The following is a 72,089-nucleotide window of genomic DNA, read 5'->3' on the forward strand; positions in this document are numbered from 1 at the left end:
CTTGAAAGGAGCCGATGCTGTTTTGGTGATGAACGACCCTCTCTTCTATTCCTTGCCATTATGGTATTTGAGCCATGGGCACAGTAGCTTGAGTGCACTTTCTAAAGCCTCGAAAGAGACGCCGGTATCCTAGCATCGGTATGACCATCGGTATAGCGGGCGTTGGAATACGCCTTTAAATAGGCATCGGAATACACAACATAATAAGCACCGGTATTTATATAGTAAATTCCAACGCTCACATCGTTGCCCATACCGACGGTGATACTGTCACCTGTACCGATGACCAAAACCTACAAAAATAATTTTGGGCAGAGAGGGCTGAGAACTAATGCTGCATGTACTAAAACAAAAGAAAACAACACTCTCTGCCCAAAGGAAGAGTGCACAAGCAACCGCCTCCACCTACAAGCTAACGCTAAAGAGCGAGTGTATGGCAATCAACAAAATTGTAAGAATAACATAACTTCTTAGCATAATTAAAACATGAGTTAAAAAGTGTAAAACCATAAACGTAACCTGTTTGCCATACCATAACCATTACCATAACTTGCTTGTCATACCATAACCATAACAACCATACCATCATTGCACAACCATAACCATAACCATCATTGCACAACCATAACCATAACCAAAACCATAACCATAACCATAACCATCACATGATTGCTATACCATCATAGCAAAACCATAGCCGTCACCTAATTGCCATACCATCATTGCACAACCATAACCATAACCATAACCATCAGATGATTGTCATACCATCATAGAAAAACCATAATCTTAAGTTGACTATCAAACCTTAACCATAGCATCTGTGACATACCATAAACATAACCATAAACCATAAACATAAGTACTACAAAACTGTACATATGCAAAGCAATCACTAAGTGAGAAGACCCTCATGGTAATGACTCCCAATCGATGTCCTCTCCCTCCTCTTGCAGCTGGGTCAAAAGGGCCACAATTCCATGCTTGTACCCGTACTTCTCCTCTTGGTGTGTCGGAAGGCGCTGCACAACAACTTCCCTCAAAATTATGGTTTAATCATTACATAAATCTTCAAATAACATAAATATTATCAATAATTTAAAGCATATGTATAATACCTATAAACTCATGCCGAAACGTATCGTACCCTCCACTCCCAAGATGTGACGCTCCACCAGACTCCAAACGTGCTCTAGCTGCATCTCTCTACTACCGAAATCTATCGGGATTGTCTTTTGTCTCTCGTGCAATCCCCATCCACTCCTCTGCATCCAACCATGCTGACTTGGGACTGTCGTCATTGTACCTGTCTCTCGCCTCTGACCGATGGTGTGACATTGTGGACTTTGCCACAATCAAAATCCAGTTGTTTGCGACTTGATTGTACCCCTTTGCCGGCCAGTACTCTCTCTGAATGGTGTTGATGATGTAATTTTTTCTCTTAGCATCAAGGTTTTCCCAAATATCCATCACAGAGTGACCAAACTGAATCGTACAGAGCTGTCAAATCCTCTGTCGCATGGCCTTTTCGACCCTATCTTCCACAACAGGCCCATCCCTGCTCTTGTACACCTTGCTAGGATCATGCTCATGTGATCCCCAAGGTGTACGTGGTGTGCCCATCGGTGAACTATATACTGAAGAGAGTGCTAGACGCTCTCTTGGTGGTGTGGACGCATCAATAGAACCACTACCACAGCAACCACCGCCTCCGGAACGATGCCTACGTCGTCGCGAGGATGAACCACCCGTCGGTGTAGGGGGCACATGAGTCCTAGGCATAGGGGGCACACTAGATTGATGTGTGGGGCCGCTCGGTGTAGGAACCACACTAGTCCTATGTGTAGGGTCGGCCATAGTAGGTCTAGAGGGACCTGCACCCCAAAGGCGTTGTGCCATCACGATCTGCTCTGGTGTGAACTGAGACGAAAACGAGCCCATCTACTCGGGTGACATGCCAGATGGAGTGATAGGAAAACTAAAACTAGGAGACTATGGCTCATCGTCATTAGCCATGGCTAATCATACATAAACAACACCCACAAAATACGTTAGTTTAAGTAAGAAATGCTTAATCAATAAATAACAAATCAACGAAACTGCTACACAAATGACAACATCTAAAGTGTATTGTAGACTAATAAAAAGAGATTTACAAAAGGTTTCCTAGCAAAATTCATTAGTTAATCTCTCATCCTCTATGAGATCTGATGCACCAAAAATGTCTATCTCACTCTGTACTTCTGTATCTTCGTCCATCGAACTCTACTTCTTCGTCGCTCTCCGCATCAGCTTCACTATTTGACACCTCATCTTTAGGTTCAGACGATTGCTCAATGCTGACATCCACCTCAAAATCTAAACTTAAAGTTGGAGTCAGTAGTGCTCTTTGTTCATGAATCACCTCTTTGAGCTCAACATCCAATCCTTCACACACTTGCTTGCTACGTGGTTCTAATCAAAGAAATAGCTGGAAGAAGGAACGCAAGTACAAAAATTGGTAATAGTCCCTGATAAAGGCTTGTACGATTCGGCTCTGTGCTCTGCTTATTTGGATTTGGTTGTGTCGTATATTTAGGGCTCGCCAAAAACTATCTCTAAATGAATTGCATAGCTGATATAGACCTTGGGGAGAAACTTAAACGACATAGAGCCCAAAGGGTTTAGACATATCATTCTCATCATTTCTATCCATAGTGGATCATGTATGAACACAACTTATTCACAATGCTGCAAAAGTACGAATGTATCCCGCACATCTGTCCACACCCGCCTAGATTTCATTTCACATCAAAGATAAATATATCAAACTTCTAAAGCTAATCTTCAAGATGTCTTGGATGTAGCCAAAGTATTCAAGTTGGCTAGTCTCTATATTATCATCCCTACACTACTCCTACTTTCTTGGACGAATCTTGCCCTAACACCACTATCAAAAGTGACCCTTTGTTCGTTGACCTGTTGCACTCTGAAGTGCTTCCCATGTGACCACAAAGCTCCATATTTGTGATACTACAGCCACAAAATTGAAACAGACAAAAAGTTATCAAAGCAAACTAATTTTCATGTGGAGCTCGAAAAGGAAAGTACTTCTCCACCATGCACACTGCTTCAATAGCATTTAAGCGTGTTGCATCGATGCTGTCTTCTCTTATCTCTTTTGAACTGATCTAGTGTACCAACTCACTGATTTTGTAGATTGTTCTTCTAATGTCATCTGTCAAAAAACCCTTTATGGCAATTGGTAAGATGAACTGTAAAAATTTTTGTCAATCGTGGGACTAAAGACCACTGAGATTTTCATCTTTAGTAAAAGCCGTTTTCAAACATCGCATGCACCCTGTGGGAGTCTTGAATGAAGTATAGTCTTCTTCACTTGTTGCTCTTCTGCGCAATCGAGAACCCATGGACCTTTTCGTATAGACCACTTTCCATTGGTTTTAAGTCAAGGCCACATCTTTGGCATTCGACCAATAGCTTGTAGGTCATCTCTTTGGGCCTTGCTCTCCATTTTTCCAATGATGGTTTTCCAGATGATTTCCCCCACATTCTTGAAGATGTGCATTGGGTCGAGAAAATGATTAATTAGAAGGTCACTCCAGTATGGGAGATCATGGAAAATAGAAAGTCTTTTCATTCTAGGTGGCATCCAATCTCCCCTCTCCAGCCACATGTTTTTCCAATCGTTCGCTTTCAGTGGATGCATGTCATGTTTGTATATGTTTGGTCCATGTAGCTCACGTCCTTTAGGCAAAAATCTACCATGCTCCTCATAAAATGTCTTGCTCAAATTCTCACAGTGTCGGAAGCCAAGTCGAGGACCACATTTCAAACATGCACGATTGCCCAAGTAAATCAAGCCTGAAACATTACATATTAATATTTAAAAGCGTTGACATAGTCATGAATCACATGTGTGTGAGGGTTTTAAAGGCAATTACCTGAGCACTCACCGAAGCCTGCGCAATCATGCATGGTTCACATGAGAATGCCTTACACATGTACATTCCGTCGTCCGATTGATTGGGACATATCAACCACATCGATTCTTGTCCACATGAGAATGCCTTGCACATGTACATTCCATCATCCGATTGATTGGGACATATCAACCACATCGATTCCTATCCACAAGATTTGGATCTCTTCTATAAGTGGTGCTAGATAGACGTTGTTGGGAAACAAGCAAAGCTGAAACACCTCTATAGTGATGTCACCCAAGAGCGTTGAAAGAGAACTATAAGACACCAAAAGATTTGAAAAATCCTTTTGAAACACCACAAGTCCAATAGGAGTAGACCCTTGGGAATTTACTAGCCGTCGCGCACCCAAGGGACTATGTCACATAGGAGCAAAACCCTGTCAAAGCACGGATTTACAGCACACGTCGACCAATGCAAGTGAAGACGAGAGCCTCTCCTTTCACAATCAAACATCACAAACCCATAACTTCAACATCAATTCCACAATTCGTAGATACATGCCCTCCGAATCTGTCTACACACAATTTGCCACTAGGCTGCCATAGCCATAACCCTGCAGAGAACTAGTCGTAACCTGAAGAGCACAACTCCAATTGGGGCACTTTAAAGCTTGAAAAAGAGATTGAAAAATGATTGGCGAGAAAGCTGAAGATAACCAAAATTGATTCCATATTTCTCCATGAGCAAAATTGACGCGAACAGAAAGCTATCCCAACACGACTACACGTAGAGAAGGCTAGTTGGGGAAAAAAACTACATCCAAGAGCACTAAGGAGACACAAGGAGCTAAAACCTGGAAATTTCTGATGTTTGTCTAAACGTTTCTATGTTTTTACATGAGTTTTAGTTATATACAAGGCTCACTTCAAAAAACTCACTCACGGGCACTTACAGTAGCCCGACAGCTGTCACTAGACTAGCGACTTGCAGTGCATGTACATGTGCTTGCTAAAGCAAGCTAAAAAAACCACAAAAAGAAATCCCACATGCCCTTTTGACATCAGGTGTCATTTCCATATGTACAAATTTATAAAAAAACAGGGTGTCAGAAATGCGCCCAACATAGTTTGCCACACCCCAGCCTGCTAGATCATTCATGATCAGCAGCACAAAAGAGATCCTGTAAACCACATGAGGGAGTCTTCAATTCATCTTCATCATTAGAAACATGATCAGAAAATTCTTCAAAAGAAGGATCATCCTTAATCACAGTCATCAACCTTGCAATATACTTCTTCAACCTGTAGCCATTCACACGTGCTTTATGCGGGGTACCATCCAAGTCAGCAAGCTGATATGTGCCATTTGGAAACCTGTTTAAGACCAAGAAAAGACCTTTCCACTTGATTTGAAATTTATTTTGAAAAGTGCTATCAAGATTACTATTGTAACAAAGCACCATGTCACCCTTCTTGATGTCCTTGTCCTTTACCTTCTCATTTGCCTTTGCTTGATATTCTTCTTCAAGACCTACTCATAATGCTCAAAAGCTAACCCCCTATCCAATTGTACACATTGAAAATATCCTTGAATGCATCATTGGGCTCTTCTTCAAGCTTTAGCATCATCTTCAAGGCTGGTATCTCCACCTCAATAGGAAGTAAAGCCTCTTTGCCAAAAACTAGATGGAAGGGAGAAAAACCAGTACCTGATTTGATGGCAGTTTCGTAAGCCCATAGAGCACAAGGTAGCTCTAAATCCTAATTCTTCACATTGTTTCTTGTCATCTTTGTAAGCATCCTTATGAGCTCTCCATTAAACCTTTCATTCATGCCATTGCATTGGGGATAATATGGAGTAGTAAACATGCGATGCACATGAAGCTTCTCACATAGACAATCCACCAACTCTCCCCTGAAACCTGGACCCTTGTCATAAAGTAACTCCAATGGCATGCCAAATTTGCAACAAATATATTCATATATAAATAAGGAAACACCTTTACTCGTGATGTGCCTAACAACTTTGGCTTCGGCCCACCTGGATAGATAGTCAACGGCAGTAAGTATGTAACATTTGCCTCTAGCTGTCATAGGTAGAGGACCTATTGCATCAATACCCCACTTCTCAAACACATCATAAGCCACAATGGTGCCTCTAATTTCTGATTTGAGAACCCTATTTTCCATGCTTTGACACTCTTTACAAGACTTGCACCGATGATGAACATCACGTTGAACACTTGGCCACACATAACCCTCCTGCAAGACTTTATGCAAAGTGATCTTTGAAGCAAAGTGACCACCACAAGAACCCTCATGATTGTCCTCTAAAATTTTATAAATTTCCTCTTTCCAAGGTACTTTTCTCATCACAAGATCAGCCCCCTTCATATACAAGGCATCACCAAGTAGCACATACCTTTTGTCACGACGTAGGAAGGCGTACTTTTTTGGCTTCTCCAACTCTGATGGAAGCATACCTGTTTGTAGAAACTCTTCCTCCCTCTCTAAAGCTTCCCTTCCCAAATAAAGAGGAGAATCAGCCCTTATCACAAACAATTGCCCAATTGAAGCTTGCGCTGCACCATGTGCTTCTTCATTTTGAGACCTGTCCACATGCCTTAAGCTCCAAGCTTCAAAATGCTTAAGCAGATTCTTCACTTGAAAACACATATTTTTCAGCCTTGGATTATTACTTTGCCACACCCCAAGCACTTGCTTAACCACCAAAAGAGCATCACCTCTTACCCTCACATGACGGATGCCAGGCTCAAGGCAAAGGTTGAGACCTTTCTCCAAAGTAGCATACTCAGCTTCATTGTTGCTTTGTGCGGTAAGCTTAAAACTCCTTTTAGTTACCAAAGAACCTTGAGATCATAGATTACCACACCTCCTGAAGCTTCACCATGCGCTTTCCTGTAAGAGCCATCAAAAAACAATAGATAGACATTGTCTATGTCAGGAGCTTCCATGTGTTGCTTCTTCACTGTATCCTCATTAAGAAGAAGAGGGCTTTCCTTATAGGTAAGAAAATCAGCCAATGTAGCCCTTTTACTCTCCTCAACAAGAAAAGAGAATTGGAATTCCTGTAGCTCCACAATCCACTTCATGAGCCTCTTTGACAAAGTAGGGCAATTCACCAGTTGAGGTAGAAGAGTGTAGCTAGTGAGGAATGTGAATGGTTTAGGGAGAAGGTAGTGCCTAAACCTTATACATGCATAAATCATGCTTACCATAATGAGCTCCACCTCAGTATAGCCTCTTTCCACCTCTAGCTTCACCCGGCTAGAACAATAGATAGGCTTCATGTAGTGGGGATTGTTACCTCGTTGAAGAAGCATAGCTCCAATAGCATCCTCACCTACTGATGGATTCACATAAAACTCCTTATCCCAATTAGGAGCTTGCATAGCAGGAAGAGAACCAAGAACCTCTTTGATACCTTGAAAAACCTCTTCACATTCATTTGTCCATTGTAGAGGATCCAACCTTGCTACTTGTTGTAGAGGATAAAGAAGTTGAGAGGACAAAGGAATGAACCTTGCCATATACTTCACCTTTTGAATAAAATTAGAAAGTTGCTTTGTATCTATAGGCGATGGGAGGATCACCAAAGCCTTCACTTTGTCAGGATCCACTTCAATCCCATTCTCTGAGATCATATGCCCCAAAAACTTCACTCTTGGTTGACAAGATGACACTTCTTTGGGTTGAGTTGACCTCCACTTTCATCATATTGCTTCAATGCCATCCTAAGCTTTGCACAACGATCCTTTCTAGAGCTATAAACACAAAAGTCATCAATAAGATCCTTCACAAACTTGCCAAGAAAGGGAGAGAACACCTTGTTGACGCGCTTTTGGTACCACGCACAACCATTCATAAGACCAAAAGGAAGCACACAATAACAAAATCATCCCCATGACGTGATAAATGTGGTATTATTTTGATCTTCTAAAGCCAAGGTGAGCTGAAAATATCCAGAGAATCCATCACATACGCTATACCTCTCATGCCCTGAAATAGAATCAAGTATGTCATCTAAGAAAGGAAGAGGGTATGGATCCCTCTTCATGGCTGCATTTAGAGGCTTAAAATCAACACATATCCTCCAGTTTCCATAAGAAGTGATGAATAATTGGGAAAATTGTTGTATCATATGTAGGTACTCACCCTTCTCATGACTAGTCAAGTCGGGAGACAACATACCTTGTATCAGCTCCTGTTTGACATTAGGTTGAACTTTGGGTTGCATCAGCTCTTCAATTTGCTCATAAGGACCAGAGATATCATCATTCTCCATAAGGCCAAGAAATCTTTGTTTCTCATCATGCTCTTCCTCAAGAAACAAGGAGGAAACATCTAGATCACTATCGCTGATATCTTCCACTTCACTGCCATCATCCCCATTGTCTTCTTATTCACTTGAGGACTCTTCTTCATCACTTTTCTCATCAAAATCAGCATCCAAAGATTGCTTGCTAGCCATGTCAAACGTCTTTTTATCACCCCTTCTATTGTAGAGAGTGATGGTACCATGTCCCCAATCTTGTATAGCTTTGGTTGCCTGTAACCATGGTCTTCCAAGGATGAGAGGGAAAGCACCAGTACCTGCGGGCATAACATGGCAATTTACCAGCACTCTTACATCAAATACATCCACCTCCAAGTCATTTACAACTCCCAAGCACCTCACCCTTGATTGGTTGGCAAGCTTTATGCGAAAACCTGAATTCTTCACCATGTTGAATCCCAACTTTGATACACAAGCTTGAGTAATAACACATACCTGTGCACCTTCATCAATATAAGCCTCTCCAATGCACTTCCTCTTATGCCATCCATAGTAGGGCATATATCAGGTAGCTCATTCAAAGATAGGACTCTCATTGACCCCCTTATAGGCTCCTTCTTCATGGGGTTGACTACGTGCTTCCATTGCCTCTTTAACTTGGGACACATCTCCATGAGTTGCCCAAAGGTAACATCAGCCTTTCTACCCACCAAATTTGCCCTTAAACTATAATTTGGTTGCCCTTCTCCCAAAGGAAAGTCAGATGCATTGTAATGTTTCCTTGGCTTTCTCTTCTTCTTCTCTTTACCTGTACCTGTTTCAACCTGTTTCCCTCTTATATGGTTGGGACTTGCATCACTCATGTCATGATCTCTTGTAACCCTCTTACCTATAGGCATGACCATAGCTCCCAAATCATCCTCTTTCTTCTCCAAACGGATTATGCTTACCACTTTTGTTTTTCCCTTTTCTTCTGCTGTCAATCCACTTGGTCCTGCTTCCCCTTTAATCTCAATACGATAATCTTGAGCTCGAGAAGGAATTTGTGGAGGAAGAGGAAACATGTCACCACCCATTCTTATTGGCTTGTCACATTGGGGTCTTTTATGACCCCATTCACCACAATTGTAACATTGAAACATATCCCCTCTTCTAGCCATGCCTCTTTCTCTACCACCTGTATAACCCTCATTGCTTCCATAACCACGTCCATATCCATAGCTTTGACCTCTTCCACCTCCCATCATATGCACACTAAGATTCTTCATAAGACCTACAACCTCTTGCATCTCCTTGAGAAAGGCATTCACATCATGAGAAGCTTGTTGATCATAACCTGGCTCCCTGATGAGGACCCTTGGTTGCTCTACCGCTTTCACTTCAAGCTTTGGCTCGACATTGATTCCAAGTTGATGAAGATGCTCTGCTTTCCACTCTTTATTCTTTGCAATTTCAACTGCCTCCTCAAAGGTCCTTGGCTGCTTGAGCTCTACCTTCAAGCGTAGGTTACTCCTCAAACTTGCAAGAAACCTATCCTTCTTCAACATGGTTGGAAGACTTTCAGCCCCCAAAGATGTACACCACTTTGTCCATAATGCATTGTGCATTGAAAAAGTCTTCTATGGTTTGGCCTTCACCTTGTACTAAGCCTTGAATAGACTGCCATACCTTTTGTGGGTCTTCCACCTATTGAAAGTGTGTAAGAAAAGCATGTCTTACCATTTCATAAGTCATAACTTGAGGAGGTTGGGCTGATTGTAGCTCCTTTTCATAGCCTTCCAACCATTCCCTAGCATCTCCCTTCAAACATAAATAGAAGATTCGCAGCACCAACGTTGGGTCTTGCTTGTCAGCAAGAAGGCAAGCAAACTCCATTCTCTCAATGAAACCTTTAGAAATTTCATTTGATTTCCCAGTAAAATCTAGAAAATTAAACGCCATGTCTTCTAAAACTTGTAAACTGAAGGTCACTTGAAGCGATTCCTCGGTGGCGGGCACCAAAACACTGTTGGGATACAAGCAAACTGAAACACCTCTATAGTGATGTCACCCAAGAGCGTTGAAAGAGAACTATAAGACACCAAAAGATTTGAAAAATCCTTTTGAAACACCAAAAGTCCAATAGGAGTAGACCCTTGGGAATTTACTAGCCGTCGTCCACCCAAGAGACTATGTCACATAGGAGCAAAACCCTGTCAAAGCACGGATTTACAGCACACGCCGACCAATGCAGGTGAAGACGAGAGCCTCTCCTTTCACAATCAAACATCACAAACCCATAACTTTGACATCAATTCCACAATTGGTAGATACATGCCCTCCGAATCTGTCTACACACATTTTGACACTAGGGTGCCATAGCCATAACCCTGTAGAGAACTAGTCGTGACCTGAAGATCACAACTCCAATTGGGGCAATCTCCCACAAATCTATCAATCCGGAGAGAGAGAGCATGACCCGGCTAGGGCTTGGAGGCATCACACAAAGAATGTGCGAGAGCGTCATCGGGTGCAAAGATTGAGAGGATTCAAGAGCGTGCATCCTCCAATGCAAATAGAAATCATCCCAAATCAACTAATGCTAATCGCACATCAAGCATCAATTTCAAGTAATCATCTACACACATCATGCAACGAAGTGAAACACACTAATATTGGAATCTCTCAAGCACAACTCTAATTACAACATTGACGATTAAGCACACAAGATCGCATTCAAGTCGGCCACCCCAACCATTCCCATCATGGTGTCCAAATCAAGTCACACATAATCAAATTAAGCTCAAGGCTTCTTAAACCTACACAGACACACAAGGACACCATTAGAGGACAACTCTAATCCCTCAATCACGAGTACACCCACTCCGCTTAATCGAGAGAGTTAGATAAGGACTCCACTAATCGGAGAAGCTTAGCATAAGTAAGAGTTAGATTAGAGAAGATCAACACCTCAAAACAATGAAGGAAAGTAGATAAACATGATTGATAACATAATGAAGACTAGATTAATTAAGAGAGGATTACACTAATTACATGTGATTAGCACTAGCCTTCTAAGCATGGGCATTAAGCTCAAAGGCTAGGCCATCAAGACCTCCTCTAGGGAGAGAGTTCTCAAAAGGACCACTCAAGAATGACCTCTCATTAAGCATAGGGCTCTTTTATAGTTTTGGGCCTCAAACCCTTCAACTATGGGATAAAGTGAGCTCTCTAGCCTAGACTCATACAACTTTGGAACTCCTAAATGAGCCCAAGCCCTATACAATGAAAAGTAAATACTGTGCACTATGGCACATCCACAACTTGGTGCATAAATGGTGTAGCCGTTAGCCGCTTCTAACATTCCCCCCTTCCTAATTTGGCGCACGTCCTCGTGTGCCGCTGAAGCAAGACAAACTGACATTGTAGAAAGCAAGTCCATGGAAGAAATGTTGAGCTGCAAAACATAAGAACAAGTAATGAGCATCAAAGGCCACCAAGATTGAATAAAACATGAAGCATAAATGAACAATTATGCAAAGTGATTGTTTGCTTCTAAAAGATGGGTCAATCATAGTCAAAAAACTAGACAAGATAAAGCAAAAAAATACTCAAACTATTGTGAAGATTAAACCACTTGAAATTTCAATTTTATGCATGAAACACAAGCAATCAATTATGACCCTAGGCTAATGCAAGTTCATAAACCTACTAGCCTAAAACTATGTGAACAATCTTAATAAATCATTCAAGTCTATCATGTCTATGGGCTATAAAAAAGCTCCTAATCTATTAGTACATTGTCAAAGCTTTTTGAAGCTCATGGAAGTTTTTATTTAGTCATTCATTGAAAAATTAAAGCACAATCACAAGGATACCACCCCAAGGCAAGTCTAGGTGCGACTCTCAGCTTCTTGAACCCTCAAGAAGATGTTCCAAAAGCCTACTAGCTTACCAAGGCGACGGCTAACCCCTATCAGCCCAGGGCATCGGTTTAGGGCCTTGATCAAGTGAGCCAAGGTGATTCCCCTCGCCTACCAAGTGCCAATAAGGCGCTAAGCCTCACATAGACACAACATAACATAGAATTTTTATTTTCATGTGCCTTAGTAGTATTTTTGCTACTTTTTTGGACACTTCTTTGCTTCATGGTTCATTTTTTAGCACATTTTTATTGCTTCCTTTATGAGATACTAATGGCAATTGGACTAAAAAGACTAAAGCCTAATCATAGCCCTAGGACAACACCGAAAGGAGAAGTAGTTGTAAGCCAAGAGCAGCTTGTGGAAGAAGTGCTAAAAAAAATCAATATGTATGCCAAGCCTCAGGCTAAGCAGATGAAGTGGTGTGCTATTGAACAAAAATGGACAAACCATGTGATGGAGGAATGTTATTATAAGAAGGGATATGTGAGAGAGCGACCATATGCTCCTCAAGCTCAGGTAGCATCTCGTCAAATCCCATCGATGTCTAGGTATCAAGCAGGTAACCTACCAGGACCTGTAGGAGTTGAAAGACCACAACCAGTATTGGGGCAACAACCAGCCCGACCAGAAGTACGACCGGTTGGCATAAGATATGCACCAACGATAAACAAACTAGAAGAGAAGTCTTTGGTACCTATGCATGCATATTACGAAGATCCCAATGGATATGCAAAAAATCCTGTCTATTATCCACCGGAAGAACCTAAGACGCAAGAACCTTGGAGCATGATTGGAAGTATAGGACCACCAACAGTTGTACGGGCTGCAGGAGAAGGAAGATACAACTTGGATGAACGAACACTGTTGTTCATAGCTAACGAAGGCATGGGTGGACAGAGGCATGCTTACCAACAGAGAGGAGCTCAAGGAGCACCTCAACAGCCTAAGGGACCCTGCTACAAGTGTGATGGAGATCATTGGCTAAGGGACTGTCCTCACGATGAAATCATTAGAGTCAACCATATTGCACCGAGTGTGGATTACTCACTTGATTCCTGATTGCCCTAAGAACCCAAGCAAAGGAGCAAAAACTACTTTGAACATGCTGGAAGCAGTGCCATCCAGTGGGGGGTCAGAAAACGAAACAGTAATACCTATTCAGGCAGTCACACGGGCAGAAGCTCAAAGAAGAACAAATGAATCCATAGTTGAGGAGCCAAAGACCAATGCCCCTAGTGCAGAAATGAAAAATCAAAGAAACACTTGGAAAGCTAGAAAGGCTCGTATGAAATCTAGGAGGGAAAGATAGCAAACGGCTCTATCCGAGGAGTTAAAACACACAAAGGATAGATTGGAGAGGTTAGAGGATCTAACTAGTTTAAGTTCACAATGTTGCAACCATAGGGCCCAATGAAATAGTGGAACCCAAAAGTGCAGGAGGTAGGAGGATCAGTACTGGTAGAAAAAGTAAATGAGCAGCTTGACGCACTTTTAAAAGCATACGAAGCCAGACTCAAAAACAAACAAAGTCAAGAGCAAAGATGGATGACTTATCCATATGCAGAACTAGAAAAACAAAGGTTGGAAATGTGTCGGAAGATGATTGAAACAACCCAATCCTTGATAGAAAACCCACTTGGTAAACTTGCAAGTTGGCAAGAGGTGCTAGCTCCAAGCCCTATCACACCAACTCTAGAGAAACAAGCAGACACAAAGGAGGGACTCACGGCTTCCTCAGAGTCTAGGAGAGAACCTATCATAGTGCCAAATACAACAGATGAGATAATTGATGGTTTCCAGCCTAAAACATTGGTAGGGATGGGTAAAGAGTGTGATATTCTAGATGACCTGTGGAAGCAAATCCGGGAAGCAAATGAAACTAATGGGGTAAACCACCAACTAAATCGCACTGGGAAGGAGAAAAATGAGATCTTACCTCCCATCAAAGAATTTGAGCCAAGTTCACAAATGAACTTTGATATGCATTCACAAGGGGAGTACTAGGGGTCAATTAGTTTGGGGCTCATCGAACCAGACTCGCTAAAACCTCTACCCTCTTACCTAGGGGAGTATGAAGCTAAGTCTGAAGTGAGAGCAATTCCATCTCAAATGCTTTCTCCCAACAGAGTAATGGATTCACAAGGGTTGATTGAGTTATTGTCCACACCTGTGGCATGCACAATCACGTTAGCGAAACTCCCGAGGTTACGACCAAACATGTAACCACCGTAGGCAAATGTTTAGAAAATTTGAAGTAAAAGACCCTACCTCGAGAATTCAAGAAGGGATCAGAGAATTGGACAAGCCTCAACTAAACACTAGGCCTATATCTTTAAACAAGGTTGGAGAATATTGCGAGGGAGAAGATGGAAATACCACACTACCAGTAGAATTCAAGGGAGTAGTATCCAAGGCTATTCTTGACAGTGGAGTGGGAGTCGCTATCACCACCAAAGAAATCTGGAAAAAATGGGGAAAACCGGCTTTGAGATCAACCATAATGAAATTGCAACTGACAGATGGGTTCATGGAAAAGCCTCTAGGACTTTTAGAAAAAGTAATTGTCACCTCTTGCGAAATCGAGTATGAGCATACATTTGCAATAGTTGATTTCAACAAAAAGAACAATTACGAGATCATTTTGGGAAGACCATTCATGAGAAATTCAAAGATGGTACAGGATTGGGATTATGACCACATATACCTCAGAATTGGGCAAACTACAACCAAAATATATCTAAAAGACCATAGTTACAAAGATGTGAAGCAGCCACCATTGGAAGAGTTTGATTCGGCTACAATGTGGCAGGGTCCAAACTCCCAGCATGGTTAGGGCAGAGAAAAGAGCTATGGATGTGTGGAGCTTCACATTGTGGAAGCTTGAAAAGAGAGGAACGCATCTTAGAAAGAGCTATTGAGGACAAGGATTATATTACGGAACGTTTTTCCGAAGATGCCTTAGAACCTATGGAATGGGAACACATACTAGCAACATTGGATATATGTACCATTACAGATAGCCCAATGACAAAATTTTGCAATAATGTGCTACCCTATTACATGGTAAGCCTTATACCAGTAGGAGATGAAAATGTAGACTCACCAGAACAGGAAGAGTTTAATAATTCCTCTGAGCATCTGGAAGTAAGTAATGATGCAGATAATGAGTGTTCAGACAGCTCAAGCGAGCGTGGGGAGACAACCACAGATATCAAGTTTTATGATTTTGCAAATCAACACCCTAGACTCCATGAAGGCTATAGAAAAAAAAAGCAGAAAACAAAATTAGAGAAAACATGATGCCTAGGATAAAAGACAAAACTCACTATCTAATGCTTGTCAAGGCAGAGGATTGTGTAAAAGACCAAATATTAGGGAGATTTTCGAGAATTCAAAGGGAAAAGACACATGAGGAAATAAAACAAGCACGGAAAACTAAAAAAGAAACAAAATCAAGAAAATCTCAACAATCAAAACAAGAAAAGACAAAAGATCCAGAGTGGACCAAAATGGAGCGTAAAAAGAAATACCAGAACTTAAAAGGACGTTACAAGAGGTATGGACTACTGAGGGAGAAAGTGAAGGTAAGGAGGATTCAGAAAAAGGAAACATGAATGTACTGTCCACTATAAAAAATTCACCATCCAAGACAGAAAAATCATAATGACACCACCAATAAGGAAAAGAATAAACCAGGAATCTTACGATGGGCCGCAAAATGCAAAATGAATTGACCTCACTGCACCAGGCGAAGAGCCTCAGCCTGTCTGTATAGCAATTGATTTAAAGCATGAGGAAGAAGAAATGCTAACACAGCTTCTCAAGAAGTATAAATATGTGTTTGCATGGTCTTACAAAGACCTCAAGGGAGTAAATCCATCGATATTCCAACATACATTTCCTTTAAAATCAGATGCCAAACCAAGCAAACAACGTCCTTACACATATAGTGACACATTCGCTAAACAAATCAAAGAAGAGATTGACAAGTTGATGGGGATGCCGAATTCATCTATGAAATCGAGCATACAGATTGGGTGTCACCCATTGTGGTAGTCCCCAAAAAGAATGGAAAGTTGCGTGTGTGTGTGAACCTCAAAAAGGTGAACGTAGCCACAATAAGGGATAACTATCCCTTGCCAATCACAGAACATGTGCTTGAGAGGGTAGCAGGAAAATGGGCCTATTCCTTTTTAGATGGGTTTTCGGGGTACAACCAATTGGCAATTGCAATAGAGGATCAACACAAAACAGCATTTGCCATAGAGTGGAGAATATATGCGTATAGAGTTATGCCTTTTGGCCTAACCTATGCCCCACCACCTTTCAAAGGTTAATGACTCATGCGTTCAAAGAATACCTGAGAATATTCTTAGAAATATATATGGATAATCTCTGTGTCCACTCTCTTATTCTAGAAGAACACATTGACCATTTACAAAAGGTATAAGTTGAGAAGTGCATAACATATTGAATCCGTCTCAACCCGGAAAAGTGCATTTTTATGGTAAGGCAAGGCCGCATCTTAGGACATATTGTCTCAATAAATGTCATAACCACTGACCTAGACAAAATTAGAGTCATAGCAGACTTGCCCAAGCCTACTAATGCCAAACAAGTACGATATTTCATGGGACACTGCGGATATTATCGAAGATTCATATATATGTATACGGTCATTGTACAACCATTATATCGCTTATTAGTCAGTTTCGACTGGACTGAGAAGTGCGAAACTTCATTCAAAAAGCTTAAGGAAAACCTCGTATTAGCACCTATACTTAAAGCACCAGATTGGAAAAAGATATTCCATGTTCACATTCATGGCTCTGCATACACAATTGGGAGTATTCTGGCTCGACCTGGAGACTGAACAATGGATTTCCCAGTATGTTATGTGAGCCAACAGCTAAATAGTGCAGAAAAGAACTACACCACCACTGAAAGAGAGGGATTAGGAATGATATATGCCGTAAAGAAATTTCGGCATTACTTGCTTGTAAACAAATTTGTGTTCTTCACAGATAATCAAGCTCTTCTATATCTAGTAAATAAACCATGCAACACTGGGAGAATTGTACGCTGGTTTATTATATTGCTAGAGTTTGACTTCACAATGGTAGTAAAAAAGGGTAAAACTCATCTACGAGCGGATCATCTTTCAAGATTGCAAAACGGGGAAGCTTCTGAAGGAGTAGATGATGACATACGTGACACTTATCTTTATAATATTGAAATGATACCCAAATGGTCTCAGGAAATTGTTAACATTCTTTCTTTTGGAGATAGATTTGATAAAAAGGAAGAGGGATCCAAACAACAAACATTTTGACAAACAAAAAACTTTCAATTGATTGCGGGATGACTGTACCATCTAGGCTCGGACCAAATTCTACGATTATGTATAAATCCAGAGGAATTCGAGTGTTATCTTGAAGAAGCGCACATCCAAGACTGTGCATTTCATTGTTCAACAATGAAAACACATCAAAGGTTGAAACATTTAGGAGTTTATTGGCCAACTATGTATGCGGACACACATTCTTATGTTAACAGTTGTACTATATGTAGTGCCAAACGATCGGTGGATCACACGACATTGTTTCAGGTAACCATTGCACCTGCATGGAGTCAATATATCATTGATTTCTTAACAACAAGAAAATTTCCTAAAAACATAACAAAAGCGCGACAAAGGGCTATAGAGTCGGAGGCTCGAGACTTTAATTTATTTGAAGATCAACTCTACAAACGAGGAAAGGATAATCAACTTAGAATCTGTGCAAGTGAGAGGGAATACCTGCTGATTCTAGAACATGCACATGGAGGAATAAGTGGAGGCCATTTTTCAGGCCATAAGATGACAAAAAATGTCTTAACCGCAGGGATATGGTGGCCTACATTGCACATGGATGCTGAGGAATTTGTAAAGCGTAGTGATGCATGTCAGCGCACTAAGGTGCCGATCAAGAGAGATGAGATACCACGACGGCCAATGATGGGAGCACGAGCATTTGAAAAATGGAGAATTGATTTTGTGGGGCCTATTTCACCCCCTGTATATCGCACCCATACCCAATATATCATTGTGGCTACGGACTATCTCACAAAATGGGATGAAGCTAAAGCGACACGAAAAGCAGATGCAAGGACTATTGCACAAATTTTGTATGAGAATTTCTTTGTACGATACGAATCACCAATAGAAATTGTCAGTGATCGAGGAACGCATTTTCTTAATGAAGTCATTGAATACCTGCTAGAGGAATTCATCGTCATACATAAGAAATCTGCTCCATATCATCCACAAGCAAATGGACAAGGTGAGGCCACAAATAAAATCCTATGCTCATGGGACAAAGACCATAGGGTGGCCAAGGTGCTCATGTAGATATAATTTGGTGACCTAGGTGACTTTGTAGGACCTCTATGCTAGCACCCTATAGCTCTAGGGCCACACAGTGCCCCTATGCTAGCACCCTATAGCCACAGGGCCACAAGGTGCCTCTATGTTCGTGTTGGGAATCGTGGGATTTTTCCTACAGTCACTAGAGTGTGAATAAATGAAAGAAGAGTCAATTGTCCGAGATATAAAGGTGTGAAGATTTAGAGCTACATAAAGCTACCTTTATGAATCATCCAAGGTTTTGCATTACATGTCTCTTGTCTCTTGATGAGCTTGTAATAGGCTAGCCAACTACTCAAGGTCATGTTTATGAGTCCAAGCTAATCTATCTTGGAGCCTCATTTGCTTGAGTAAAGATATAGCCTACACACACTCACACATGTGCATAATGTTTGTCTATCACCCACTTTAGCTATCACGATCCCAACCCCAACAAGTGGTATCAGAGCCATGGTATGTTGGCTAGGTTTATTGCTATGCCTTTGTGTGCTAGTGTGATTAGCATCTCCATTAGGTTTCTCTTCTTATCTTTCTTTCTAGCTTAAGTCACCTAATTACTGATGATCTTAATTAGAGCTGGGGCATGCTCTTGGAAATACCACAATGAGTCACTATCCTCGTTGATTAAGGGTTTAGTGATTAGTGGAGCATTATGATCCTTGCTAGGTTCTCATTGCATTGCAATTAGTACAATTTGGCATCCTCTTTGTGCCCATAGCATTAAGAATCCCCTTGATTTTTTCTTTCATTCATTATATATGTTAAGTAGCTTCAATCTGAGCCCTCAAGCTCTGAATTTAGAGCTCATTTGGGTGTTTGACCTCACCTTCTGCTCTTGGGTTCTCTGTGTGTGTGTGTCTCTATTGAAGTGAGTTTATCACTTGTTGGCTAGTTCCCCCATGGTTGACTACGAAGAAGGGGCACCTATGGCTAAGATTGATTGTGCCAGGGCGATATAAAGTGGAGAATATGGATGTGTATCTTCGTCCACTATTGGAAGAGCTACAACAATTGTGGATTGGCATAGAGGTGGTGGATATGAGCCGACACACAGGACGACGGAATGCTTTGATCAGAGGCATTCTAATGTGGACCATGCATGACTATCCCGGGCTAACAGAATGCTCAGGTGATCTATTGACACTCCTCACTCAGACACTGTAAATCTTGTTTTTTCCCATAGTTGATCTATTATCATTTGTATACATGCAGGGCTTCAAACAAGCGGATACAGAGCATGTGTCACATGTGGACCTAGACTGAATGCACGTAGGGCGCCCTCACTGAAGAAGCAAATCTACGAAGGTCATCAAGCGTATCTTCCAGAGAATCATGTGTTACGCGACGGCTTTTTGGGAAGAGAGCCACCAAGGATGTCTGCACAAGCATGGTTAGAGTAGAAGGAGATGTGCGATGACGGATTGCCTCCAGGGATGAAGAGACTATCTCTATGGTACGAGTTACCATACTGGCCCCGACTCATGATCAATCACTTGCTCGATCCAATGCACATATTCAAGAATGTGGGTAATCTACTATGGGACCATCTGACCGGCAAGAAAGATACTTTGGGAGCCAGAGTTGACCTTAGAAATGTGGATCGTATGGAGCAATATTGGCCGCAAACAGCGTCTGATGGATCGATAAAACTCCCTAAAGCACCATGGATTTTCACAGGAGCCCAAGAACGCAAAGTAAAAGAGACCATTCGATCTTTGCGGACCCCCACTGGCGTAATGCACTCGCTCCGAATGTGTTTTACTAAAGAAGGAAAGCTTATCGGTTTGAAGTCACACGATTGGCATAAAATGTGTCAGGTACGTTCATAGTGGACTTTAATATCATTGCATAAAATGTGGACTTTAATATCATTGCTGCACATACTTTACAGTTTATTTTACCGGTTGCCATTGAGGGATGTTTGTCTCTCGACATCCGTAACACAATCTACAAACTTGCAAAGCTGGTGCAATGGATCTCACAAAAGGAGATCAACGTAGACTCCATACCATTCGCCAAACTAAATGCTGCGGAGCTTGTGTGCATGTTTGAGAAACATTTTCCTACTACCATGCTAACCATTCAGGTGCATCTTCTTGTTCACATAGTTGATGAGGTGGAAATAGCTGGCACAGTTCATTCTAGATGGATGTTCTTCTTAGAACGTTTCATGAAAACGCTTAAGGGATATGTGCGTCAAAAGGCACGTCCGGAGGGTAGCATGGCAGAAGGTTGGTTGGTATCAGAGTCCCTAGTGTACATTGGAGAGTGGCTAGACGGATTTGATAAAGCCCGGGACACGCTATGGTGAACCATAGATGATGAGCGCATATCTGGGATTGTCATGTGCAATCTCGGTGTTGAGAAGAAGATGACGGAAGATCTAGAGGCTAAAATCAACCGATTTTGCATGCTTCACAATCCAGTGATGCAAAAGTGGATTTCACAATATGAGGATGCAAAGCAAGAGCGACAAAGGGCACGAATCGAGTGGAGACGGGGAAGACGACCACCGATGCACTATCCGACGGGTCTGGAGAGCCTACCAACATTCATGAGCTTAAGATGGTTGCACAACCAATTGAAAAGCGCACAACAATGCGGTGACGAAGTGACTGAGGAAGAGTGGGAGTACTCTCGGGGTTGCGCGACCAAGGTAAGTTTGCAATGTACGACTAGCTAGTGACTTTATTTCTAAACGTTTGAACGGCCACTCATAATCTTTGTTCATTGTAGTATAAGTCATACACAATAGCATGGTGTAAAGGTCGACATTTTAGGGTGGAACGGATCGACAAAAAGCGTTTTAATCAAGATTGTGGAATCATGGCAAAATTTGAACAGTCTAGTCGACGACGTTCCTCTGATGCAGATCCTGTGGTGGCGGAACTCACTTACTTCGGCACGCTACAAGAGATTTTGAGGATCGATTACAGAGGATTTTTTGTCGACTTGTTCGACGTGCAATGGTTCAAGATAATCATGGAGGGTCGCAACGCTACTGTGCGTAGAGGAGAGTCTGGTTTTCTTGAGGTGGATTCTACTAAGAAATGGACTGACCTAAGAGACACTTTCGTACTACCCGAGCATTGTTAACAAGTAAGTATGTAAATAGTTAACATCCCCCTTTTACAAGTTATGTGCTTGAAAGCTCTCATGTAAGTTATGTGGCTCTGGCAGGTAATATTTCATCCTACAAAGTCTACATCAAATTGGTGGTACGTCATAGAGGTAGCCCCTCGTAGTGCAAGGACGTATGAAGGCTACCATGTGCCAATCACAACGGCATCAATGGAGGAGATCAGAGAAGATGCTCAATCAGAAGCCGCTGCGGTGGTGCCAGACGAGCATCAAGATGCTACTACTCTATATGGGGTGCATGCAGAGGAGCTACAAAATGAAACAGAGGATATGTGTTTAAACGGAGAGTTCTATATAGATATAGGAAGTTATGCTGAGTTATGCGAGGATGAGAGAGAGATCTCTTAAAGCCACAAATATTGTATTTGAACAATTTTGCTCCGTGTTGTAAAAGCTCTGGCTCTCTAAGTACCTTCCATGGTGTATAACGCTCTTTTCTACTCGCGCTCACATCTTTTGATTGAAAATTCTGAGTTTTCGACTTGCCTCTCTATCACTCAATTCATTGCGTCATTGTATTTATATGCGTCATTACGTCATTGTATTTAATGGTCTTTGCGTCATTGTCTACTCTATTCATTCAATATTAAGTTTAAATATTCGTGTGTTTAATGCAGGTATGGATGATGAGGAGTTTCTTTCTTCTTTGTCACCGCAGCAGAGACAGTGGTACGTGGAGCGTCATCGCTCTGGTGCATCATCGCGCGTTCCTACTCCATCCGCATCTCCCTCTCTTTCGGAGCATTCGGCGCACTCCGAAGCTTCGGTGTCGACGACACGATCTTCACACTCGTCTAGACACCGACGCTCTAGTGGTGGCGGTGGCGGTTGTTGTGGGGATTCCGCCGCCGATGCCTCCACACCGCCTCGTGTTCGACGAGGCTCTTTACCCTCCCCTTCTTTGCCCGCCCCCACACCAGCCACAGCATCGCCATCTACGCCAGGTTTTGCGCGGCTGACTGTTCCTAGTAGCTATACACCTCTACCTACTCCGCCAGGAGCCACCCCACTCGACACTCCTCGCTTCGGGGCCCAGACGCCGATGGAGACACCTGACGTCCGTACCCCCATCGACACGCCTCTAGAGACCCCTGCCGGGACACCCAGGTTCACGTGTCACCGGCCAGAGGGCTTGCCTTACTCGGTCGACTTCAGCGACGACATCATCATGGATGATGACGGCAAGAAGGTGATCTCGCGCATGCGTGGTCTTTGCTCTTAGCTGTTTAGACACTACATACTAAACAAATGGAGTGAAGTACCAAGTGATTTAAAAGCCAGAGTCATCAGCATACTTCATGATGAGTTTCACGTTCCAACACGGGATCAGCGCTTCAATGAAGACCTGATGAAGATTTGAATGCGCGAATACTGCAAACACAAGCGTTCCGAAGTGCAAAAAGAAATCAAGCATGGGTGGAATAGGCCAGATTGGCTGGCCAAAGAAGATTGGAAGAATGCGAAGAAAGCAGCGCGCGAGAATCCCGACAAGTGGAAGCAACAAAAGGATGAAGCCAGAGCGCGATAGAGGCAGGGAGCTCGCACCACTTGGGGAGCGGTGGATGGGCATCATTTGAGGCCGATTTTGTAAGTGTTTTCACATTGCTCTTTATGTTCGATAGTTTAGGGTTTATGAGTTTTTTAATTCTAACATAATGAAATTTTGTATGTTTTGACAGTGGTCGATGACAGGACGTGATCCCACACCATACGAGCGCGAGTACGCAGGCAGGAAGGGCTTAAACGCCCTGATGGACATTCTCTGTTCTCGCGGCGGCATGGTTAGTATTAGGGTTTACCCTTTTCTATTTTTTGTATTGTTTTATAAATGTCGTTATATGTTTATACTTACTGAAAGCTGTCTTATTGTCTTTTTTTGCAGAATCCGACAGATACGCCGCTTGGACGCGATGAGACGTCTGATTAGACGACGTCAGTTTAGCCGTAGCTAGATAGCATTAGTTTAGGGTTTCTCATAGCTTATGTATCATGAGACGGATTTTATACGTCTTTTTGAACCATGTATATTATTACATTTGTCACCGCAGTTCATGTTGCCAATCAATTCTTTATGCCTATGATGTTGTACAATTGTCATTATTACATTTGCCAATCAATTCATTTTGCCTATGATGTGTACAATTGTCAATTTTACGCTTGCCAATTTTGCAAACAATGCGTCTTGTGGGTGACTATTTTGGGTCTATTATCTACCCTTGCACTTTTTTTAAAAAGTGAATCAAGTACAATATGGTTGATGGGTGGCAGGGCATTCAATGCCCTGTCACCAAATTTTTTTTCTCTTGGGCGTCGCTATAACCGTCGCTATTTATGGATCTGGAGCGTCGCTATAAGCATCGCTATAGACTTCTGTGTAAACGTCGCTATAACCGTCGCTATGACCGTCGCTATGAGCGTCTCTATGTAGCGACGCATATAGCAACGCCTATAGCGTCGCATATAGCGACGCTCTCGTAGCGACGGTTTTAGCGACGCCGGGGGTTATAAAAACCCAGTGTATTTCCGTCGCTAACAGCATCACAAGAGCACACAACCTCTTGTAGTGTAAGCTATTCTTGGTGGTTGGGGGTCATGGGTTCAAAGCGTACCAATTTTTGGTGATAGATCCTGGGCGGACTTGAAAGCCATCACAAAATAGCTCATGAAGAGGGTCGTGTCCGGATGGATGCCTGCCAACGGATTGGATTAAACTCCTTTAATGTTTTCACCTAACATTTAACGTCTGTTCAGACCAATCCCACCTGTCTGTCGTTGTGCTCCCAATTGGTTGCTGCTATGACTCCTATCTGGCCATCCAATCGACTGTACCCTTAGAGGGCTCCCCAGCCTACGGCTACAGCTTGTGGAGACCTCCCCACTTGGAGGAGCCATTCCCATGATGCAGTTTCCCAGGAGGCCTCCAAACTTAGAGTTCTTTCTCATGTTGCCACCACTAGCCTTTTAGGGTCACTAAGAAGTTGTTCCCAATTTCTGTAGAAAGCCTACAAGAGATAAAGACAGATACTTTTCAATTTTTTCACGGTGAGAAACCCTAAACTCCATAGTCATCATCTCTCTCTGTCTTTCTCTCTCTCTATGTCGTTTTTTTTGCGTAGTCACCCTCTCGATGATTGTTTTTCCGCATACGAGTGCATGTATGGATTAACCGAGTACATACAAAGTTGCCCCATGATTATTTCATCATGTTTAACACACTGATTTATGCACATGATACATTTATGATCACGTGCGTGCATAAAAAGTGCTTTTTGTTTCACATCATAGAAGCGGTAGGAGCATTGTTTTGGTCATAAATCACAAACCGTTATGAATCAACCTGAACCCTTTATACCAAAGATATAAAACATCATTTAGAACATTTCCTCTCTTCTGTGTCATGTGAAAAACTCGCACGAGCTAAGAGATATGGTAAAAAAACAGTTTACAGCCCACTACACGACCAAATATTTTTGACTCCAGGCTCCTTTGAAAACCACTTTATAGAATCATCACCAATTGAAATCTTGATGAAACTTGATGATAAATGAATTTAGGTCTCCGTTATCACTTCAGGAATGCGAGTTATTAATCTCTCTATAACCGGTTTTACCTACATGCATAGGAGTGCTATCAAGGGGGGATACCATTTGACGTCGTGAGTTAACCAAGCCGTTTTGATATGTTTTATGGTTTGTTTTGGTGAGTTGATTCAATTATTAGATGGCCATAAACTTATGTGGGAGTATATGGTTAAACATCCCGAACCGCATAGACAAATATGAATAAAGTGGCTTTCTTTTGGGGTTACCGTTTGTTGTGTGAGTACCATATGGTCAAAGTGATGTGATAAAGTGATAGTATATATTATGGAATTGAACTTGATGCATTGGGTTGAGGTCAAATATTTTCATTTGCATGTTTTGCATGCTGCCAAAAATCTCATTTTTTTTTGTGCATATGTGTGAAGTTATAGTTTATGATTGATCAAAGGGTCGAAGTTGATTTGCATCATGTTTATGGTGTTGAGATGTAATCATTTGATGTATGTGAACTCATGGATTGATGTGGAAGTGTCATATGCATAGTTATGATTGCTTTCCACCTTTCTAGGTCAAAACTAGCTCTATGTGCTAGAGAGGTGAGGTGCATATCAACTTTGCATGGTTGGATGTTGTCAAAATCTGATTTTTATATCATGATTAGTTGCTGGTCAGACTCTTTTTATGCATGAAAGAATCACTTCTTAAGGGTCACATGTGTGTAGACTCCGATTGATTGCAGTCCACACGTGTCAAACTTTAAGTGTGGGAGTTGTTTTAGTGTGATTATGATTTATGGTCAAGGGATGAGATTCCCTCATGGATTATGGTTGAACTTTTATGGTGAAAGCTGGTGTGGCTTATGGTCTTTTTTTTTGGATTGGGTTATGCTGCCGAAATGCTGCCAAAATTTTTGCAGCCATGTTATGTTCTAAAGTGGTTATGTAGGATTGGTCGTGTCTTACCCTAGTAGGGTGGGGTGCTCATCCGTGTGATGTGATTGGATTATAATTTATGGTTTTTTTGGGATTGGATCATGAAGTAATCAAAATGGTTTATGTAGCCGTTGTGAGCAGGATGGAAACACACACATCGTCTCTATAATAACCCGACACACACTCTTGAGATGACACAAACACACACACACTAACACTATGGGACACCACTCGGCTTACACAACCCACTTGGCCGAGACAAGGAACACACTGATGGAGTGAGAGGAGAGAGACTATCCATTTGTCCACTTAACACAGAGACACACACACTCAAAAATTCAGCTCAAAAGAGGAAGACTTTTGATGTTTAGATACAATTGATCTTGGGCCAACACCAATGGGTCAAATAGCTCACACAATATGGGATAAAATATGCCAGATACAATCACAAATTGGACCAGAGGCTTCGCTCATAGGAGACACTTACACAGCCAAAACAATAGAAAAACAGTGAGAAATTTGTCAAAATGGACAGCGCCATCGCGTCCAGAACGGCCCAAACCCCGGTCTACAATGTCAAAGTGCTCAAATCCGATCTCGGATGAGCTGTTTAGGGCCAAAATGCTCCAAAATGAGCAAAAACCGAGCTGCGGGTATTCCTCCTCTTCTCCACGTTTTTTCTGGTCTTTCTCTCAAGTTTTTCAGTGTCCACATTTCACTTTATCCCTCGGGCACCTTTGGCTTTTTTGTTGACCTCAAACGGACCCTGAACATATTGAAATATATTTGTGCATAGACCCCTGGGGAGGGATATCTCTCAGAAGACTTGCGGCGGATGTATGATGATCACATTTATGATGCATATAAGGAGGAATGTATAGCTAGATGATTATTGTAAGACAATGAAGAATGATCATTTTGCCTCCAAGAGGCATCTTTTTTTCAAAATGGAATGTAGTCAAGACAACTCTTTGCAATCATATTAGTCTTTTGTGAGCCACTTCATCCGGCTACTCTTTGGGATAGATTTTGTACCAAATTTTATGAGGACTATGTTTATGCCTTAAGGATGCGTATTTCATATGCAAGTGTACGATTTTAAGTGGCAAAAAATCAAGATTTGCTTCATATAGAATGATTTTTGCAACAACATGGCAAGAGGCTTTGCGATTATATGTTGCCTACAATAGACTCAAAAATGGTATGCTTAAGTAAAACCGATGCTATGGCTAAAGAAACAATGTTTAATGTTGATGAGCAGCGTACTATAACAAATCATATAGAGACTTCCTTAAATGAGGATTAGTGATATGCTTACCACCAAGTGCTGCAAGTTATTGAAACACATTCAGGGAAGGTATTTTTCTTAGATGGTCCTGGTGGCGCATGAAAAACTTACCTATATAATGAACTTCTTTCACGAGTGCAAGGAAGTTGTAGAATTTCTCTTGCATGTGCATCATCAGGTATTGCAGCTTTACTTTTGAGTAATGGAAGAACTTCTCATTCTAGGTTTAAGATACCTTTGTAGGTCCACTCTGAAGCAACCTACAATATAAAGGTAAATAGTCAACTTGCAAAACTTCTAAGGAATGAAAATTTACTTATATGGGATGGTGCTCTCATGACACATCGATATGCATTTGAAATAGTGACATAATTTTAAGAGATATTATGCAGTGAGATGCTTTGTTTGGTGGAAAATTCATTTTGTTTGGAGGCAACTTTCAACAAATACTACTTGTTGCACCAAAAAGTAGTCATACAAACATTGTAAATGCTTCCTTGTGTCATTCTCACATATAGAAATGTACAAAGATATTGAAGCTTTCCAGAAATATGCCTATACTTGAATGTGGTACAAATTTTCTTCAGCAAAGTTTTTTGTGCTGGGTGCTTGATATTGGCAATGGGGATATGGATGATGGAGGAGAGTTAGATAGAGTCAAAATACCTTCACACATGCTTCTTCCAAGGAATATTTTGGCAGATCTTCTAAGCTTCATATATGGAGATTTGTGTCGTGTCCAAGTTCATGCAAGTTTTGTCAGAGAACGAGCAATACTTGCTCTGCGGAATAAAGAGGTGGATTTAATCATTGACTATGCATTGCAAAGAATGCATGGAGTTTACAAAGATTATCTTAGTGTAGATTCAATTTGTATGTCAGAGGAAAACACACATTTATACACAATTGAATATCTGAATAGCCTTACTCTTGGTGGTGGTTTCCCACGTCATGCTTTAGTCTTGAAAGAAAACGCTCCTATCATGTTGTTGCGAAATTTGGATCCAAGACGTGGATTATGTGATGGAACTAGATTGATATGGAAACAATTTCATAATAAGGTAATTGAGGTAGACATAGTTACACGATCAAATATTGGAGAGAGAGGTTTTATTCCAAAGATAAACTTTGTTGCTGGAAACCATAAGGGACTTCCATTTCAAATGAAGCGTTGTTAGTTTTCGATCAGGCTAGCTTTTGGGATGACAATAAACAAAGCAAAAGGGAAATCACTGGGAATTCTTGATCTATATCTTGCATCATTGATCTTGTCTCATGGAAAATTATATGTTGCAATGTGTTATCAACAAGCTAACCCATGTAACATTTTTCGGGAGTTGAGTCAGCTTTGTCCCATGGATTGACAATTATGTTCGTGGTTCTCACTATGTTTGCAACAAGATAAGAGCGAGGTTAGCAAACCCATCTACATTTGACACTACAGTCGGGGATTGAATAGACCTAAACTAGGAAAAACAAGAACGTCTAGTGTAGTTGTCCTTTAACTTCCTCTAGGACCACCTAGAGTTAAACTTTCTCTTTAAAACCGCATAGCTTAAGAGTGTCATCTTTTGCTATGTAGAGGTAGCTTGGGATTAGATTGTACTTGCTAAGTACCTTGTAGGATTGTAGGGTTAGGTTAGGATTTTAAAATGATTGATGGACAAGACAAGTCTGAAGATCAAGGCTCAGGAAACCATAAAAAACAAGAAAACAAGTGTTTGTGGACACCTTTCACAACCCAACTACAACAGAACCTAAGAGTAGGGTAAGTAGAATCCGAGGTGGAATCTCAAATCATTGTTCAGTCCAAAAGAATCATCTATGAGTTGTTTATGTGAAGTTGGAAAATGTCAGGTCTACGGCTTGAAACAACATCAAAAGACTGTCAACCATTGAAACCAGCTAGAGATTATGCTCATAAAATTTGTATGAACTAGTGGATAAGCATAAGGATGCATTTGAGGTAAATTTTCAAGAGTTTGCAAAAACTCAGATTATTTATATTTTCTTGAGAATTTAGGCCAAATTAAATTTTGACTTGACTTTAGAGGCTTAAAACATGTCACAAAAGGACTGACCATTGAGAAAAATGCAAAAATTAGCCAAAAGTAAATAATTGCGATTATTTGCTTTTAGCTCAAAATTGATCAAGGTTCATACCAAAGACTCTTTGGAGCATGATTACAAATATCTTTTGTGAAGGCTCAGAGAATTTGGATCATAAAACATACGAAAATCTTGATAAAAACTAAAATTTGTATTGATTGAAGAGAAATTGAGTTTGACTTGATAAATCTTGTTCAAATTTTGTGAAACATAACTCAGAGGCTTAGTTTAAAGTGCTTAACATGTGTGTATGCTCATATGATAAAAAATATGCTAAAATTTGACAGATGTAAATAATCGCAATTTACTTTTGTCCAATTTCCAAACATTTTTGGCCAACCAAGCATACCACAAGTTCTATCATGTTGTGTAACATTTAATGGCCTAGTAACTTGTGTGTAGTGGAAAATAGCATGAACATAGTGAGCATTTCATTAGAATAGATTCCTAATGAGCATAACAAGAGTGCTTGGGTGGAGAGAGCAACAAAAAGCATATCACCTAGTTAGATAGCATGAACAATACTTCAAAATAGAGAGAAATTAATCTATTGACAACAGTTGAGGACCCGATTTTTGTGGAGCCGGTTTTCCCTCCAAAAGGCTTTGTATTATAGGTTTCTCCCATCAAGAGAGAAGTTTTAAAATACAAGCCTTTGTGTTCCTTCAATACTAGCTAGTGCAATGAAGATGGAAGCCTCAAGCACTAAGCAAAACACTTATAAAACACAACATCAATTCCCTCACGGTCTCAGACCCAAGACCTCACACACCTTTGAAGATGGTGAGAGCTAGCAGGGTATGAGAGTAGATTGAGAGGAAGAAGGAGTAGTCTTACGAGAAAGATGTACATCTTCTCACATAATCACTCATATTAGCATAGCATAGCTTAGTAATTAGCATGGTAGAGGAGATGAGCATGCATTGAAGCTTGGCTCTTGGTTGGATTTGCATCACAAAGCCAAGAGTTGTTGGTGTAGACCTCCCTTCTCACAAGCTTGGAGTAGGTGATAAGCTTTCCATTAAAGCTTGAGAAGGAGAGAGAGAGAGTCTTGCAGTACAACCACGACAATGATAATGAAGATGATGATAAAGGCACTCGTTTGAGGGGAGGACATGAAAATGAAGACAAAGAATTAGATGAAGATGAAGGAGCTGACACAACTATGATGAATGATCTCGCATTTAAGGGGAGATTTCTTAGAGCCTTTGTGGCACATGAATGAATGAATGATTAATGAATTTGAGTGGCATAGATCTTGTGTGGCATATGAATGAATAGAGCTTGAGTGGCATATTTCATGTGTGGATATTGTCATCCTGTGGGATACCATATGTCATCCTGTGTGGATATAGAATCTTCAATGTACTGTCCTAGTTGAAACCCCAAGGGGAGGGTTGTTGGGAGTTGTGGGCTTTGTCCTAGAGTCACTAGAGTGTGAGTGAATGAAAGAAGATGTGAATTATCCCAGTCTCTTCTTTCTTCAGGTGCCAAAGTTTGATACCATAATTTTGCACCTTCCCTCAAGACCAGAGGAAAGGCCCTTAACTTAGTAGCTTCGTCATCCCTTCCCAATACAAGAAAGGCCATTTCCAAATTATCCAAAAAGTCTGGAGCAACCTCCTCAGGCTTACCATAAAAATTAGGGAAGGCCATAAGTGAGAGAGTAAACAATTACACAAACAACTCCAAAAATAGAGTATGGTAATTACAATTTGGAGCTTTAGCACAACTTAGCTCAAAATAGGATGAAGATCGACACATCAAAGGAATGGTAATAGTCTAGTAAGGGTAGAATGACAGGATGAGGAGAGTGCAAGATTTCCCCAAGTCTCTCGGCTCCAAACAACAGGGCTATTCTTTGCTGATAAAAGATTTTTCTATCAATACAAATATTCACACGGATATGACGCACAAAATGGAAAGGAAACATGCGGGGATCATCATTCTCATTATTGGAATCCATACTTACACACAAGAGCCTATCTTAGTTGCACCACCTTGGGACCAATGAGCCTGATCAGCCACAGAAGGTCAGCACCTCGGATCACTTCGACTCTTCCTGATGCATCTGGGAAGACGTAAGGCGTGATGGCAACACTTTGTACAATGCTGAGCCTTTTAGCAAGAAACAATTGGATGTTATTACCATAATCAGCATGACGAATGAAAGTGACACCATTAATGTGCAGCACATCATCAACTAAGATAGTTTCCTTAGATTGAGATAACTTCTTGAAAATTAGCAGTAAAGGTAGGGCAAGGAGGGTTTTCACCCGGTCTCCAAAGCACTTTGGACAATATCCAAAGTGATCTTCACGCGGACAGGAGGTAGGCTTGGGATTGGTGGTGTCTGGATTCACAAAGTGCACTGGGAGCACTCGCAGACGGGGGGCAATCTTGTAGGCAAGCCTTCACCTCTTTGCTTCAGGAGGATTTAGGGGTGAGAGTCGTGGTTGCAAGTTGGAGGTTGAAGTTGGTTGCTCACTAGCCTTTTTCTTGCCTGTAGTGGTCATGTAATCCCTTATTAATGAGATTAAGCCAAATGTTACCTTACGCTTGAGCACGCGCTGCGGCCTTGGGCCACTTAGGTGTAGAGGTGATCTTCCTCCTCTTAGTCGGCTCCTCAGGAAAGAGAGGTCTGGTGATGCTTTCTCTTCCCTTAATGTGTGTCACAGTACCTTCGTGTATGTTGATGTAGAATATTTCAAGCTCGTGTGCGTTGGAGGTTTCTGGAGCACTCATAGGTTGAGAGGAGAGGTATATCAAGCTCTTCTTCTTACTCTCGTTCGTTGGCGACGATCACGAACAAGGCATGTAGAAGAACTTACTTCTTGAATTTCAGTGACACTGCAACCTGGTAACAAGACCTCGATGAAAGCTTTTAAGGACTCTAAAGCCTCCTCCTCTTCTATTCTCCAATTTGCAAACTCCTCACGCCATTCGTCCATGTTGTAGATTGCACATCTTCATTGCTTGTGGACTGAAGGTCTGTGTAGCCCTCCTCCGTGGGGGCACCAAAATGATAGCGGGAAAAAGAGCAGTGCAATCGGGTGGCCTCTGTACTCGTGCACACTCCACAAACCACGCCTCATGCAAACAAGCAAAGAACAAAACAAAGGGGGCACCACCCTAAATTAAGAGGTTTAGGGACCTCACACATAGTGCACATAGGCAAGTGAGACTTCTGGCATTATGATGGCATCAAAACATATGGCAAAACACATAGAAACGAAGCTTAGGGACCTTCGTAGCATATATATACACAAGACATCAGCTTAACAATACAACGGCATCTGATCATACATAACAAGGATATAGAGAAGCAAGGCAAGGATGGCATAATCTCTTGTCAAAAACAATCAACCCAGCAAGTAGGTATGATCCTACTAGCAACACATCAATACCTTAGAGAATGATGGCGAGGATGGTGGCCATGGAGCATGAGAGAAGACTCCTTATTTAGGTTTTAGGGCTAGTAATGTAGCATACTAGAGAGAGAGAGAGAGAGAGGGAGAGAGAGCAGATCTCCATCCATAGCTCCTCGTTGTGAGCAATGTCGTCATAGCTTCATTGCTTGGTGAAGTGGGTGAAGTGTTGGTTTTGAGTGAGAGAAGGCCTCCTTATATAGGTTTCTGAGAGGGTTTAGGATTAGGGATAAACATGCTTAAATCCGCTGATTGGGGTTACTTTTTGCTTAGGGTGGTCAACAGATTGAGGTCACCTGATATGTCACCATCAAGATATTCTCTAGAGTGATGTGAGAGGGGAGGGTAAATGCTGATTTTTTTGATTGTGACACATGGGGATAAGGCCTTGACCAACATTTAAGAGCAGGTAAGGTGGCTGTTGAAACTGGAGGTTCTGCACATGTCAGGGGGGGACCTGCGGGGGGGAGGTGGCAGCTGGGTCCTCCTGAATATCAAATTCTCAAAAAGTCCTCAACCATGGCTTCTTTTGACATGTGTTCTTTGAAAAAATCAGCATGTCTCTTTTCAACTCAAAAAGTCTTTATCCCTGTTGACTCACCTTTACCATAAGATTTTCCCCTTTTCTCCTCCTGTAACTGCATTGTTGATGCCCAATCACTGCTTCTAGTAACAGTGAGCTGTTACCTACCAAATACTTATGGTGCAGTAAAAAATATTTACCATGGGTAAAAAAAGTTACTGTAGGTAAAAAGTGATTTGTATTTACCATGTAGGTGAAAAATATTTACTGTAGGTAAAAAATATTTACTGTGGTAAAAATTATTTATTGTCGGTAAAAAAGTGAAAACGGAGTATGCTGTGCTGTGAGTCCACACGAACATCCTCGTGTAAATTTCACTAGAAATTCACACCTAGAATGGGCTATTCTGTAAGATATAGGTTGTAGGCATGCATAAGAGCTCGTTCCCACGTATCTTCTGTCCATGGCACTTTTTACTCTTTGGTGCTTGTGAAGCAGATTTTTCTTCTCTTTCGAGATCCTTTGGACTAGAGTATCCTCATCTCCCCAACAATTGGCTGTGCCTTTATTGCATCTTCAGAAGGGGTCCTAAAAACCATGCATCATATAGCCCTCCCCCTTAAGCTAGAGGTATTTGATGCCTCTAGCTGTAGGTTGTGCTACAATAGGGCTCTCTTGAATACTTACCCACCTGGTACGAATTGAATTTGCCATGTTACTGCTTTCTTGGCTGATGCACCCTGTTTAGTCCTTACTGATGAATAATTGTATCCATCCATGACTAACAACTGGTCTCCTATACCCTTGAAAGCCATACCCCATCCATTGTCAATATCCGCTTTCACTGGTAGCATTCTCTTTTTTTCTTCTCTTTTTTTCCTTTTTTTTTTTTTTTTTTGAAACGAAGCTTGTACATGATTGTTACCTTAGTTGGAGCTCGAATATGATGAGCTCTCCTCTGAACCATCCTTAGCATTGATTTCACCAGCATATGGCTGTGAAAGACGACATTGGTAGGCCTTCAATCGCCAACCATTTACTGGGGTCTGATGTACCTTACCATCTAGGTCACCTAGTTGGTAACTACCATTTGAGAACCTCTGTATCACTACAAAAGGGCCTTCCCACTTAAGCAAGAACTTACCATCCTTCCTGCGATCAAAGCGATTGTCGTATCTGAGCACTAAAGAACCTTCCTTGATACCTTTCTTGACAAGGTTGCGATTGAACTTCTTTCGTTTCTTCTCTGCCTGGGCTGCATAGTACTTCACTGCTGACTCTCGATCTAGCCCTAACCTCTCCAAATCGATGATTCTTCCTTCCACCTGCTTCTCTTGACTATCCTCTTGATGTGCTTTTAGAACTCGGAGGCTCGCTAGCTCCACTTCTATAGGCAATAGTGCCTCTTGCCCGTAAACCAAGTGAAAAGGTGTATACCCCAAGGATGTTTTGAAGGATGTTCTGCAGGCCCAAAGTGCTGCATCTAGGTGTTTGTCCCATGCCTTAGGATGTAAATGCACTTGCTTAGTGATGATTTTACATATAAGACCATTTACCTTTTCCACAAGACCATTGCAATGAGGGTAGTATGGTGTAGAGTGCCGGCGCTTGATTTTTAACCTGCTCATCAATTACCCGACTAAATCAGCTCGAAATCCCAGTCCCCTATCCGAGAGAATCTCCAAAGGTGTGCCAAAACAGCAACAAAGGCATTCAAAAATGAAATCACTCACGTCCTTGGCTGTAATGCGCTTTGTGGGACGAGCTTTTGCCCATCTGGTCATGTACTCCACCCCCATAATGATGTATTCCTTCCCTGATTGAGTGCAAGGTAGTGGCCCTATTGCATCTATCCCCCATTTTTCAAATGGCCCATAGGTTTTGATTGGATGCTGATTTTCATGGGTAAGACGCCTTGGTCCAGCTTTTTGGCAAACCTCACATGTGCGGCACCAATGTTGTACATCTCGATGGAGGCTTGGCCACGTGAACCCTGCTTGTAAAATCTTTCTGCTAGTAATCTCTTGTGCAAAGTGTCCACCACACACACCTTCATGACAACTAAACAAAATATCCTTTATCTCTTGGGATGCAGGAACTCTCCTTAAGACAACATCTTTCCCTCTACAATACAAGTCCTCATTCACTAAGCTATAGCTGGTAGCCTTTTTTACCAACCACCTACGTTCACTTTTAATCATACCAGAGGGTGCTTCACAATGCTCAAGAAAGTAAAGTAAATCATGCAGCTCCTCCTTTCCCTGGTATAAAGGACTTTTCACAAGGATAGCACCTACTATGATAGTTTGTAGTTCTTCACCTGCTAAGGCATCTGCTTCTCGATTTTGATCTCTAGGTACAAAGTGCACTCGAACTTCTTTAAAACCCTTCAACAAGGCCTTTGCTTCCCTCATCTTAACAGAAAATTTGTCATTTTTACAGGCCCATACACCAACCATTTGCTTAACAATCAACATGGAGTCACCAAAAACATTTAGCTTTGTGATGCCCTGAGAAAGACAACATTGCAACCCTAAAACAAGGGCATGGTACTCTGCTTCATTGTTAGAATGAACCTCTTTTAGATGAAACCCTTTTGCAAAGATCTTCTCCTTCTCTGGACCTAATATTACTATGCCTGCTGATGCCTTGTCTTTGGTCCTCTTGTAAGCCCCATCAAAATACAGACTGTGTGCTCCCAGTAGAACTTCAGGCTCCGGGATAGGCGGTACCTTACTAGGTGCCTCTTTCTTGGCCTTCTCATAACACTTTTGTGTGAGGACATCTGCCAAACAAGCACGGGTGGAATCCTCTACTTGTAGTGTGTAGTCAAACTCTTGAAGCTGCACCACCCACTTTGCTATTCTTTGAGACAATTCCATGTGTTGTAGGGCATATGGAAAAACCTCCTCAGTTGTGATCACCACAAATTGTCTCGGAAGTAAGTAAGCCCGAAACTTCTCCACTGCAAACTTAAGAGCTAGCACCAATTGCTCAGTTGCGCTGAAACCCTTTTCAGCAGCTGTCATCACTCTACTAGAGAAGTAGACTGGTCTCATAAGAGATGTCTTTGGGTCTTTTTGCATCAAGACAGCTCCTAGAGCTTCTGGACCTACACTAGGATTTACATAGAATAATTCACCCCATGTGGGTTGTAGGATGACAGGCAATGAGCTCAAAATGGTTTTAACTTCTTGAAAGCACCTTTCACCCTCCTCACTCCATGTCAATGTAGTGTGTTTAGTGAGCTGCTGCAAAGGATAGATTGCTTGAGAAAGGAGATGTATGAATCGTCCCATGTAGCGAACCTTTTGAATGAAGGAGACTAGTTGCTTCACGTTTGAAGGAGTAGGTAAAGCTAACAATGTCTTTACCTTTTCAGGGTCAGCCTCCCTACCATCTTGAGACACAACATGGCCTAGTAGAGTGACCTTTATCCCTGTTGACTCACCTTTACCATAAGATTTTCCCCTTTTCTCCTCCTGTAACTACATTGTTGATGCCCAATCACTGCTTCTAGTAACAGTGAACTGTTACCTACCAAATACTTATGGTGCAGTAAAAATATTTACCATGGGTAAAAAAAGTTACTGTAGGTAAAAAGTGATTTGTATTTACCATGTAGGTAAAAAATATTTACTGTGGTAAAAATTATTTACTGTCGGTAAAAAAGTGAAAACGGAGTATGCTGTGCTGTGAGTCCACACGAGCATCCTCGTGTAAATTTCACTAGAAATTCACACCTAGAATGGGCTATTCTGTAAGATATAGGTTGTAGGCATGCATAAAAGCTCGTTCCCACGTATCTTCTGTCCATGGCACTTTTTACTCTTTGGTGCTTGTGAAGTAGATTTTTCTTCTCTTTCGAGATCCCTTGGACTAGAGTATCCTCATCTCCCCAACAATTGACTGTGCCTTTATTGCATCTTCAGAAGGGGTCCTAAAAACCATGCATCACATCCTATGGCCCTAGGGCCACATGGTTCCCTCCTCATTCCTTCTATGTTATTTGAGAACCCTATGGCCCTTGGGTCTTAGGGTAACCAAGGTGCCCCCTAGGACCTTTAGATATAAATATTTACAAATAGTACATAGTAGCTTCAAGGATATTGGGTGGTCACGGGGCTCTCTAAGACATTCAAGTACTAATGACAGACGCAAAGCGAACCGCGAACCCCGACGGCCTCTAAAACGCCGGGGGCCGAATGGCTTGCCTCGAGCTTGCCCGTAAAGTGTACAGGGGGCACCACCTAGCTTTGAGCGGCTAGGACGCAAAGCCCACGGTGATATGAACACTGCAAGCCTACACACCGAGAGAGAGAAAAAGAGAGAGAGAGAGAGAGAGAGAGAGAGAGAGAGAGAGAGAGAGAGAGAGAGAGAGAGAGAGAGAATACTTGCAATTGATGAAAACAACCTCGGGGGTGTGAGGGTGAGTTATTTCTGCAATATTTACAAGGTGGCATGCCGTGATGGTAGAGAGGTAGGGAGAGGAGATGGTGCAACCTACTTGGTGCGTTCTCTAGGGCGACTCAATGACGGTGAATACTCATTGCCAAGAGCGTGCATACGTGTGTGCATCGACCATTGGAGTCGAGAGGTGGATGTGGTTCCCTTCGCATGGTGCAATTTCCAAGGCAAACCCAACACACAAGACCCCCTCCCCGTGATGGTGATGGTGTCAATCCCTCCTATTACACTCTACCCAATGCTTGGTTCCACATAAGTTGCCCCCCCCCTGATAGTGACCTCTCAGTGCCAATTTATAGGTGTTGGCTGCTTGGATTATGGTAATCCCAGTGTGGTTAGGGTAATCTTAATCGGGGAGACAAAGCAAGTGGTGGGCCCGGTGTGGTTGACCCTTGCTTTGTTTTGGGGAAGGTTATTAAAAGATGGGAATCTCTAGGTGGGCCTTTGTCACCATCACCTAGAGAGAGGATATTTACAAAATGGAAATTTACAATGGCTCGGGTGAAAACTGAAGATAATGGTAAAATAACCTAAAATTACTGGGATGGCGTCGTGGTTGCGTGTTGTCGGCGAATGGCTTGCTGCCGGTGCGTCGGTGTCGAGCGTACTTCTTTTCGGAGTCGGCCAGGGCATGCCTTCGACGTATTTCTGTTTTTTGTTGTTGGCGGCGCGTGCTTTGGATCCTTCTTCCTTTTGTTTGTTGATGTTGTAGCCTTTTCCTTCGTACTGCGGTGCGGTGCGTATATACGTGTGTGTATGTATTTGTACATGAGGCGGGTGTGTGTGTGTTTTGTATAGGTATGTGTGTGCGAAAGCGTGCGTGGGAAGGGGGGCTATATATATATATATATAATTTTTTTTTTCCCCTTCTGCGGATGGCCGGCGGCTTACTCTTCTGCGCAAGGCGGAAAGGGAGGGGGGGGGGGGGGGGGTAGGATAGGGGGTGTGAGTGTGTGTGGGTGGGTGAGTGTGTGTGTGTGTGTGTGTGTTGTGTTGGCCTATTTGTTGCTGCCTGCATGGCGTGTGTGTTTGTGTATCGAATGCAGCGCGCGGCGTACAGCGCATGGGGAGAGAGAGGAAAGGGGGGGGGGGGTGTTGTGGGGTGTGTGTGTGTGAGTGAGAGGGAGTGTGTGTGTGTGTGTGTGTGTGTGTGTGTGTGTGTTGGACTGCAGCGCTGCCCGCGCGAGAGAGAGAGAGCTTTGGCGTGGCCTTTCGGTATAGAGAGAGAGAGAGAGAGAGAGAGAGAGAGAGAGAGAGAGAGAGAGAGAGAGAGAGAGAGAGAGAGAGAGAGAGAGAGAGAGAGAGAGCTTGGCGTGGCCGTGAGAGGGAGAATGAGGGAGAGGGGGAGGGGATAGGGGTGAGGGGATAAGAGATAGAGGGAGTGTGTGAGGGAGAGTGAGGGGAGAGGGGGAATGGCGGGGTATGGGAGATGTGTGGGTGAGAGGGAGAGGGGGGGGTGGTGTTGTCTTGCATGGGGCTTGAGGATGATGGGGAAATAAGTCAATGGGGGCGGGTGTAAGGGAATATATCTGCGGGCCAAAGAGGGGGGCGTGAATGAGCCGAGGGAGGGTGAGGCGAGCGGTGAGGGGAAGAGGGAGGAGGGGTCGGGGGAGGGAATATTGGCGGGCCAAAGAGAGGGGGGGGGGGTTAGGGGGTTCTCATGCGGCTTACACCGAGGGAGCACAAGAGAGGGGTTGGGGGTTCCTTCTCCGAGTTTCTGCCTGGCCGGGAGGGTAAATCGGGAGGAGAGAGATATTAGGAAAGGGGGTATGTAGGGAAAATGGGGGGGGGGGAGAGAGTGCGAGGGTTTTATCCGATGCCCGTAGGGCGGGAGGGAAAAAAAAAAGTTACGGTGGGGGGGTACTGAGAGTGGGGGGGGGGTGAAATGAGTTTTTTTTCTTTTTTTTTCTTTGATTTCCGAAAGTCGGCTATCATTAGCCCTCTCTCTTTTGGCTAGAGGCATTCATGCTTCTAGCCGTTCTTCAGTTTCTTCAGCTGTAGAGTTAGAGGGTTCTCCCTCTTCTGGAATGTCTAGCACAAATTCTGGGTCAAACCTAAGGAAATACCTCTTCAGTCTCCATCCATTGACTCTAGTCTTGTGAATTCTCCCATCTGCTTCCATCAGCTTATAGATGCCGTTGTCGTAGCGCTTCTTGATGATGAATGGCCGTTCCCATATGGGTTGAAATTTCTTATCCTTCTTGGTATCAAATCTGTTGTCGTACCGTAGCACTAGCATGCCTTTTTCCAGTCCTTTGTCTTTAAGCCCTTGATTGAAAGTGAGTCGGCGTCGTTCTGCCTGTGCTGCATAGTGATTGATTGCTTCTTCCCTATCTAGTTGGAGTCTCTCTAGATCCAAGATGTGGTTTCGAAGGTTTACGATTGGACGGTGGGTCTGGCTTGCCAAGACTCGTAAGCTGGCTATTTGTACCTCAATGGGTAGAATTGCCTCCTTCCCATAAACTAGATGGAAAGGGGTGAAACCTAGTGATGTTCGGAACGTTGTTCTGTAGGCCCAAAGAGCTGCCATGAGATGTTTATCCCAATCTCCTGTATGGTTGTTCACCTGTTTTTTGATGATCTTGCAAATCATTCCATTTACCTTCTCTACCAGACCATTGCATTGTGGATAGTATGGTGTGGAATGCCGACGTGTGATGCCTAACTTCTTCATCAATTCTCCTACCACATCACCCCTAAATCCTGGTCCTCTATTTGATATTATCTCAAGAGGAGTACCAAAATGGCAAACGATATGCTCAAAAATGAACTTTTCCACCTCTTGGGCTGTAATGCGGGTGGTGGCCGTTGCTTCTGCCCATCGCGTCATGTAGTCTACACCCACTATGATGTATAGTTTACCTGATTGGGACCTTGGTAAGGGACCAATTGCATCTATTCCCCATTTCTCAAACGGACCATATGAAATGATAGGGGTTTGTGGCTCGTAGGTTGGCGTACGATCACTGGCCACTTGACAAGCCCTACATGTTTTACACCAATGGTGTACATCTGTGTTCAAACTAGGCCAAAAGTATCCTACTTGTAGAATCTTCCTACTAGTGATATCTAGAGCAAAATGACCACCGCAGACGCTGTCATGGCATCTTGAAATTACCTCTGTGATTTCACTGGAGGTTGGCACCCGCCTGAGAATTTGATCCTTGCCCTTACAATACAAGTGGTCATGTATAAGGCGGTACCTAGTAGGCATCCTTACCAGCCATTGTTTTTGGCCTTTAGTCTGTCCTGTTGGACATTCCCCTGTATTCAGAAAGCTGATGATATCAGGCATAGCGTCACTGCCTTGGAAGAGGGGTAGTTTTAATTTGATTGCTCCTATGGTAACATCTTGTATTCTTTCTTTAGCTAGTGCATCTGCCTCCTGATTTTCTGCTCTGGGAATATGGAAGAGTTTTACTGCTTCAAACTTCTTCAGAAGGTCCTTAACTTGGCGGAGTTGACCAAGTAAAACTTGATTTTTGCACTCCCAGGTGCCATTTATCTGCCTAATCAAAAGCAAAGCGTCGCCGAACACATTCAAGCGCTGAATTTTTTGTGAAATACATTGTTCCAGCCCAAGGATTAGGGCTGCATATTCTGCCTCATTGTTAGAGTGGGAGTGTAATAACTGCCCCATGGAGAATACTCTTTCCTGCTGTTCATTTAAAATGACCATGCCTATTGCAGACTGATCCATTGTTCTCTTGTATGCTCCGTCAAAGAAACGAGAGTGAGCTCTCCCTAGCTTAGGGCTCTCTTTATCTAGTATTCCTTCCTTTGCTTCCGTGTTGACCTTCAGCTTCTTCTCGTAGTGGCGATGAGTGAGAATTCCTGCTAGACTAGCCTGGTGGAGTTTTCTACTTGTATGGTGTAATCAAACTCTTGTAGTCTAATTAACCACTTTGAGATCCTAGATGAGACATCCATGTGTCGCATTACATATGGGAAAACCTCTTCCATAGAGATAGAGCGGAATTTCGTGGTAGCAAACATTAGTGCCAGAACCATGTGTTCTACTTCGGTGAATCCCTTTTCTGATGGGGTCATGAATTGACTAAAGAAGTAAATAGGGCGCATGAAAGAAGTTTTGGGATCCTTTTGCATTAGCACTGCTCCCAGAGTATCATTTCCCACACTAGGGTTCACATAGAATGGCTCGTCCCACTTAGGAGGTGAAATAGTGGGAAGCTTAGATAGGACTTGCTTTACCTCAGTAAACTGCTGCTCATTCTCTTCACTCCATGAAAAAACATCCCTTTGGGTGAGTTGTTGTAGGGAAAGGACCACTTGAGATAGTAGGTGAATGAACCTGCTTAAATATCTTACCTTCTGAAGGAAAGAAACCAACTGCTTGGCGGTGGTGGGAGATGATAAAGATACCAGAGCTTGAATTTTGCTAGGGTCAGCCTCGATTCCTTTTGCTGAAATTACATGACCAAGGAGAGTGACCTTGCTCTCACCAATGTGACACTTGTCCACGTTGAGTTGGCCACCCAGGGTTTGTAGCCTGGTTAAGCCGTCATAGACTTTGCTTAGATGAAGGGCTCGTGACCTATAGATGCAAAAATCATCTATGAAAACCCGTATTGATGTTCCAAAGTAGGGTTGGAAAACAAATGTCACATAGCGTTGAAATGTGGCTGGGGCGTTGGTGAGGCCAAATGGCATCACTCTGTAAGAAAAACATCCCCAAGGTGTGATGAAGGTTGTCTTCTTCTAATCCTCCTCCACAATGCTAATCTGGAAGTATCCTGAGTAGCCATCGCATACTGTGTAGCGTTCGTGACGTGCCACTTCATTGAGTATTTCATCCTGGAATGGGAGGGGAAAATGGTCCCTCTTCGTGGCTACATTGAGAGGTTTATAATCCACACAGACTCTCCATTTACCATTTTTTTTTGGTGTGACTACTACTGGCGAGGTCCATTCTGAGTCTTCGACAGGGTAGATGAAACCTGCTTGTAGCAAACTCCTTACTTCTTTAAGCAATGCCTCTTGTTGGATTACTCCAAATCTTCTGAGCTTTTGTACTACGGGTTTACTGCCTTCCTTGAGCTTTATGTGGTGTTGCACTACTGTAATTCCTGTGATCTTATCATAGCCATCAATGAACAAAGTAGTGAAGTTGCCTAACATGGAGACATACTCCTTCCTTTCTTCATTGGTTAACTCATTTGAGAGCATTTTTTGTAGCTTACCTGCATCCTCCAATGACTGATTACCTGATGGTCCCTCTTGGTTTGCTGAGGTTGCTTCAGATTGTGTTAATCTGTTTGGGTCTTTAAGAATGACTCCCATTACTTCGATGCTACTGTCACTCCCGTCGGTGGTGGTTGTGTCTTCTCCTGAGGTAGACGAGGAGTCGCTGGTGGACTCGTCTTCTGAAGCCTCCAAGATCATATTGCGCTGCTTTCCAGTCCTCATGTTGTAGAATATGGACTTCCCTTTAGCATCCTTCATCTGGATCATCCCGATGCTCCAGTCTTGTTTGGCTTCCATGGCCATAAGCCAAGGCCTTCCAAGAATGATGGGGTAGCCCTCCCCTTTGTGTGGCATGACGAAGATGTCTACTTCCACTTCCGTATTGAATGCTTTTACTTTGACCGCATTTACAATGCCTACGTATTTCACTCTTACATTGTTTGCCATCTTGGCTCGGCAGGGTGCCGGCCTACTTACCTCTAGACCTAGGTGGTGCATCATCTTCTCACTCATGACGCATATTTGCGCGCCACCATCTATGTAGACGTTTGAAATCCGCTGCCCTTTGATGTGAGCGTCCATGGTTGGCAAGATGTCATCGAGATCCCTCCCAGAGATAGCCCCAGCTATCCGTGGTTTTGATTTCCTGATACTTACCATTTTCGTCCATTGCCTCCTCATTCTGGGTGCAAGGTGGAGTAATTGGGGCCAAGTTATCTTCGAGCCCTGCATTAACACATCCTGAACTAAATCATAGGGTTGTGCTTCCTCACCTAGTGAGAAGTCTACGATGTCTATCTTCCGCCGCGGTTTAGCTGCTTGCTTGCTAGAATCGGCTTTCTCTTTCATCTTCTCTTCTTTTTGAGATGCCTCCTCGTGCCTCGCACGCTTCACTCCCATAGCATCCACTTCTTCTACCTTTGCTTTTCCTTTGTGCTTCTCTCGAGCTGACTCTTCTACCTTCGCCTTCCCTTTAGCCTCTAAGCTAATGACACTCACCGCTTGGTTCACGGCAGGTGGTGGGGGTAGTGGCAGAATGAGAGGTTGGGGTGGTGGTTGCTGTTGTATAGGCGGTCGCAGGATTTGGATTGCTGGGATTGGTCCTGGCTGCCTTGGTGGTGGTCTTACTCTTGGCGGAGAGATCTGATTATGTCTCCCCCCTCTATTGAAATTCTGCCTACTTGGGTGTGGGCAGTAGTACATTCCATGGCTGTCTTCCCCGCAGTTGTAACAGTGGTATTCTGGGTTCTGCCTTCGTTGTCCTCTTCCTTGTTCTGGATTTCTTCCAGATGCATGCCCTTGCTGCACCAAATGCACAGATAAACTCTCTAGTTGGGTGGTGATGCGACTCAGCAGGTCTTGCTGTTCCTCTGCTGTCTCCTGTGGTTGGACTCTATGATTGGTTGTTGCAGCCACTAGGGTTGGTCAGGCCAAGCTTGTTTCCTCTGACTTGTTTACTCTTGCTTGCATGCACAGCTTCTTGTCTTTAAGGCGGGCTACTTCAACTGCCAACTCATATGTTGCAGGAAACCTTACCTTCACCTTCTCTCTAAGCGGCGACCATAGACCAGCAATGAAATGGTCCTTCTTCAGGAAATTAGGCGCTCCTTTGCCTTCCTCCAGTGTGGCAACCCACCTCTCCCATAAGTCCACAAACTTTGACTCGTAGGTGGCGTACTCCAGCAGGCCTGCCTGCTTTAATTCTGTCAATAGCTGCCATAGCTTCTCCGAGGTTGTGCCTCCATCAAACCTCTTTACAAAAGCAGCCCTTAACACATCCCATGCATTCTTGGTAGCCTGGGGCAATGCATTATACCAGGACTTGGCCTCTACTTTCATCAGTAGAGGAAAAATTCTGAGTCGTGAAGCGTCGTCATCTTTTTTGGAGACGACACAAGCAATGTCAAAATCGTCCAAAAAATCAGTGGTGAGATCCTCACCCTTCTTTCCACTGAACGTGGGGAAAGAAACACTTGCCATGGTGGTGACTCGGGAAATTACATTAAAAAAAAAAAAAAAAAACATCAACAGCAATGGCTCATAGCGGCTTTACAGGGGCGAACGGATAGGCTAAAACACGATAAAAATAGAGACATTAAAGAAATGATGGTAATCTAGTATGGGGAGAATGATACGGTTCGGGGAATTGAGGATTTCTCCTAGTACTGCCGCACCGAATAGGTAAATGATCTTCTGTTGGTAGAAGACTTTCCTATTTACATAGATATTCACATGCATATGCTGCAGGAATCTGAACGGGAATGCCGTCGGCCCGTTTTCCATCATGCACAAAGGGTGAAATACTTACTTATACTCTTACCGTGCCAGTGTTGATGAGTCGGCACATCCACAAGAGTGTAAATAATGAGGATGCAAGAGAGATACACAAGACAAGCACAAAGCACACAGAGATGGAAAGCTTCTTCTTCTTCACAGAAAAGAGAGTACAAAATGACTAAGTGCTAAAGCTGAAAAGTAGCACATATGTACATGCGGTCACTAAGTGTGAACTCGCTAGAAGCGTACTAGGCTGGCACTATAAGTGTAGTCCAACTATAGAATCACTGGCAGAGATCCTCCGTGTCGGTCACCTAACGCGCCAGTGAGTAAATGCCGTAAGCGGCCAAGACCCGTAGTGGATGCCAGCTCAAGGTGTAGAGCTCGACATCTCAACACTCCCCCTCGAGCTCTGCATGTCGCAGAGTCCAAGCATAGTACGGAAACGTCGAAGCTTCTCAGCTCCGAGGGCCTTGGTAAAGATATCCGCTATCTTCTCCTCTGTGCTGACGTAGACAAGTCGATGTCGCCCGCCAACACTCGCTCTCAAACGTAGTGGTAATGAACCTCTATGTGTTTGGTCCTGGCATGGAACACTGGGTTCCTAGCCAACTGCATGCTGTTGAGGTTGTCACAATGGATGAAAATCTGCTGGTCCACCTACACTCCCAAGTCCTCAAGTAATGTGTGTAGCCAAGCTACCTCGCACGCCGCAACTGCTGCACCTCTGTACTCGGCCTCCGTGCTTGATAAAGCAACCGTAGGCTGCTTTTTGCTGCTCCAAGTAACAGCAGCACTCCCAAAAGAGAACATGAAGCCACTCGTAGATCTCCTATCAAGAATGCTACCTACCCAATCTGCATCTGTATACCCATACAATGCTAATGGTGCATCTGCTGCATAGAACAATGCGTAGTCAAGAGTACCTTGCACATACCTAAGTGTGCGTCGTACTCCATCCAAATGTGGCTTCCTCGGAAGCTGCATGAACTGACTCTCCAAGCCTAGTGTGTAGCTCAAGTCTGGCCTCGTGATAGTCAAGTAGATTAGACTACCCACAATCTTCCTGTACATGTTGACATCCTCAACAACATCACCCTTCTCTGCACTCAGCTTTGCATTCACATCCAAGGGAATAGAAATTGGCTTACAATCAGCCATACCATACTTTGACAACATGTCCAAAGCATACTGTCTCTGTGATAGCCATAGACCCTCTGGAGTCCTGATCACCTCAATGCCAAGAAAGTAGCGCAACTCGCCTAAATCTTTCATTTCAAACTCCTGTTTGAGAAGACCCTTCACATGGTCAATCTCCATAGCATTGTCACCAACAATAATAAGGTCATCTACATATATGGTAATGACCACAATCCCCACATCACTCTCACGTACATAGAGTGAATGATCAGCATGAGCTCTCCTAAAACCAATACTGACAAGATACTTGGCAATCCTGTCATACCATGCTCTAGAACCTTGCTTCAAACCATACAAAGCTTTGAGAAGTCTGCATACATAATCTGGGTAACCTGGATCGACATAACCAGGTGGCTGATCCATATACACTTCCTCTTGCAACTCACCATTCAAGAAGGCATTCTTTACATCCATTTGATGCATAATCCATCCTCTAGATGCAGCCACTGCTATGACAGCTCTCACAGTCGTCATCTTTGCCACTGGAGCAAAGGTCTCCTCATAGTCTATGCCATACGTCTGTGCATAACCCTTTGCGACCAGCCTTGCCTTGTGACGCTCAATGTTACCATCAGCCTTATGCTTAGTTTTATACACCCATTTACAACCAATAGCTTTCTTGCCACTTGGCAATGGCACCAACTCCCATGTGTCGTTTGCTTCCAATGCAGCCATCTCTTCATTCATTGTGATGGGAGCAAAGCGAACCCCGAACCCCGACGGCCTCTAAAACACCGGGGACCGAATGGAGCGCCTCGAGCCTGTCATGGTAAAGCAAACAGGGGGCACCACCTAGCTTCAGCGGCTAGGATGCAAACAACACACCACCATAACAAAGTTTTCATCCAAGAGAGATGGATGCTTGGGAGCAATGATGAAGAGGAAAGGGAATGAGATCGAGAGAGAGAGAGAGAGAGAGAGAGAGAGAGAGAGAGAGAGAGAGAGTGAGGGAGGGGGTATAGCGGCTTAGTACTTAGGCACCACAAAAGGATGGCGAATCCGCACACCCTTCACACATACACAAGCTCACTCCAAACACAAGACTAGGTGGCGATTCCGCACACCTCACATGGGAAAAACATTGCAAGAAAACATACTCACAAAACCTCAAGCTTTATTTAGAGAATAAGGCGATGAAATGGGGAGCATAGGGTAGGGGAATGAGAAGGGAGAGCGTGGTAGAGCACATGGCGGATAGGTGGGAGTTGATGGCAAAGACTCGCACGAGGGTTATGGCCATCATCCTTCATTTAGTTGCCCTTCATCTTCCATAGCCAAGGGTGTAGAGGTCATGCTCAAGACAAGCATGGTGATTGCGGTGATGGTGATGGTGTGGGTGTGTGTGTGTGTGCACTAGGCACACACAGTGCATAGTGTGTTCTTTGGTGATGTTGTGTGTGTCTAGTGTGATGGTGACCCCTCTTTATATAGGGGAGGAGGGGGGAGAAATTCTAGAATTTAGAAATGAAGAAATCATTATCTACATAGGCCATGTGACTGTGGGCCCCACTTGTCTGGCTGTGTGTATATGTGCATGAACAGCAGTCTCATGAGAGAGAGACTAAGAGAGAGAGATGGGTTGATGAAAAAAAGTGAGAGGTGACATGGAGAATAAAGTAATTACAAGAGGGGAGAGAGGGGAGTGTGTTCAGAGGTGAATCTGTGTGTAGATGTGTGTGAACACAAGAAAAATCAGGTAACCACCGGGTGGGGATGGGTCCGTGGGCACCTTTTTCAGTGAAACTGAGTGTGTGTGAGTGTGGGGGAGGTTATTTAGCTACAAGACAAGAGACATGGTGCCCTCTAGAGAGAGAGGGGGGTATTTGGGTCATGGGATATGATAGGAGAGAGAAAGGGGGGGTGGGGTATACTATTTTGGAAGATAGGATAAGTTGCATGTGAGTTAGGGTGCATTATTGGTGAGTTAGAATGCATTATTGGTGAGAGGTGGGGTAGCTTGAGGGGAGAGAGAAAGGAGAAAGGACAAGGGGAAGAGAGAGGAGGTTGACCTTTTGAGTGGAGGAGAGGAAAAGGGACACACGGCGGGACATCAATGAAGAAAAAGGAGGAAAGGTGGGGATGGGCTACCCCGCAGGCATGAGGTGGCCTATTTTACCTTTCTTATATATTTACATAATCATACTTTATTTTTTTCTTACTTTTTCCAATGCCTTTTATCACTCCCTCCCTAAGAGGGGGTTTCCATGGGGTGGGGACGAGAGAAGAGGGGTATGGGAGCTTGGCTTGTGAAAAGCCCCCATCAATTGCATCATCCCAATGCACATTTCCAACTGCATCCTCAAAACATGTGGGCTCCACATCCTGTATCACCTTAGCCATGTAGGCTTGGTGATGCGCTAGATACCCATCATAAGTCAATTTCTGAACTAGATTTCTGACTCTATTAGATCTGCGCGGTCCTGAGTCACTCCTTTGCCCTCTAGCATCTTCTTGTACTTTCCTTACACCAGGTGTCCTGACAGCCGGAATTCCAAATTCCTAATCAAGACTTTGTTCAGAACCATCTGAATCCATGTCTACATGTGAAAAACCTGATGATGCATCATCCATAAAGGGAGGTTCATCAACCTTTTCCTTTCCTTTTTGTGATACATTCCCTGTACCTGTTGGTGGAGTAACCTGCATACGTAGTCTACCATTCCATGGTTTCTCAACAGAGCCACGAGAAGAGGACTCTTGTGGTCCACTCAAAACCTGTGACTATGGCCTCACATTTTGTACAACCACATCATCTTTTACATCAGCCCCAATAGTGCCATGTGCATTACTGTACCAGCTGCTCATCTCATCAAAGACTACATCTCTGCTCACTCGTAATTCTCGTGTAGTAGGATTGTAGCACCTGTACCCCTTTTGTTCAAGGGAATATCCCACAAGAATACATTTCTCTGCTTTAGGATCCAATTTCCTACGCAACTCATCTGGTACATGCACGTAAGCTATGCAGCCAAACACTTTCAAGTGTGCCAAATCAGGCTTTGTACCTGTAAACTTTTCCTCAGGTATTACATCATGCACCGCAGCTGTAGGTGTCCTGTTCATAATGTACACAGCTGTATTTATGGCTTCACCCCAGAAATGATGAGGCATGTTCTTCTCATTCATCAATGCACGTGCAACCTCTGCAATGTGCCTGTTTTTCCTTTCTGCGACCCCATTCTGTTGTGGAGTATATCTGCATGTAAATTGCCTCCGTATACCATGCATTCGCAGAAAATCTGAAAAATCATCGGAGAAGTACTCTCCCCCTCCATCTGACCTCAATGTCTTGATTTGCATATCTGTCTCCTTCTCAATCATGACTTTGAAGTCTTGAAAGTGACCAAACACTTCACTTTTGTTACGCATGAAGTAGACCCATACTTTCCTTGTATGGTCATCAATGAAAGAGACATAATACCTGCAACCATGTATACTTGCAGTATCGGTTGGACCCCAAACATCTGTGTGCACCACCTCAAGTGGCTTTTTACATACATTGCGCTCATGTGGAAATGAGCCCTTTGACTGTTTTCCAAACTGGCATGCTACACACACTTTATGCATACCATCCACCTTGAATCTGGGCAAACCTTTTACAATCTGTTTTGATTGCGTGTTGCGCAATCTCTGCTCATTGACATGGACAATGCGTTTGTGCCAAATGTCAACATCAGCCACAACACCTGTGCACTGTGCAAATAATGCAGCTTTTACCTAAGGCATGTCTACATTCAGCGTAAACATTCTGCCCACACATTTGCCCTCTGTGATCAACTTACAGCCATTAAGGAAATCTTCTACATAATAGCCATTTGGATTGAAGCGAACCTGCAAACCCTGCTCAACCATTTGTCCAACAGAAACAAGATTCTTTGTAATGTTTGGGACATGAAGTACATCTGCTAAGTACTTTGATTTCCCACTCTTCGTATTTAGAGGTATGTCCCCTACATGAGCAATGAGGTGAGCTGTGTCATCTCCTGTCTGCGCATAGCTTGACACATCTGGTTTGCGCATATCTCTAAACCACTCTCCACGAGACGTCATGTGATTAGAGGCACCTGAATCCACATACCAAACATCATCTTGGGTGGAATTCTCTGCAGTCATTGTATTCATTACATGCTGCATAACAAACATGCGCTCGTTTTTGCTGTCATCTGCATCTCTGCTAGTAGATGCATAGTTGCCCTGTTCTCTCTTTCCACTTGCTTTTCCCTTTGGACAGTCACGTGACATGTGACCTCTTTCACCACAAGTCCAACATTCTCTGCTATCTGGAGTATGTTGCTGCCTGCTTGATCCTGCACCACGACCTCTTTGACTCCCCCTACCTTGAGACTGGTTTCCCCTGCCACCTGTATTGTTTTGATTTGATTGGACTTCCAAAAATTGGCCCCTGCAACCCCTTGGGCCTCGACCACGACCTCTACCTCTACCTCTGTTGGAGTTAGAATAGAAGGCCTGTTCAGAATTATTTCTGCCATGAGAAGAAGATGTGTCAAGGTTCTTCTCCTCAAGAGTAAGCATAGAAATCAAATCTTGGAACACGGGGATGTCGTCTCTTGTATTCATGGAAGACCTAAAATGTACATACTCATCTCCTAGACCATCCAAGCATGCACGGAGAATGTCATCGTCTTCCACTGAGACTTTAATAGATCCAAGAGCCTCAATGATACGCTTGATCTTCAAGGCATAGTCATTGATTGAGAGGTTGTTCCTTTTAACCTGATTTAGCTCTGACTTTAGTTGAAGCTTCCTGGCCTTGGTGTTCACCTCGAACACTCTGCCTAAGTTTCTCCATGCAATGGCGGGGGTTTCAGTATCCTGTAGATAGCCCATCATGCCATCTGTGATGCTCATAGAAAGCCAATACATCACTTTGCTCTGGCCTTGTTGCCAGTCCCTCAAAGCTTTCCTTTGTTCTGCTGTAGCATTTGCCTCGGGAATCTCTGGTTCCTTTTCATTGTCTCCTTCTACATAGTCCCAATAACCTTTTTCTTTTAGGAAATTTGTTATTCTAAACTTCCATGCAGGGTAGTTATTTTTCTCAAGCTTCTCAGTAACAATCTGACTGAAATCGTCAGACATCTTGAAGCACTAAGACAAAATAGCTGCAATCTGCAAAAACTTGCAAATCTGCTGAACCTGCTATCGTGGTACCTGTAACGCTTTCTACACTCAAAGAGTGTCCACAATCAAGCGTACATACAACCACTGTACTTGTACAGTAAATCTTTGTATACTGCACTTTGGAGACCTGTTCAGAAACCCGTGGATTGCGAACGAAGGGATTGTGATGCTCTTGCTCTCTTAGCCTCTCTTGCCTGCACCAGGCTCTGATACCATGTAAAGAATGAGGATGCAAGAGAGATACACAAGACAAGCACAAAGCACATAGAGATGGAAAGCTTCTTCTTCTTCACAGAAAAGAGAGTACAAAATGACTAAGTGCTAAAGCTGAAAAGTAGCACATATGTACATGCGGTCACTAAGTGTGAACTTGCTAGAAGCGTACTAGGCTGGCACTATAAGTGTAGTCCAGCTGTAGAATCACTGGCAGAGATCCTCCGTGTCGGTCACCTAACGCGCCAGTGAGTAAATGCCGTTAGCGGCCAAGACCCGTAGTGGATGCCAGTGAGTAAATGCCGTTTGCAGCCAAGACCCGTAGTGGATGCCAGATCAAGGTGTAGAGCTCAACATCTCAACAAAGAGGTCGTCACCTTTCATGGGCTCTACCATTCCTTCGTTGCTTAGCACGTACGGGGTGATGGCGACGCGTTTGACCACTCCCAATCTCTTGGCTAACAGCAATTGTAGGTAATTTCCGTAATCGGCGTGTTTCATGAATTCTACTCCATTCAGCTGCAGCTCATCTCCAGCCCACTGGGTCTCTTTCGTGGTAGAGAGCTTCTTCAGGATAAGTTGTACATGGAGGGGAGGAAGGTCCTCCACTCGCTTCCCAAAATAGCAAGAGCAGTAGCCGAACCACTCTTCTCTAGGACATGGGAATCTTCTTACCACTTCTTCTTCTGGATTGTCGAAGTGGATTGGTAGCACTCGCATGGGTCGTGCAAATCGGTAGGCGACCTTCCGCCGCTTAGGTTCGGATGACTTCTTCTTTGACAAAGTGGGTACAACCCGGCTCTCTGAGCTTGAAGCACTTGCTTGGCCAGATGCTTCTTCCTTCGGGGTCATGTGTTTCTAGGCTAGCCTATCTTCTCCTTGCCCTTGGCTCGAGCAGCCCCTTTAGGCCACTTTGGGGCTTTATCTTTGACTGCAGTTTCTTTAGGGAAAAGATGCCTCACCGTCTGCTTTCCTTCCTTGACGTGAATGACCTCCTTGCGATGAATGTCAATGTAGAAGACTTCAGCCCTTCCGCTGTCTTCGTTGCTGGCACTCATCAACCGTGTGCCTTGGTTGACAACAATGATGGCACCTCACCAATCTCCCACCTGATGCTTTCGATTTATAGTTAGAACGAGCGACACGAGATGGAGAATTTACCTCTTGAATGTTGATGACACCGCAGCCTGGTAGTAGCACCTCAATGAAGGCGGCTAGGGCCTCCTTCGTCTCTTCTTCTTCCGTCCTCCAGTTAGAAAATTCCTTTAGCCACTCGTCCATGATTGATAGTGGGAGTCACTTTCAGCATTGCAAACTGAAGGGTCTTAGAAAAGCCCTCCTCAGCGGGGGCACCAAATGACGGACGCAAAGCGGATCCCGAACCCCGACGGCCTCTAAAACGCCGGGGGCCGAATGGCTCGCCTCGAGCCTGCTACGATAAAGCGAACAGGGGGCACCATCTAGCTTTGAGCGGCTAGGACGCAAAGCCCACGGTGATATGAACACCGCAAGCCTACACAAGGGGAGAGAGAGAGAGAGAGAGAGAGAGAGAGAGAGAGAGAGAGAGAGAGAGAGAGAGAGAGAGAGAGAGAATACTTGCAATTGATGAAAACAACCTCGGGGGTGTGAGGGTGAGTTATTTCTACAATATTTACAAGGTGGCATGCCGTGATGGTAGAGAGGTAGGGAGAGGAGATGGTGCAACCTACTTGGTGCGTTCTCTAGGGCAACTCAATGACGGTGAATACTCATTGCCAAGAGCATGCATACGTGTGTGCATCAACCATTGGAGTCGAGAGGTGGATGTGGTTCCCTTTGCATGGTGCAATTTCCAAGGCAAACCCAACACACAAGACCCCCTCCCCGTGATGGTGATGGTGTCAATCCCTCCTACTACACTCTACCCAATGCTTGGTTCCACATAAGTTGCCCCCCCCCTGATAGTGACCTCTCAGTGCCAATTTATAGGTGTTGGCTGCTTGGGTTATGGTAATCCCAGTGTGGTTAGGGTAATCTTAATCGGGGAGACAAAGCAAGTGGTGGGCCCGTTGTGGTTGAACCTTGCTTTGTTTTGGGGAAGGTTATTAAAAGATGGGAATCTCTAGGTGGGCCCGGTGTGGTTGAACCTTGCTTTGTTTTGGGGAAGGTTATTAAAAGATGGGAATCTCTAGGTGGGCCTTTGTCACCATCACCTAGAGAGAGGATATTTACAAAATGGAAATTTACAATGGCTGGGGTGAAAATTGAAGATAATGGTAAAATAACCTAAAATTACTGGGATGGCGTCGTGGTTGCGTGTTGTCGACGAATGGCGTGCTGCCGGTGCGTCGGTGTCGAGCGTACTTCTTTTCGGAGTCGGCCGGGGCATGCCTTCGACGCATTTCTATTTTTTGTTGTTGGCGGCGCGTGCTTTGGATCCTTCTTCTTTTTGTTTGTTGATGTTGTAGCCTTTTCCTTCGTACTGCGGTGCGGTGCGTATATACATGTGTGTATGTATTTGTGCATGAGGCGGGTGTGTGTGTGTTTTGTATAGGTATGTGTGTGCGAAAGCGTGCGTGGGAAGGGGGGCTATATATATATATATACATATATATATATATATATATATATATACATATATATATATATATATATATATATATATATATATATATACACACACATATATATATATATATATATATATATATATATATATATATATATATATATATCTTTTCGCTTCTGCGGATGGCCGGCGGCTTACTCTTCTACGTAAGGCGGAAAGGGAGGGGGGGGGGGGGGGTAGGATAGGGGGTGTGAGTGTGTGTGTGTGTTGTGTTGGCATATTTGCTGCTGCCTGCATGGCGTCTGTGTGTGTGTGTGTTTGTATCGAATGCAGCGCGTGGCGCACAACGCATGGGGAGAGAGAGGAGAGGGGGGGGGGGGGGGGTGTTGTGGGGTGTGTGTGTGAGTGAGAGGGAGTGTGTGTGTGTGTGTGTGCGTGTTGGACTGCAGCGGTGCCCGCGAGAGAGAGAGAGAGAGCTTTGGCGTGGCCTGCCGGTACCCGGATGAGAGAGAGAGAGAGAGAGAGAGAGAGAGAGAGAGAGAGAGAGAGAGAGAGAGAGAGAGAGCTTGGCGTGGCCGTGAGAGGGAGAATGAGGGAGAGGGGGAGGGGATAGGGGTGAGGGGGTAAAAGATAGAGGGAGTGTGTGAGGGAGAGTGAGGGGAGAGGGGGAATGGCGGGGTATGGGAGATGTGTGGGTGAGAGGGAGAGGGGTGTAAGGGAATATATCTGCGGGCCAAAGAGGGGGGTGTGAAGAGGGAGGAGGGGTCGGGGGAGGGAATATTGGCGGGCCAAAGAGAGGGGGGGGGGGGGAATGAGGGTAGAGGGTAATGGGAGAGGGGATAGGGTGAGTGTAAGAGTGAGGGGGGGAAGGGGGTTCTCACGTGGCTCACACCGAGGGAGCACAAGAGAGGGGTTGGGGGTTCCTGCTCTGAGTTTCTGCCTGGTCGGGGAGGGTAAATTGGGAGGAGAGAGATATTAGGAAAGGGGGTATGTAGGGAAAATGGGGGGGGAGAGAGTGCGAGGGTTTTATCCGATGCCCGTAGGGCGGGAGGGAAAAAAAATAAGTTACGGTGGGGGGGGTACTGAGAGTGGGGGGGAGGGGGGGGGGGGGGGGGGGGTGAAATGAGTTTTTTTTTTCTTTTTTTTCTTTGATTTCCGAAAGTCGGCTATCACTAACATATATACCAAAGTATCTAATTACCCTTGTAGACCCTTTATGCTAATTAGCATCCTATTGTCCCAGAGCACATGGTGCCCTCTATGTTATTGAGAAGAACCAAAAAGCTTAATCACGTTTGAAGAACCTATGTAATAGCACCCTATGTTCCTAGGCCCATAGAGTGCCCTAGGAATATATGTTGAGATGTCGAGCTCTACACCTTGAGATGGCATCCACTACGGGTCTTGGCCGCTTACGGCATTTACTCACTGGCGCGTTAGGTGACCGACACGGAGGATCTCTGCCAGTGATTCTACAGCTGGACTACACTTATAGTGCCAGCCTAGTACGCTTCTAGCGAGCTCACACTTAGTGACCGCATGTACATATGTGCTACTTTTCAGCTTTAGCACTTAGTCATTTTGTACTCTCTTTTCTGTGAAGAAGAAGAAGAAGCTTTCCATCTCTGTGTGCTTTGTGCTTGTCTTGTGTAGCTCTCTTGCATCCTCATTCTTTACATGGTATCAGAGCCTGGTGCAGGCAAGAGAGTCTAAGAGAGCAAGAGCATCACAATCCCTTCGTTCGCAATCCACGACCAGTTTCTGAACAGGTCTCCAAAGTGCAGTATACAGAGATTTATTGTACAAGTACAGTGGTTGTATGTACGCTTGATTGTGGACACTCGTTGAGTGTAGAAAGCGTTACAGGAACCACGATAGCAGGTTCAGCAGATTTGCAGGTTTTTGCAGATTGCAGCTATTTTGTCTTAGTGCTTCAAGATGTCTGACGGTTTCAGTCAGATTGTTATTGAGAAGCTTGAGAAAAATAACTACCCTGCATGGAAGTTCAGAATAACAAATTTCCTAAAAGGAAAAGGTTATTGGGACTATGTAGAAGGAGACAATGAAAAGGAACCAGAGATTCCCGAGGCAAATACTACAGCAGAACAAAGGAAAGCTTTGAGGGACTGGCAACAAGGCCAGAGCAAAGTGATGTATTGGTTGTCTATGAGCATCACAGATGGCATGATGGGCTATCTACAGGATGCTGAAACCCCCGCCATTGCATGGAGAAACTTAGGCAGAGTGTTCGAGGTGAACACCAAGGCCAGGAAGCTTCAACTAAAGTCGGAGCTAAATCAGGTTAAGAGGAACAACCTCTCAATCAATGATTATGTCTTGAAGATCAAGAGTATCATTGAGGCTCTTGGATCTATTAAAGTCTCAGTGGAAGACGATGACATTGTCCGTGCATGCTTGGATGGTCTAGGAGATGAGTATGTACATTTTAGGTCTTCCATGAATACAAGAGACGACATCCCCGTGTTCCAAGATTTGATTTCTATGCTTATTCTTGAGGAGAAGAACCTTGACACATCTTCTTCTCATGGCAGAAATAATTCTGAACAGGCCTTCTAATCTAACTCCAACAGAGGTAGAGGTAGAGGTCGCGGTCGAGGCCCAAGGGGTTGCAGGGGCCAATTTCTGGAAGGCCAATCAAATCAAAACAATACAGGTGGCAGGGGAAACCAGTCTCAAGGCAGGGGGAGTCAAAGAGGTCGTGGTGCAGGATCAAGCAGGCAGCAACATACTCCAAATAGTAGAGAATGTTGGACTTGTGGTGAAAGAGGTCACATGTCACGTGATTGTCCAACGGGAAAAGCAAGTAGAAAGAGAGAACATGGCAACTATGCATCTACTAGCAGAGATGCAGATGACAGCAAAAACGAGCGCATGTTTGTTATGCAGCATGTAATGAATACAATGACTGCAGAGAATTCCACCCAAGATGATGTTTGGTATGTGGATTCAGGTGCCTCTAATCACATGACGTCTCGTGGAGAGTGGTTTAGAGATATGCGCAAACCAGATGTGTCAGGCTATGTGCAGACAGGAGATGACACAGCTCACCCCATTGCTCATGTAGACATGCCTGAGGTAAAAGCTGCATTATTTGCACAGGGCACAGGTGTTGTGGCTGATGTTGACATTTGGCACAAACGCATTGGCCATGTCAATGAGCAGAGATTGCGCAGCATGCAATCAAAACAGATTGTAAAAGGTTTGCCCAAATTCAAGGTGGATGGTATGCATAAAGTGTGTGCAGCATGCCAGTTTGGAAAACAGTCAAAGGGCTCATTTCCACATGAGCGCAATGTATGTAAAAGGCCACTTGAGGTGGTGCACACAGATGTTTGGGGTCCAACCGATACTGCAAGTATACATGGTTGCAGGTATTATGTCTCTTTCATTGATGACCATACAAGGAAAGTATGGGTCTACTTCATGCGTAACAAAAGTGAAGTGTTTGGTCACTTTCAAGACTTCAAAGTCATGATTGAGAAGGAGACAGATATGCAAATCAAGACATTGAGGTCAGATGGAGGGGGAGAGTACTTCTCCAATGATTTTTCAGATTTTCTGCGAATGCATGGTATACACAGGCAGTTTACATGCAGATATACTCCACAGCAGAATGGGGTCGCAGAAAGGAAAAACAGGCACATTGCAGAGGTTGCACGTGCATTGATGAATGAGAAGAACATGCCTCATCATTTCTGGGCTGAAGCTGTAAATACAGCTGTGTACATTATGAACAGGACACCTACAACTGCGGTGCATGATGTAACACCCGAGGAAAAGTTTACAGGTACAAAGCCTGATTTGGCACACTTGAAAGTGTTTGGCTGCATAGCTTACGTGCATGTACCAGATGAGTTGCGTAGGAAATTGGATCCTAAAGCAGAGAAATGTATTCTTGTGGGATATTCCCTTGAACAAAAGGGGTACAGGTGCTACAATCCTACTACACGAGAATTACGAGTGAGCAGAGATGTAGTCTTTGATGAGATGAGCAGCTGGTACAGTAATGCACATGGCACTATTGGGGCTGATGTAAAAGATGATGTGGTTGTACAAAATGTGAGGCCACAGTCATAGGTTTTGAGTGGACCACAAGAGTCCTCTTCTCGTGGCTCTGTTGAGAAACCATGGAATGGTAGACTACGTACGCAGGTTACTCCACCAATAGGTACAGGGAATGTATCACGAAAAGGAAAGGAAAAGGTATATGAACCTCCCTTTATGGTTGATGCATCATCAGGTTTTTCACATGTAGACATGGATTCAGATGGTTCTGAACAAAGTCTTGATGAGGAATTTGGAATTTGGCTGTCAAGACACCTGGTGTAAGGAAAGTACAAGAAGATGCTAGAGGGCAAAGGAGTGACCAAGGACCGCGCAGATCTAATAGAGTCAGAAATCCAGTTCAGAAATTGACTTATGATGGGTATCTAGCGCATCACCAAGCCTACATGGCTAAGGTGATACAGGATGTGGAGCCCACATGTTTTGAGGATGCAGTTGGAAATGTGCATTGGGATGATGCAATGAATGAAGAGATGGCTGCATTGGAAGCAAATGACACATGGGAGTTGGTGCCATTGCCAAGTGGCAAGAAAGCTATTGGCTGTAAATGGGTGTATAAAACCAAGCATAAGGCTGATGGTAACATTGAGCGTCACAAGGCAAGGCTGGTCGCAAAGGGTTATGCACAGACGTATGGCATAGACTATGAGGAGACCTTTGCTCCAGTGGCAAAGATGACGACTGTGAGAGCTGCCATAGTAGTGGCTGCATCTAGAGGATGGATTATGCATCAAATGGATGTAAAGAATGCCTTCTTGAATGGTGAGTTGCAAGAGGAAGTGTATATGGATCAGCCACCTGGTTATGTCGATCCAGGTTACCCAGATTATGTATGCAGACTTCTCAAAGCTTTGTATGGTTTGAAGCAGGGCTCTAGAGCATGGTATGACAGGATTGCCAAGTATCTTGTCAGTATTGGTTTTAGGAGAGCTCATGCTGATCATTCACTCTATGTACGTGAGAGTGATGTGGGGATTGTGGTCATTACCATATATGTAGATGACCTTATTATTGTTGGTGACAATGCTATGGAGATTGACCATGTGAAGGGTCTTCTGAAACAGGAGTTTGAAATGAAAGATTTGGGCGAGTTGCGCTACTTTCTTGGCATTGAAGTGATCAGGACTCCAGAGGGTGTATGGCTGTCACAGAGACAATATGCTTTGGACATGTTGTCAAAGTATGGTATGGCTGATTGTAAGCCGATTTCCATTCCCTTGGATGTGAATGCAAAGCTGAGTGCAGAGAAGGGTGATGTTGTTGAGGATGTCAATATGTACAGGAAGATGGTGGGTAGTCTAATCTACTTGACTATCACAAGGCTAGACTTGAGCTACACAGTAGGCTTGGAGAGTCAATTCATGCAGCTTCTGAGGAAGCCACATTTGGATGGAGTACAACGCACACTTAGGTATGTGCAAGGGACTCTTGACTACGCATTGTTCTATGCAGCAGATGCACCATTAGCATTGTATGGGTATACAGATGCAGATTGGGCAGGTAGCATTGTTGATAGGAGATCTACGAGTGGCTTCATGTTCTCTTTTGGGAGTGCTGTTGTTACTTGGAGCAGCAAAAAGTAGCCTACGGTTGCTTTATCGAGCACAGAGGCCGAGTACAGAGGTGCAGCAGTTGCGGCGTGCGAGGTAGCTTGGCTACGCACATTACTTGAGGACTTGGGAGTGCAGGTGGACCAGCAGATTGTCATTCATTGTGACAACCTCAGCAGCATGCAGTTGGCTAGGAACCCAGTGTTCCATGCTAGGACCAAACACATAGAGGTCCATTACCACTACGTTCGAGAGCGAGTGTTGGCGGGCGACATCGACTTGGTCTACGTCAGCACAGAGGAGCAGATAGCGGATATCTTTACCAAGGCCCTCGGAGCTGAGAAGCTTCGACGTTTCTGGACTATGCTTGGACTCTGCGACATGCAGAGCTCGAGGGGGAGTGTTGAGATGTCGAGCTCTACACCTTGAGATGGCATCCACTACGGGTCTTGGCCGCTTACGGCATTTACTCACTGGCGCGTTAGGTGACCGACACGGAGGATCTCTGCCAGTGATTCTACACCTGGACTACACTTATAGTGCCAGCCTAGTACGCTTCTAGCGAGTTCACACTTAGTGACCGCATGTACATATGTGCTACTTTTCAGCTTTACCACTTAGTCATTTTGTACTCTCTTTTCTGTGAAGAAGAAGAAGAAGCTTTCCATCTGTGTGTGCTTTGTGCTTGTCTTGTGTAGCTCTCTTGCATCCTCATTCTTTACAATATAGAGAGCCCTCTATGTTAGTGGGGTAGAAATATTTGCAAATAGAACATAATATCTTGAGGGCCATTGTGTGGCCTAGATGCCCTTGTGCAGTGTTTGTGTTGAGACCGTATGGCTGTAGGGCCACAGGGTGTCCTCTCTATAAGTGACGAGCTATATTTCCTTAGTTCCATAGGGTGGCCAGTTCCCTTTAAGACCTTTACGTAGGAATGTGTAAAACTAGAACCTAGTAGCCCCAAAGCTATTTGGTGGCCTAGGTGGCCATAAAGAGCCTCTATGTTGGCACCCTAGGGCCATAGGGTTCCATCTATGTTATTAAGAATTTCTATGACCCTAGGGACATAAGGTTCCAACATAGAGTGGGAAGAGAACCTAATAGTCCCAAGGAAATTGGATTGGCTATGTGCCCTTCTATAACCTTTATGTTGGGAACCTATGGACCTAGGGCAATAGGGTGCCCTCTATGTTATTGAGGATCCAATGTCCCTATGGCCATAGGACAACTAAGGTTCTGTCTAGGGCATTAATGTAGTAACCTTTATGAGGAGAACCTAATAGTCCCAATACCATTGGGTGGTCTACATACCCTTGTAGTGCTTTTACATTTGCATCCTATGGCCTTAGGGCCACAGGGTAACCTATAATCTATTGATGGATCCTATGGCCCTGGGAGCCCTTGAGTGGGCTAGAAGCCCCTCTAATCTATTGATGGATCTTATGGCCCTAGGACCTTAGGGTGGCCATGGTTCCCATGCGAATTACCTTGAGTGTCGTAAATGTCCCTCTAGAGATTCCACATTAGCACCCTATGGCCTTGGGTCCACATGGTGCTCAGTAATCTAGTGCGAGATCATATGGCCCTAGGACCATAGGGTGGGCATGGTGCCTATGTAGGTGCCATTGAATGATGTAAATGCCCATCTAAAACTTCTACATGGGCACTCTATGGTCTACTATAGTCAATATGTCTCTGTTCATGCCCTTGGGTGGCCAAGGTTCCCCTATAGTGCTCTTTTGTTGATACCCTATGGACCTAGGACCACATGGTGCTTAAGATGCTAGTGAGAAACCCTATGGTTCTAGGTCCATAGCCTGGTCAAGTTGGCCATGTAGCTGACCTTTGGGGCCTAGGTGCCCCTCAAGAGTTTCTTTCTTGGCATCCTATGACCCTTAGGCCATGAGGTTTCTACATGGTGGTTATGATATTTTAATAAAATTAAAGATTATTTTTGAAAAAATTACTCTAAAATTTCTCCCTTTACCACTCTATTATTCAAACACTTTGGTGTTGAAAACTTGTTTGTATTCCTATAGCCGATTTAGTTTCACCACCCCCTAAACATCACCACATATTTGTCCTTGTAAAACATCACCTGCTACTCGTTCTCTTTCAATATAACCCCGTACTTGTCCTACAAAATTGTCCCTCATAGCATCATAGGTATGCCATCCCTATGTTTCTTGTTATCTTTCGGTTTATAGAGAGATAAATTTGAGTGTAAGAAAAGAGTAATATCAAAGATCTTACATGTGAGCGAGCTTGGGTTGTGATTTGTATGCCACAAGAGAGGCACCACTCAATGAAAGCGCATGAGAGAGGATGCTCAATGACAATCATCTATTAAAAAATAGGTATTGATTGGGAGAAAGGATGAGAGAGTCACCTCAACGTAGGAATACGAGGGCTAAATCAAAGTTGTACGCATGCAGAGACTGCCCGCGGGTGAAAGAGAGATTGAAGCGGACGGATGATACAAAGGTGAGGAGGGGCACTAAGGTGGATCTGTGAATGAATTTGTACACACACATCTATGTAGATGGAGAGTCACCTCAACGTAGGAATACGAGGGCTAAATCAAAGTTGTACGCATGCATAGATTGCCCGTGGGTGAAAGAGAGATTGAAGCGGAGGGATGATACAAAGGTGAGGAGGGGCACTAAGGTGGATCTGTGAATGAATTTGTACACACACATCTATGTAGATGGAGGAAATGGCTAATAGATTTGCCTACAAATTTGTGTAGAGGCACGGGCGCAGCTTTGGGTAAGGACAATGATAACAACTATATGTATAGTAGGCATCAACATTCACGATGGCTCTTTGGGAAGGGGGCATTAGTGTCGATGGTAGAAACAACATCTCCATGCATAGAGGGAAATGGCTCTATGCATAGGGAGGGAGGGATATAAAGTGGATCTATGCAGGTAGGCAGGTGAAAACGCGCGAGAGAGAGAGAGAGAGAGAGAGAGAGAGAGAGAGAGAGAGAGAGAGAGAGAGAGAGAGAGAGAGAGAGAGAGAGAGAGAGAGAGAGAGAAGGTTTGTTTTGAAATTCAATATTTGAATGTTGAATTTCAAAATTTTTGAACTACAAGGTAAAATCTATTCACATACCTTTCCCACTTTATTTATATTTTGTAGAGTTTGAGAGATTTTCTCACAATGGGAGGTAGCTAGCTAGTAGGCTTGGTAAATTTTAAGCGCTTTTTAAAAACACAAATAGTATGGATGTTTTTTTTGCAAGTGATGGCATAAGATGTTTTGAGTGTCTATATCTTGACATTGCGAGTTGAATAGTACCCATGAAGTCAATTCAAGTCCAAGGATCAAAATTCGCATAGCAAAAAACACTAAAAATAGCAAAAAGTAAATAGTTTTTGCTTAACAAATATGTGCTATTTTTTTGCACATTATTGACCCGTTTGACAAAATTTAGGGCAAGCCATTTTTTTTGGAAATTTATCAAAATTTTATCTAGAAATTATTTTTGCACACGAATTTCTAAGAGGAGGTGGAAGAATCCAAAGCATGAAAATATCAACATGGGGATTTGGTCTTTTTGGGACTGTTGAAGAGGAAAATTAATGTAACAAACTCCTTGCCCACTCACTTATCCTTCTACCCACTTTGCCTTCCATTCCTACATTCAGTAAGCCATACTATGCCGTTTTGAGCCTCGTAAAACTCTTGTTAAACCTTAGGAAAATTATTCATGAAGTTCTAAGGTGGCATTCATATTTTGGCACTTCTTTAGCCATGATTGCACTTCCTTGCATGTCTCATTGTCTATTAACATATACTTTCTTGTGCTTTCTCTGTCTAGCGTAGTCGTTTTGGTTTGATGAAAATGCATTTGAACCGTTAGGAGATTTCCTACTCAATCAATTCTAAAGGTAATGTTAACCTTTTGGAACCACAAAGTCCTATGGTGAACCTTTTTGCCATAATTTGGATCCCTAGCTCTTCCACTCCATCTTTATCTCTCATACTAACATGAAAATTCTAGTGAGAGAATTCATTTAAGTAGATCAAAAGCCAAATTTTATGGCAATCACTTATCTCGTGCAAGGCATAAATGCTCCATTGTATATCCTTATACGAACTGAAATATTCTATAGCCTCATCAATGTTGCACATGAAACCGTATCTAACGCTTCAGTATGGAGATCTACAAAGCAATAATAAAAGCAACAATATACACTCAATGATTTGTTTCAATATAAAGACAAGTTAGCATGGTGGACCATGATCTGAAACCAATCTCACCAACTGATCTATGTCATGCATCTCTGCCCAGCTACTCAAAAGATCCTCAATTATAGAGCCATTTATTTTTCCAAGAGAGAGCCAATTATGATAGTCCTCTTGTTGCTAGGACTTATATGATTGTTGCTCTGATATAGAGGTACAATTGCATGGTATGTGTTGAAAGGATACCCTTTAAACAACGTTTCCATAAAGATTCCATTAGGATCCCTCAAAGATTCTGTAAACATTCCACATGAAGATGGTGATGAAGTAATGAAGATGAAGATGGATGCTGCAACATGAAGATACGAGTTCATGGACATCATCGAATATCCCGTTATTATTATTTTGAGCCATTACGGCCACTTTTGTAATGTTTACGGGAACCTCATATTTTAAGTCGGCACTTGTATTTTGGCCGCAGATACTTGTATAATGAGTAAAGCCAACTCAATTTCTTGTAATTAAGCTTTGTAGAAGCCTAGGGACAATTCAGGTCATGTGGCCGGACATTAGGTTTGAAGGCTTGGTATATAAGCTGAAACCTAAGGCTTTGTAAAAAACATATTACGTTATCTCAATTAATATATAGTCGTGGGTTCTACAGCACACGGTAGTGAGCTTCACACACACACACCGTCGCGCACACTAATCACATTGTAGATATGAGAGTAGGTGCGTGTTAGCATCGAGGAGCTCTCCGCGTCGACGCAAGCAATGCAAGCCGATGACCACATCGCGAGCCCGCCTGCTACGAGCTGTATTTGGTCGTAAGTACCTCGAACGACATCCGATCAAAATGATCAAGTAGTCGTTAGAATCAGGGCAAGAAGCTCTTCGTGTTGATGTCTGTGTAGATCAATTCCGGACACTTTGGAAATTATTGTTTTGAGTCTATCGCGATAGCGATTAGAGGTCTTACAGTTATGGTTTTTCAGGGTTTAGGTGTTTGTGTTGGAATTAGGGTTGCAGAGAAACACACACAGCTTGGAGAAGACGAAGGAAGCTCAAGGCACACAATAGAGAGTGTGTTACTTACTGTGCAATGGAAAGATAGATAGCCCTAGAGTGATGGGCGTATATACAATGCACGGGGGAAAAAACCTCCTAAAGAGGGAAAAAATGCCCCGGCGGTCCTAGTGTGTTCACACACATCACTACCACATGTATATGGTAACAAATCCCCCCTGGAGTGATGCGGTGAACGAGAGCTGGCACATGAGTAAAGGGAAGTGCCATGCCCTGAGGACAGGATCAGTCCACAAAGGGGAGTAAGACCAAAGCTTTGCGGAAAGCTTCAAGCTTCTCACGAGACAATGCCTTTGTGAAAAGATCTGCAAGGTTGTCCTGTGTTGGCACATAAGCCAAGCTGATCTCTCCTGCTGAGAGCCTCTCCCTGACATAGTGGTAATGCACCTCAATGTGCTTTGTGAGAGCATGAAAAACTGGGTTCCTCGCAACTGCCAATGCGCTCTGACTGTCAGTGTAGATAGTGTTGGCAGTGTCCTGTCCAACACCCAAATCAGCCATAAGGCGTCTGAGCCATACACACTCAACCGTAGCTGTGAAGACTGCCCTGTACTCAGCCTCACAACTCGAAGTGGCCACAGTAGGTTGCTTCTTGCTCAACCATGATATACATGAACTGCCAAGCATGAAACAAAAACCACTTGTGGACACTCGCGTGTCAAAACAACCAGCCCAATCTGAGTCCGAAAAAGCATGTAAGTCTGGCGGCAATGATCCCCCCTTGGGATAAAACAAGCCAAGATGTAAAGTGCCACTAAGGTAGCGGAAAATCCTCTTGACAGCCTGCCAATGCTTAGACCCTGGGCTATGCATAAATCTGCTGACCTGCGAGACTGCAAACTGAATATCTGGCCTCGTGTTGCATACATAAATGAGGCAGCCAACAGCAGTTTGGTAAAGAGTGACATCAGCAGGATCGCCAGCATCATGTAGACTCAACTTCAAACCTGTTTCCATGGGAGTGGCAATAGGTTTGCAATCCTCAAGTCCAAACTTACATAGCAATGTCTCTATGTAACTTTTCTGACACAAGGCAATACGACCATCACACTGCTTAAACTGTATACCCAAGTAATGCTGCAACAGCCCCAAATCTTTCATCTTGAAAGTAGCATTCAAATCAGCCTTAAATTCAGCAATATGTCTCTCATTTGGTCCAGTGATCAGCAAATCATCAACATAAAGAACCACAATGAGAAATACATCATCCTCACGCTTTACATACAATGTGCTTTCTGTTGGACTGTTACGAAAGCCTCGTTTAACCAAATGAGTGTCAGCTTTCTCATACCAAGCACGAGGAGATTGCTTCAACCCATACAAAGCCTTCTTACATTTGCACACTTTGTCCTCTTGTCCTTTTATGACAAAACCGCGAGGCTGCGTTACATAAACTTCCTCAAATATGTCACCATTCAAGAAAGCAGTAACAATGTCTGATTGATGTACATCCCAACCAAAATGAGCTGCCAATGCACATAGAAAACGCACAGTAGTCATACGACAAGTGGGAGCAAAAGTCTCTTCATAATCTATGCCTTTTTGTTGTGCATAACCCTTTGCAACAAGTCGAGCCTTATGGCGATCGATCTCACCATCCGGCTTGCGTTTCAACTTGTAAACCCACTTCGTACCGATGGCCTTTTTGCCAGGAGGCAAATCACATAAAGTCCATGTGTCATTCTCTATAAGTGCATCATATTCTGATTTCATGGCAGCAATCCAATTTTCTGAATTCTGTGCTTCATCAAAAGACAGAGGCTCCTCAACATCATGTAAACTAGACACAGCCAAAGCATAACAATCTGATGCATAAGATGCATGGCGAGAGCCTGAACGAGTACGACTAGATAAAAGTGCATCCAATTTACTGTCACGCAAAGTGTGCACCAGCCATTTTGGCATACCTCTAGCCTGCTCATTTTCTACCCTTTCCTCATCAAGTACATCATGTACATCTGCATCAGTAATAGGCTGTTCTAAAACATTTTCAGAAACCCCCATAGGCTGTACATTTGCCTCATTGGAACTTACATTCGTATTTCCACCACTGAAAAGAGGCAACAAAGTGTCATAAATGTCCTGTGAGCTTACATTACTGTCTCTAGTACATGACAGCAAGGGCTGAACAGAGTCTTCCACAAACACTACATCCCATGAAACAAGAATACGTTTTGTTTGCAGATGATACAACCTGTAACCTTTGCTTTCAGCACTATAACCAACAAAAATACATTTGACAGCCTTATCATCCAATTTTCTGCGCTGCACTTGTGGCACCAAAGCATATGCCAAACAGCCAAAAACACGCATGTGCTCAATAGAAGGTTTTCTATCATGCCATGCTTCATATGGAGTAATAGACTGCAAAGCTTTCGTAGGACACCTGTTAAGTACATAAGTGGCACACATGATGGCCTCAAGCCAAAAAGAATGCGGCAAAGCTTGACTTTTGACCATACATCGTGCCATTTCCGTTAGTGACCTGTTTTTCCTCTCAGCAACACCATTTTGCTGAGGTGTATAAGGCACTGTACATTGGTGTTTTATCCCACGACTAGCCAGAAATGCATTAAATTCATGAGACATATACTCCCCCCCTCGATCGGAACGGAGGGTGCCCATAGTACATTTTGAGACATTTTCAGCCATAGCCAAAAATTGTTTGAAGCACATAAAAACTTCGGACTTCGCTTTAAGCGGAAATACCCATGCATGCCTGGAGTAATCATCAATGAAAGTCACGAAGTACAGGTAATTGCCCAAGGACGGAGTTTGCATGGGCCCACAAACATCACTATGCACAAGCTGCAACCTGCATGTGGCCCTAACTGAACCATCCTTTGGAAACTTAGAACGCTGTATTTTACCCAGAATACAGCCTTCACAAACATGTTTGATAGGTGCTTCAAGAGGCGGCAAAGAAGCAACCATATCAGATTTCTGCAAACTGGCAAAATTCAGATGACCAAAACGTGCATGCCAAAGTTTTGTATCTGAAATAGCCCTTGAATCTGCAACAGCATTTGCAAAATTTTGTCCACACTTGTCATACAAAGTGAGCTTATACAGCCCACGGCACAAAAGCCCAGATGCAACAATTTCATCACCAACACTGAGATCATGAACAGTACATCTGTCATCCACAAATTTGACTACAAGTCCAAGTCTAGCAAGTGCGGATACAGACAAGAGATTCTTCTTGATCCCAGGTACATAAAGTGCATCAACAAGTGTGAAGGAACTGCCATTAGCAGCAGTGAGCACAATCTTTCCAACTCCCTGAACTGGATAAGAGGCGTTGTTGGCACAAGTGACTGAATTCCCATGAGGGACAGACTCGAGAGAGGTAAACAATTCACGATGTGAGGTAATGTGCTTTGTAGCACCACTGTCGAAATACCACACATGTGAATCTGCAGCAACTGACAAGCATGCATCATGGACAACAGGATTGTAAGTGCACTCTGCGCTAAAAGCCCATTCTGCATCAACATCAGCATCACAATCTCCTTTCACAGAAGACTCAACAATGGCTGCATTTGTAGTGGAACCAGCATCTGCAGTGGAACCACCCTCTTTCTTCTTAGCCTCTTTGGCCTTCAACTTAGGACACGACTTGATCAAGTGATCATTGGCTTTACAATAATGGCAACGCATCTTCTTTTTGCCCTTATCACCAGAATTGCCAGACGAAGTGCTGCCAGCAGAAGCATTAGGAACAGAATTTTTGCCACTCGCAGCAGAACCATAAGAAGTGGCTGCATTACTGTTACCACCCTTTCTTTGAGAAGCAATAAAAGCCTGTTCAACTGCACGCTGCCTAGTCCTGTTTTTTCTAGAAAGTGACTCCTGCAACAGCAATGTGCATAATGCATCAAACTTGACAACTTCAGGATTTCCTTGGGTCATTTGTCTCCAAGTACTAGCAAAAGTCTGGTAGGAATCTGGTAAGGCATTAAGAACAGTCTGCACAAGGGAACTGTCCGAAATGACTTCACCTGCAGAAATGAGTTGCTCATTGATATCCTTGACACTAGCAAGGAAAGTGTCCATATCATCTTCCTCATGCATAATCTTCGACTCTAGCTCTTTACGCAGCAAAGCAATTTTAGCCTCATTGCGGCTTGCATAAAGACCTGCTAGAATATCCCAAGCCTGTTTTGCAGATTTTGCTGAATGGATGTGAGGAATAATGGTGCGCTTCACAGACAACGCAATCAATGCATGAGCCTACGCATCCTTAACATCCCAATGAGCTTGTTCTGCCGTAGGCAAAACAACTCTAACAGCTGCAATCCTTGCAGCAAGACCTGCAACATCCTCAACATCGCCTACATCTTCAGAACCAGGACGTACATCAATGCCCTGCACAATGTTCCAGACACCTTTTGACACAAGAACATGTTGCATCATATAAGCCCACATAGGGTAGTTGTCCCCATCCAGCCTGTCCTCAGCAGCAAACATCTTGAACACATCTGTGTTGTTGTTGTCAGCCATGGTAAATGCTGCACCTGATGTGAAAACTGCCCGAAAATAGGAGAAATGGAGCGGGAATAACTTGTGCTATATAGCACAAACCGTAGAAGACTATAAGGCACCTGTTATGCAGAAAACGGCATTGACAGAAAATCTGCACAAAATGACGAAATAGCGTGTGCAGTACTGCCCGTAGTGGAAACGGAGGCCGAAATGAGCCCAAATCAAAATTCTGAGCAGACCAAGCTCTTCGAGCTTGCCCAAAATATTTGTCGACTTGCGAACGCTCTCCAAAGCTCACTGAAATCGGAGAAAGTGAGCAGGCGTGTGCTGGAGCAGCTGGCGACTAAGCCCGGGAGGACGTGACCTGCTCTGATACCAATTGTTGGAATTAGGGTTGCAGAGAAACACACACAGCTTGGAGAAGACGAAGGAAGCTCAAGGCACACAATAGAGAGTGTGTTACTTAGTGTGCAATGGAAAGATAGATAGCCCTAGAGTGATGGGCGTATATACAATGCACGGGGGAAAAAACCTCCTAAAGAGGGAAAAAATGCCCCGGCGGTCCTAGTGTGTTCACACACATCACTACCACATGTATATGGTAACAGTTTGGCCATATAGGATATGTCCTTGTGAGTCTTACCTTCCGATTTTGAGTCATTCCAATATGATTTGAGACTGTTTCGAGATTGTAGTGTTCCGTAGGATGCGTTGTCTGTTTCTTTGCTTTATGGTAGTGTTGTGGTAGGATTAGTGACTGTAGAGTGTTGTTAGTGTCTAGCTCAGGGTTGACAACCCAGAGATTGCCTCCATGCCCTAGTGGGGTCAGCTACATCCTCGGATTGACAGTTTGTTGATCTGTGTTCTCGTTGTGCTCCATCGTCCGTCGCAGCGTACCCGCTAACATTGGCCCCGTTGCCGAGGACGAAGCGCCTAAACTAGCGTAGACCGCATCACTCGTGTTTGATAGTATAGCGTTTCTCTAGAGTTTTCTAGAGTGTTGTCACCATTTGCCTTCTTAGTGGGAAGTCAGGAGCGGATTTCTTGACTGAGGGATAGCCAGGGAGCTTGCGTCTTGCCGAGGTGGTCCACCATGAGGTTGAGGTATGGTTATATTATTTTGTTGTGTGTTTAGATTAGGTTTTATGGTTTGTGTGTTTGGTTGTGAAGAACTTGAAGGAGGAAAAACGCAAAAGGTAAGCAGGAGGCTGTTTGCTTGCCAGAAAGCAAAAACAACCATTCAACCATCCAAAGTAGGACTTTAGGTAGTGTACTAGGACATCTGATGTTGATCTAGAGCAATTTTGACATGAAAATGTGCTTGAAAACACAAAAGACGGAATTGTGCTGATTATGGTAAAAGTGCTCTAAAATGGTCGTTTGAAAGCCGATTGGAGTGCTTGTTTTTGCATTGGAGACCTTAAGGTAGGGGGAAAACACAGATTTGGTCCAATCCAAAACAAAAAACTCTAAAAAAACCAAAAAACCAAAAATCTGAAACCAAATCTGCAATTTTTTAAAAAAAGTTTGACCTCAAGACCTTGTTTTGCATATGCTCTAGAGCTTGTATGTGAAATTTCAAAGCATTTGCATCAGTGCTTGTGCATCTAAGTGGGAATTTGCATTTTCTGAGTGTAAGGAAGTGAACTATGAAATGCTTGAATCCAAAGGAAAAGAAGTCCAAATTGAATGAAACTTTGGGGATAGGCTTCTAAGGGCATTGGGAACCAAACTGTCCAAGAACAGAGAAAAAAATCACTTCCCAGTGGCTCTCTACTCAGTCTATCGCGATAGACTAGTGAATTGGAGATAGATTCACAATCAAGAAAAACCCCTCATACCACAGGTAAAACACATCAATACAAGGCTGCTCCCAAAAGTTGAGTGTACTTTGACACCTACTGACCACTAAACCTAAAGTCTGGTGTTTTGAGTCAGACTTCAGAGACAAATTGGGTAAAGGGACTTGACCAAATATCCAAACCTTGTGAAACTTGGTATACATGATCTACAGAGGGTAGGGAACACATCTGTGAAGAGAAAATTTGAAAAAAATGTCATTTTAGCATACTTGGTGAGTCTATCGCGATAGACAAAGAACCTAGTGATAGAAAGAAAATTTTCAAAAACCTCTATGGCATAGCTT

The sequence above is a fragment of the Adiantum capillus-veneris genome, chromosome 16 (genome assembly GCF_014529385.1).
Source record: "Adiantum capillus-veneris isolate H3 chromosome 16, ASM1452938v2, whole genome shotgun sequence".
Taxonomy (NCBI): domain Eukaryota; kingdom Viridiplantae; phylum Streptophyta; class Polypodiopsida; order Polypodiales; family Pteridaceae; genus Adiantum; species Adiantum capillus-veneris.